This window comes from Rhagoletis pomonella, unplaced genomic scaffold (assembly GCF_013731165.1).
Source record: "Rhagoletis pomonella isolate Grant_MI unplaced genomic scaffold, Rhpom_1.0 Rhpom_scaffold_00007, whole genome shotgun sequence".
Classification (NCBI taxonomy): Eukaryota; Metazoa; Arthropoda; class Insecta; order Diptera; family Tephritidae; genus Rhagoletis; species Rhagoletis pomonella.
In genome coordinates, this window is record NW_023458561.1 from 32435579 (window position 1) to 32502250 (window position 66672).

Consider the following 66672-nt stretch of genomic DNA (forward strand, 5'->3'; position numbering starts at 1 on the left):
CACTTTATTACAAACTTATTTTTTTTTCTTTGTGGAATATATTTTTTATTTTTTAGTGCAGTTTTGTTGAAATTTTTAGATTTCATTGTTTATTTTATTTATTTTTTCTTTTTTTAAATTTAATTTTTTTTATTAAATTTTATTTAAATGTTTAGATTTCGTTTATTTTATTTATTTTTTCCGTTTTGTTTTAATTTGTTTATCTTTTGTTTATTTAATTTTCTTTTAATTTTGTAGATTTTATTGTTTTGCAAAGATAAATAAATTTTTATATATCATTTAATTTTTACGATCTTATTTTCTTACCACATATTTACAAGTTTTAACAATGTAATTTTTTGTTATTTAATTTTAGTTATTTTCTTATAAGAATATAAATTATTCTTTAACAAATACTGAACAAATTCAAGTTTCAGACTTTGTGCAATATTAAAAAAAAAAATCCAAAAACTTCGTAAAAATTTCGATTTTTTAATTAGCTTCCTTAGAACGCTTTTAAGTATGTAGTTTTATAGCCCACTCAATAGATAAAGTGCAAGTTTCAAGTAGCTGGGGCTTCCCATTGATAGTAAACAATGTCGATAAAAATATCGATAACAAAATCGATAAATAATCGATAACAAAAATCGATAAGAAAATCGATAAAAACATCCATAAGAAAATCGATAAAAATATCGATAACAAAATCGATAGAAATATCGATAACAAAATCGATAAATAATTGATAACAATATCGACAACAAAACCGATAAAAATGTCGATTATTATACCGATAAATCCCGAGAATCCCGAAAATCTCTAAAATCCCAAAATAGTTCCCAGATTAAGCATCTGTGTCTCTATCTATATCCTTTTCTCTATAATTACCTTTATTTTAATCTTTATTCCTCTTTTTTTTCTTTATATTTATCTTTGTTTTTACTTTTATGTTTATCATTTTCTTCATCTACATATTCCCCTTCACCTAAGCCCATATATAAGTAAAGTGCTTAAATTTACCTTGGTCTTCATTTTTGCCTGTATCTTTACGGATCGTAGTTTTTATTTTTATTTTTACCTTTGCCTTTATCCTTTTCTTTATCTATGTACGTGCTCACCTTAACTTTCATTCTTGTATTGGTCTTTTTCTAAGTGTTATTCTTTAAGCTTTTATTAGCTAGTTTTTGTTAAATTAATAACATACATTTAAGAAGCACTTGTTTCCGTCCCAACCATTTCCGTTGCACCATTTCCGTTGAATTTGCCAATTTACTTCAAACCAACCAACCGCCGCTAAAGAAGTTTCACTTCAAAAACATTTTTTGTTGGGAATTGCCTTGAAAAAATACTTTAGACTCAGAGGTATACGGTGCATTTTTTTTCTGGTACGGTTTAAGTACTACATACATGCATAGGTATGTTTATATTGCGTTGCTACTAAACGGAAATTGCCTTCTGTTGCCGGTTGTGAAATGTTGCAGTCACTTCCGTGTAACAAACGTACAATATTGTCTGTGGTATACATGCATACATGCATACATAGTATAAGCCCCATTTCGCTTTTGCTACTTTTCACATTTGATGTTCTGAAAAAAAATTTTTATTCTGCAGCCTTCTGTGTGTACCTCTGTGCATCTTACGCACGGCTTTAAGTATTAAAGTTGAACCTCCGTTTAAGTTATTACAAGGCTAAAATAATTTGAAATATTGTACTAAATTAAAATGTTTACTTTAAGCAAAAATTTCGAATTCACAACCTTGCTAAAATTCGCCTATTCACACACACATGTACATATCTAACTATGTAGAAGCAATGATATTTCTACGTATTTTAAGAAGCCTAGGGCTTCCTATTTGAAATTTAAGAAAAAAACCTGTAGGCGGTTGGGTAAATATTTGTTTATCTTATTGATAAAATTCCAAATCAACACACAAATATGCATACATACATACATATATACTATACATTTGCCGATAAGACATCCCATTTGTTTGTGTTGCTTCTTAAATTATAGTGTCAAAGACAGACGTTAGTTGGTTCGATTTTGTTATTGCTGCTTTAGTCGAATCTTCACTGCACGTTTTCCCTTTAAAGCTTAGCAATTAAAGTTTATTTTCCATTTGGGATTTGCAGCAGAGATTGAACATTTTGCGAGTTGTTTGCAAATGTATTTTATATCCTGTTGTCAGTGAAATTACAAGACAGCTGGAAAATTGGCAAAAATTTTGCAATGCATTTTCTGACAATAAAACAAATAAAGCTGCTTACTTTCGCATTAAGGCAATGAAATGAAATTTGTTTGGATGGTGTTGTGAATCTTTCTCTACTTACAGGTAGAAAGAAATATATGAAAGAAGTAGGATGTGAGACATGTTTACCAGTAATAGGTAAGCTTTGGTTAGCGCATAGACCCTTAGGCTAGAAATCAATATAGGAGGTGTGACGGTAGCCACAGATGTTGATGTAGGAGGATGAGATGTTCGTCTCAGTTGTCTTTCCTTCAACGATTGGTGAAGTCCGTCCAGGTTCCACTTGTTAGTAACAAAAAGTAGACGACGAAGTACTTGGTCATTGTATTAGACACCAAACTGAGCTGGAAGACAAATATAGCTTCATAAACACGGCCAGTATTAGATCAATCTCTGCAATTAGACTTGAAAAGTCAGGCTTAAAGTGGTCGAAGCAATACTAGCATATTGACTTTTAGAACTAATGGTTCAACTACCCACCGACGTAAAATCGGAGACCGTGTCAACTTACACTATCCATCTTAAGGGATTTCGTGACTGTCATAGATCAGACTCTGACGAAAATGGAGTACCGATCACGACAGAAGAAATTGTAGTTGTGGGAATGGAAGGGAAGTCCTTTCCGTTATCTCCAGCTATATGTATTGGGAAAGAGGCAAAACTCGAAATCGGTGAGTTTGTTGCCACGTTTATGACCTTAAGGTTACATGCAATAAATTCAACGTTTCCCTAAAACCAACAGCATCCGTGCATGAGGGCGGTGGCGGTCAAGGCTTCTCCTTCACAACTTGCAGCCTACTTTTGCCAAAGTGACATGGACCAATCTCCATTGATGCCTGGGAATCCTGGCTTCATAGTTATCAATGACGCTTTTAACACTCCGGTCCTGGCTATTTACGCAGACGATCGAAGCCAAGCTCCCTATGTTTTGTTCCTTTTCGGTGTAAAGGTTGGGGTTTCCTCCACCGAACCCTGCCGCTTTAAAGCCACCGTCTTGCCATAAAAACTGTTGTCGAAATCTGGACAATTCGCGGACCGCTACGTCGGAGTTGATGGTTAATCTTTGGCGCATGTATTCGGCCGAGACCCAAGGCGCAATTGCGGGTCATCGAGCTCACCCTGGGCCCGCCGACAGTAAGCTCACCAGACACTATTCGCTGAGCGACGAGGCTGCTGCAGGTGGACACAAGATGCCCTCTGCTTGCCGTACAGCCGTCCAGAGCTGTCCACACAAATTGACCGTCAGGGTGTTACCTGGCCCCACCACGGGGAGTCCACTTTTAGGAAGAGGTGCTAACCACGACGTAATTGAAAACCCACAAGTCGACATTTCATGATGACACACCTTAATAAATAAAAAAAAACAGTAAACTCAAAATAAGGTAAAACTATGAAAACAAAACAAGCAAAAAATAAATCAAAAAGTTATACGACTCGCAAGCTTATAAACAATAATACTCAGCTGATTGTCAGCGCAACGATAAAAAATGCAATTTCTCAAAAAATTACCCGTGAGCTTAATGAAGCGCACCAATTGCCGCTCACACACCGCTAACATCGAAGTACAAGGACACGTATATGAAAAAGAAGAAATCGCACCTAAATACGTCAAATTGTTGCCACCATCTCGATATGGTGGCGAATATTTAGTCACATTACTCACCGGCTCCTCAATAATCGGTAATCAGGGCGCAAATTTCATTCGCCATCTGTTCGAGGTAGCCAAAGTGCCAGTGGTTTTCGAGAAAATTACCATAGGTCCCGATGACACTGCCTATCCCAAGGAGTACATGCAATCAGTGCGACGCAATCGTCATGCAATTCATGTCGATCTGCAGCACGATCCCGACCAGAAACACAAACAACTGCTGCTCAATATTGACCTGGATCTATATGTGGGTATAATACATGTAAATTCAATTGAAGGCTATAGATGCAGACATCCCAACGTGGATATAACGGTAATAATGGAGAACAATGCTGGCAACTTTTCGAAATTAGAATATGCCCCGGTGCCTGGTATGGTGGAAACATTGAAGATAATGCAGAAAAAATACATAGAACGCTACTTTAATTTCGTTTATCATTATGCCATAGAAAATAACCACAAAAAGGTCACTTTCGGCCACCAAGAGGATGAGTTTCCGCTCGGCGATGGAATGTATAACAGAGTTGCTTTGACAATGTACGAACAACTCAAGCCAAAGTTTGAATTACAGCTAAAACCGATACAAGAATTGGTGCGTGATATAGTAATGAAACCAAATGACTTCGACATCATTTGTACCACTGATCGATATGGTACTTTCGTCGCATCGATTGCCAGTGCAGTTTGCGGGGGTGCCAGTTTATTTAGCGCAACTGAGCGTGGCGATCATCATGCCGTGTTTAAGCCGCTGCAAACGCGTCTATCCGTCACCGATGCAATGACTCTCAGTCCATATGGAATAGTGCGTTCTTGCGTTGATTTGTTGCATTATCTGGGCGAGTCGGATTGTGCCAATGTTCTTTACAACGAATTGATGCAGACAATGACCTGCCGCGATATAAAAACGAGAGAATTTGGTGGTACTGATTCGGGAGAATATGTTATATGTGATATTGTCAATCGTTTGAAGTGTCGAACATATTGATGTGTCGGATTTTTTGACTTGATCTAGCGATTTCTCTTGTAGTTCAGAGATTGTAGCTATTATCGGTAATAAATAATATGATTATAATACTTTAATATATATACTTTAGAGTAATTTTTAATACCCAGAGTTCCCAAGTTTTTCGCTTAAAGGAAATTTTCTGGGTTATATCCCAGGATTAGGTTAGTTTGAGCGGCAACAAAAAAACTCTTGAGAATGTTCTCTAAAAGAACAGAATGAGAACGAAGGTATCAAGAACGTTTTCAAGTTGGATCGAATAAGAATAAAACTCTCTGAAACGTTCAGCCAGAGAACAAAATGAGTATACAAGTTTTGAGAACTTATCGTAAGGAATGAGAGGGGCCTGTTGGGATCAAAAATCAATTCATCATTAGGATGAACTGTCCATTTATGGAATAATTTTCCATTTTCTGTCCAAGAAAAGTTCGAATCTTAATTCTTTCATGGACTTTATTTGCATAATTATCTTTCAGTTTGTCTTTCATTAATTTTAATATTCAAACATTTCAAACTAATGGAACACTAAATTTTTTTCTCGCTTCGATTCTTCGTGAATAGTCCAGAGAAGATTTGTTCCCGTTTCGCTCTGTTGGAATGTTTCTCAGACTTAAGTTTCCATATGGTTCTTCGAGAGAAAGTTCCTTATACTTTTGTTCCCACTTTGTTCTTTGCCTGAACGTTCCAAAGACTTTTGCCCCCATTTTACTTCTTAGAAATGTTCCCGAAATTATTCTTCGCATTTTGTTCTCTTTGGGAAGGTTCCTCTGGGTTTTGTTCTTTTATAATTCCCGTTGAGAATGTTCTCGACATTTTTGTTCTCACTTTCGTTCTTGTGAAAATATTGCCGATAATTTTGTTCCCATTTAGGTTTAGGAGGTTTCTGAAAAAAATCGAATACATTGATGTAATACAGGGCCAAAAATGGCACGGTTTTAGCCAAGTTGGCAGCCCTGGTGACAGATTTCAAATTGTTACAGTTTATTTCCAATGAGGAGCACATATTTTTCTCACCGCCTAATGCATTTTCCAATATTAAATTAATTATTTGCCATGATTTTTGTATGTCTCCGTTTTGTGCTGAAAAAGTTATACTCAAAAAACTTACAAAAGATACCCAAGGTGACACGTCAAAAATGCTATTTTAGTTAATTTGATTGTTTATAAAAATTAAAATGACATTACTTAAATAAATAAAAAAATTTAACAAGTTACAAGAACTCCTCACATTTGTTATCAAAACGGCTCATGTCTTTTATAAAAAAAGAAAAATTACATAAATAAAACTGATTTAAAGGTGAGTGACACAAAAACACACGGTTCCGAAGATTTACCCTCGTATACTTAATTAATCAATCCCAACGATTTCATCCTGATTTCCTACCCAACTGACGCGAAGGGCGCAGTTCGCATGACGTATTCAGCTACAGAACTAAATTCATCCCACTAAATAGAAAAAAAAAAATCCGAAAAGTATTCACTACTTTTAATTTTATTAACCTATTTAATAGTACAATGTACCAAAACATAAGCTAGTAAAAAGTCTGTAAATATGCAGGTATGTATGCATATAGAAATGAAAGCCAATGCCACTACTTTCTAAATACATACATACTTTGCACCATTATGATGCAATTCTAAAATACCATCTCTTTTCAATTGCAAGTGAATATAGCCATTTTATAGTTCAGCATTGGCATTTATGTCATTCAATTCAAGCTACGACACTCGATTATTTCATTGCGACTAGTAGTATTGCGTGATTGTGGCCTTAACGACTTGCAATAAATGTCAGAAACATTGAGAGTGCAAATATTCAGCCAGTGAAATATAGCCCACAAAGCAAAATAAATAGATATAGAATAGAAAATTGTTTGAAAAATAAATTTTTTGCTTAAGAGCCATTGTATATTTAAATTTTTAGTAAATATTGATGAGGTCCTTAGCCACACTGCTCAAAAAATCTGAACCGTATTTTTGCTTAAACTGCTCAACTTTGACAAGTTTAAAGCAATTTCATTAGACGAGGTACCAACTTATTCGAAAATAAATGCTCTTTCAAGTACTACATGTTTGGAAACTTTAAAAAAAATTTTTTTAATCAGCAATGGCCAAAGTTGAAAAAATTAAAACATCCAACAAGCTAAGTCTAACAATATATTATTATTGTTTTAAAGGTTACTCGACTATAGTTACAATCTACACTAAGTTTTGCTTCGGGTGTATTTCACATGACCTTTTTTGTGTGCGCCGTGTAATTGACTTCTTAAATCTGGGCTTAGTTTTTAAACTTGATATACTCGTAGTAATTTTTTTTATTTAAATTTACAAGCTTATCTTTTTGCGCCCTTTGAATGATATGAACACTTCGGCCAATTGGTTCATTGGGAGACATATTGAGATTGTTTAAAAATGCTATCGCAGTTGTTGACATGAAAGAGAGGAAAACCCTCTTCACCGTTAGGCGTAGCCACGCACACACATAAATATGAGCTTATGCATCTGTTGGCTTTTATTTGTCATTGATTGAGTGGCACATGAAGAGGCTTTCTTTTCAGTTGTTGCTAAAGGTGCTTATGTTGAAATAGAAATGGACTGGTAAATGCATAAGTATTACCCAAGGCGATATATGGATCTATGTATGTATTATCAATACGTCCGGTAAACTCGCTCTTCGACCTAAAAAGATCAAATGTGTTTAACCCAAATTGCAGTCACCCCAACCTTAGGCTATTTAAGAAATTAAGCATATTGTAGGGTGCCGTGTTCCAAATTTTAGATGGAGAAGATAATTGTCTCCCAAGGTGTATCAGTCTAGTTAGGGGTCATTCAAATGGTACCTTACGTCACAGAGTCAGGTAGTTAGTAAGAGCTGCAAGACCCTCCGGCTAAGTTCGAAGAGCGGTTCGGAATTTCTAATGGAAGCAGTTATGAATTTCTTCAAATACTTCATTCCCCTGGACAGCAATGTGATAATCTTCCCAGCTCCTGAGTAGTTCTGCAGTGTATCCCTTAGATGTGCATTTGAGTTGCACAGTCAGCCCTTTTGTTGTCTTCAAATACTTCATGTTCAGGCACCCACCTCATTCTGAGCTCCTAGGGGGTATAAAGGAGTTTTAAAACTATCCACAAGCCTTGATGTTGTTCTAGATGAGACTAAGGTCTTTAATGCTGCCTGCCTGAATATTCGACGTAATATTTATTCTGGTCCTATTTATCCTACTACGATGACATTATAGAACACAGGTTTCGATTGGGAAGACTTGCGACTAGAATATGGTTGGGTATGGGTCCACTGGCAGACTTTTCTGGAATTTTGGTCCAAGTACGCCTGCTCCAGCACTCCTGTCGTCCATCTTTGATCCGTCGGTGTACCCTTTATCTTGGGACCCTTTATCTATCAGAGATATTATTGCTTCTCAGCGGTCCCGTTCAGGAATTCTGACTTGTTAGGGCTTGTGAAACGATAATTTCGGAAGCATGATAACTGTGAGCATGACAGCGGGATCATTCAGGAATGGCGTGAAGACCTCCAAGTGACTTTCCGAAGATCTCCACTTTTAATGCTGATTACATTGGGCAGCTACAGGTCGCTCCAGCAGGACTCCATCGGGTTTTACGACCGTATTCAACGGCCAATACATTAGTGTGAAGGTTATTGCCCAAGTTTTGCCGTGAAGTCTCTGGCAGGCGGAAAATGCCTTTGTATCCTTGTTGTTAGCATTCGAAAACTTTATATCATAGTGAAAAAATATTATTTCACTATGCTTTAGATACCTCGCCTCTTTTCCTTAACTGATTTTTTTGTCCCGGCCAAGTCAAGTTGACTAGATAAAATAGCGTCCTCATGCCAGCCAACAACGTAGATGACTAGGTCCACAGTATAACTAGGTCATCTTTATATCCATTTGCCTTGAACCTATTGCCATTTAGCTGCACCTACTGCAATTGAATGCCATTCCTTATTTGTCTAAAATCGAAAAGGAAGGAAATATTTTTTGGCTCATTGCAATTCAACTACCAACTAAAGTATCCGATAGGCGATAAGTTCCTTAATTTTATCCTACTTAAATCCACTTTTAAATTTATCTACTCACCTGCCTACACTTCTCCATGCTCTCTGAACAAAAACGCTTTCTAATTGCTGTACTCAATCTTTGCAGCACCTTGCATTTACTTATTTGCACACATCCCATTAGCCTGAAATGTCAACAGCTCTGTCGATTCGCTTGGTCAGTCGTCGTTTGCAGAGAGTTGACAAAACGAAAAACTTGGGGCTAAAATGATAAGTGACTTTTAAAAGGGCAGATATGCAGGCTGCACTTGAATAATTTCATTTTAATTTGAAAGCAATTTGAAATAAAATAGAGTTGGGAGTTGAAGGACGCCTAAGGAGTGCTAAGTAGATGTTGGAAATGCAGCTGTTGCAATGAACTTTGTGCAAAGTTGTCAATTTCTAATGAGGCACAGCCAGTTGATGCTGAATGCAGATGATAGTTTTCATTTTTGCTAGAAAACTTGACAAATTGGTGAAAGTTTGAGTCTGTCCTTAATCTGTGTGGATGAATGAACAAATAATTTTTGGCATATATGTTTCAGTTTGGAGCAACAGCATAAAGGCAATGAAAAATTAAAATTCTAAAAGAGGCAGATAAAAGCAAAAAAATATGTATGTATGAATGCGTCTATCTTCTTTTCTCTTCTTATTTGGCAATGCAACCGTTTGTCGGTTTGGGTCTAGACCAAAGGACTTCAATTATTGTCCATCTCTTTCGTAAAGTTGCGAAAGTAGTTCAGTCCGAGTGCAAACAGTTGCTGCTGTGGTAGCTCCAATTGTTCACCCGCGGCTGCCGAGTCGAAGAATATTTTCGCTGGAGCTTCGTCATTCATAGGGCCGACATATTTAAGCTATCGCAATCGTTGTATTTGTTCAAGTGTAATTATATCAATACCATTGGAAAGTACGGAGCCCGTTGCTCTCGTGAACGGGGCCAAAGATCTTGCGGAAAATATTTCTCTTGATACATTCTCATCTTTTTTTTTTTAAATGTATGTACCTAAAAGGATAGGCGTGATGAAAGATTTGTAAAGCGCTGATAAGGTCCTTCACTATCACGATGTTATAACTGCCAACAATGACGTTCGTCCCACTATGCGCAGGCTCTCTCTGTGTTGGCAAGACGTACTTTCTGTCGTATATGCAATGCTAAAAAGGTTTATCCTGGGGTAATTGGCGCTAACAGTGGGATCTGTTTTCTTGCGATTCCCATCTTAGGGCATGTACTCATCAGAATAAATTTAGTTTAAGATTGGTAAAAAAACCCATTTTGCTCAAAATTGGTAGCCGGTACAAAACCCCGGGTTTATCGAAATTGGTAAACGGTATAAAAACCGCATTTTATTTTTAAAACAAGCAAATACGCGGTGTGTTTCACTGCCGCTAAAAACATTTTTTGTGCTGTTTAATACCTGTATTATTAAATTTAATTTTTTATTTTTTTATTTATTTTATCAATTTAATTTAATACAAATGTTGAAAAATATTTTCTGCAGTAAGCTTCCCTAAACCTCTTCAGTCTGATATCCATACTGTAGTACTCAATTTATCTTAAGGTTCCGAAACGATTTATTACGACTTATTATTTAAGGGGGTTGCCACCTGTTCAAAGAGTAAAAATCCGTTAAATTAACAAGATAAACGAAATATTTTAAAGAGAGTATCAAACAGAAATTTCTTAAGAAAGCTGTACCTACTTTGAAAATGATTTTGACGAGAATTGTCACTAGCTTGAAAATTTAAAATAATTTTAATTGATAAGTTCATTGAAATCGGACTGTGATTAAATATAATAACACAACAATGTAGGTTTCAAACGAAAGCGGTTCATGAAGAGTTTAATATGAAAATATCATTTAAGGGAGTTGCCACCTGTTCAAAAAGATAAATTCCGTTTTATTAACAAGTTAAACGAAATATTTTAATATGGGTATTAAACATAGGGTTACCAGCTTGGGAATTTAGAATCAATTTATTTGACAAGTAAAATGAAATTCTACTATTATTATTAAAATGACAGCTTGCGAGTAAATGTGAGTATATTCGATGCTCTTTCTTTGGAAATAATTGGGACCTGGATTAACATATAGCGTACCTGCTTAGGAAGTTAAATTTTATTTTAAATTATAAATTGAACAAAACTAAAAAATATGGATGCCAGACGAATGAGATTTAAGTTAAATTTATTATCAAAGCATTTTTGGGAGGATTGCCACCAATTTTTACGTATTTATAGCAATGGAATGAGGGCTACGAAAACTTTATTTCGAAAATATTTTGCAAATGATTACGTTTAAAATTAAAAACCTATGTTTTATAAATTAAATGAAGCATTGTAAGCCAAACAGGTAGGTGAAAGCTTTGTGTTTGTTTTCTAATAGGGTTGCCATGTGTTTTGAAAAGTCAATTTAAATTAAATCAATATGTTAAGTCAAATATCGTAAAATGATGTCAAGTCAAACAAAATATATTTAAGTAAGCTTTATTTCGAAAATATTTTTAAAATGGGTTGCCACCTGTTTGAAAGTATAATTAAATTTAATCAGTTAGATACTTTAATGAAATATAATATGGATGTTAAACGAAAGATGTTTGAACTTTATTACGAAAAAAATTTTGGGTTTAAGTGTACTGTTATTTACTCTTTTATTTAGTTCACTTTAAATTTTATGATTTTAAATATTTTTTTTCATGCATTTGTTCTATTATCATTCAATTATATTCTCTCTTTTTCCACTTTCCTGTAGCCGTGCTAAGTGCTGCTTCCTCTTGCTTGTACCTCAGTCACAAAATTGGCTGCTGTGACGCTTACAATTGGGATCATAAACGCCAAATCTAAATATGCAAACGTGCTGATATGTTTCGCCGGGGCTCAATATGACCGACGGAAAGTTATCCTATAAATATTATTAGAAAAAATATAATTTCTCATTTCCAATTGCAGCAGCACAGCGTGACTTACATGATTCACTGCATCCGGGAACCAATGCGTTTCCATGCAGAATGAGCCGTGCTTCTCGTAAAGGCTGTGTCCCTTGCCGATGATCATGGGTTGATTGGTTTTTGCCTTTTTACCACGTTTCTTCTTTAGTATTTGTCATTTAATTATGCCAATGTTAATTGGTTGATTAATGGAAGGCACGTGAAGGTGGTTAGTAAATTAGTGGGAGGCGGGTACCAATGACGTGAAGTGATTTTATTAAAATACATACATACCTCCAAGTCGGGCATATTGTGCGCTGTATAGAAGTGCATACAAGGTTGATTGCTGGCAATTTCCATGCAGCGGCCGCTTGGCGGATGAAAGGCTCTAAAAAATATTGAAATATTTGTTTTTTACTATGTGGTGGGTGGTCAAATTCGTTTAATTAAACATGTAAAGACTTTCTGCTATCTCAACTCGTCTTATACTCATTCTATGGCCAGTATTCATAGATGGATATTTTTGTACTCCTATATAAGCAAACAGTCCCGATGCAAAGTTTTAGCTTCCCCAAAGGGACGGATTCATTGCGTAAAATTCATTTGAATTATGCTCGGGACAATAACTAGTTTGACAGGTTCTTAAATTGTTTACTTTAAATTTATAACTCAAATTCAAAAAGAAAACAAAATCGGATGTCTTATCGTTAATCCTACTTTTACAAACATTACCCGTATAAATGTGAAAGTTTGCGAGAAAAAGAATGGAAGAATGTGTAAGTATATTTATTGCTCTATTACGCTAAAATGGCTCAGCGCATTTCAATTAAATCTAACACACAGATAGGTGGAAGCCTGGATTAATTTACAGAATATTCTTTGAAAGGAGTTGCCACCTTTTGCAGAAGTTAAAACCAATTGAATAATAAGTTAAAACTCATATTACAAAAATGCAACAATGCAGATGTCAAACGAGAGTGGTTAAAAAAAATTATTTTGAAACATTTGCTAAGAGGGTTACAACCTGTCTTAAAAGTTAAAATAAATTTTTTTAACAACACATATGTATAAATAAAATATTTTTATAAAAAATGTTTAAAAAGCTGTAATTCGGAAATATTTTTCAGAGAATTGAAATCTTTTTAGACATACAAAAACAAAATTTTATCAACAAGTAACATAAATAACATTAGTGTTCGTCCAGCTGTTGAAATTCAACCACTAAAATTAAGTGGAGTTGAGTTAAGTTAATGAGTTGAGGTGAGTTAAGCTGAGGTGAGGTGAATTGAAGTGAATTGATTTCAGATGAGGTGAGTTTAGATAAGATGAGGTGAGTTAGGGTGAGTTGGGATGAAATAACATTAGTTGGGTTGGGTTGCGGGTGAGTTGAAGTGAGGTGAGGTGAACTGAGTTGGAGTAAAATGAGGTTAGTTCATGTGAGGTGAGGGGAGTTAAGGTGATTGAAGTCTGCTGTGGTGAATTGAGGTTAAATGAGTAGAAATGATTTGAACAACTTAGCACAACAAAACATAACACAACATAACATAACATACCATAACAACATAAAATAACATAAAATATCTATCTATATTTATAATCTATCACTTTCTCTAGGTTTTTTATCTTTATTTTTAACTTTATGTTTATTTTACTATTTATCTTTGTTTTTATCTTAACCTTTATCCTGATCTTTATCTTCATTCTTTTTAAATTTACCTTCCTCTTTTCTTTTATCTTAAGGTTGCTTTATCTTACTTACTTTGCTTGCTTCTCTATACATCCGGGCGTGTACTTCAGCACGTAATTGTGATCGTATCCCTTAGCAATATTCGCGATTTGCTTCAGACCAACACCAACATTTGTTAACTTTCGCAAGTCCAAAGGGTGATTATCTAAGCAAATAAACTTGCCATTCGGCACAGTTTCTTCGTCCATATCAGTGAGGCAGTCAGCCTTAATCTTAACAATATGTTCCACCATGCCTTGCTTGCCGGAATTCTAAGGAAAAGAAAATTAAAAATAATTTAATTTCATACTTAAATAATTAATTATCTACTCACATGACCTGCCAAATTGAAGTATGCATGATTAGTCATATTGACCGGTGTTGGCTTGTCGGCCGTTGCTTCCAAACAAAACCGCATACAATTATCATCGGTGAGCGTGTAGGTGGCAGTAGCAACCACTTCGCCGGGGAATCCCTCATGGCCATCTGGTGAGATGAACTTGAAAACAACACCATCCGGACGCACCTGATCCACTTCCCAGATAACCTTGCTAAAGCCATGAAGGCCACCATGCAACATATGCTTGCCTAGGAAATTCTTTGTGACCTCATACTGTTTGCCATCGAGCGTGAAACTGCCATTACCGACGCGACTACAAACACGACCGACAGTGCAACCAATATAGGGGTTATTTTCAGTCAAGTAGCCTGTAAAGTAAGTAGAGTGGATGATGGATGTACATACATATATAACTAGCAGTCATTGTTGGATCAAAACTCACCTTCAATATTATCAAAGCCCAGCGCTATATCGTCCACCATGCCATGCGAGTCTGGCACTTTCAGTGATGTTATTGTTGCACCGAATGTTATCAACTAAGGCCGATTTGAAGGTTGTGCAACATACACTAACAACTTAAAGAATGTATTGCAACTTACCTGCATGGACATGCTGCGATCATTACTGATTGTGAAACGCCTAATTACCACCTCTTTGTTGGTGAGCGGATTAATTGTGCTACCGAATGTATCTTCCGTGACGCAAACCATTTTGTTACTAAATTAATTTCAACGCTTTTTTTCACTTAAGCACGGCTACAGTTTATTTAATTTATTTGTTCATATACTCATGTGTGTGTAAGTATATATATATATCTGTTGTGTTTATTTTGGCAGCGATAACTATCGCCCTTACGGCGAAAATTTTGCTAATATTGTCCGTAGATGAAAACTTAATTTTTATTTACTTATTTTTTTTTTGATAAATGTCGCCCGTTTGTCTAACTGATTTTCTACACAATACAAAAATTTTCCCACTGAATCCAAAATATGTTTGTGCACAGTAGTTTATAGTTGAACTGCTAGAAGTACATTGCTTGCGCTTATCAATTCTTGTTTGCTTTTTGTTTCAACCGCAACGCGTCTTTCAATTCACATTCAACGCCGCTGTGCACAGAGATGAGTAGCGATAACGTCAGCTGAGCGAGCGGGTAATCAACCATATTTGCCAGCACACACATAGCTTTTCAAGTGCGCCACTTGGTGAGTTATTGCTTTGAATGCTTGTATGCTTGTATGTACTCGTATGCACCTGTATTTATTATGCAATGCTTTCGTTCTCTAAATACATACATACCCGGTAGGAAATTATAGCGAAAACTCAAATTTTGAATCATTTTCTGTTCAAACAAATTTTTCCTTTTCAAGTACGAAATGTTAAAGTTTTAAAGTTAATGGGGGGAAATTCGAATGACATTTTCGGAAAAGTGGTAGATATCCAATTCCTACCCTTTTGCATTTAGCATGAATGTACGATACCTGGAGATAGAATATTGCGAAAAAAGCAGGGTTAGCGGTTATGGTCTTTTTAATAAAAATCATAATTTAACCATTAAAAAGGGATTTCTGTTTCATATCATAATGGTTAAAAATGATCGAAAAATATTAAAACCCAAAATGACAATTATTTTTCAATGAAAAAATAAAAATCACAGAATAAGCATTAAAGTTTACTGAAAAAAATAAAAATCCAAATTCGATGATAATTCTTGATCTGAAAAATAAAAATAAAAAAAATATTATTTTGTAGTGAACTGAAAATAAAAATCTTGATGTTGAACGGTAATTTTCGGTTGCTGCATAAAAATGCCTTATTTTTTAGGTTAAGATAGTCTAAAAGGTTTTAAGTTCTATTTATTCGTAACTCATAAGTCCACTGACAAAGATTTAGACATTGGTGTGTCGTTGGAGCAGAGCTGATTCCTTTCTAACCCTTAGCTTTAAGGTAATCCGTTTTCAGCTAATTGCTCAGTTTTGTCAAATGACTTCAAATTTTATGTATGTATGTATGGCAACTAAACTGCCTCACTTTTGGAACGATTTGCCTGTCATTACAGAAAGAAGAGCTATTACAAATGAAAGTAGTAACTAAATTTTGTAATAGTTTTTTCCTATTAGGTCTTCACTAATTACGCTACAGTTGCGATACGGTGAGTACATCAGCCGTTTGCGCGCGGAAACTTTTTAAACGCGCGTTCGCCTATTTTAATTTGCCAGAAACATTTGCTCTAGCCCCATTAATGTCATACAAATTTCAGCAAAAATTATTTACCCAAACACTTAAAGCCATAAAAGTCTTTATTCATTAATGAATACTAAATTGTACAGTATTGTACTGATAAAAGTTACCACTACCTAGGTATTTCAGTATAAATTAATACATATGACAAAAAACGGGCAACATAAATTTTTGATAGCCAATTATTTCAATCGTTGCCAATCCGAAATATGTGTATCGAACTCAGCTGTCAAAGGAAGAGAGAACTGAAAAAAATCAAAGCAAAAGAAAGAGCAGAAATGAAAGACAAGAATAAAAAAAACACGTTTTAGGGTCAAGTCGAGTTAAAAATATGCTCGGTAAACGGAGTAATTCGCAAAAGTAATTGGAGAGCGACCAACGTAGTTGGCAGTGCGCATGCGAACTAGGCATTACGTTCTATGAAGTGAGTATAATCAAGTACCTACGTTAGTAATTCAGGCTTTTATTATTCTGTCCAATAAACATTACATTTTAATATGGCCAGCAGTGAGTTATTTCCTTTGACCAGTACTATATTTGCTGAGCTTCAAAATACGGATTTTTTATAATTAACAAACCAAACAACCAACTTCGATGACCATATAAAAAGTTATTAGTACCGTTCATTTTTCCATGATCCAATGATCGGAACTAAATCGAATTGGTATATGACGAACCTTAAGATCCCATCTTTCCAATAAAAAAGAAAACGATTTAAGTAGTCCAAAGATATCCGGTTACTAGACACATAACGGAATATACATATATATATACATATATTCCGATGAATTGACAATCTTCCTCTTTTTTTGGAGTCGGTGAAAAAAAAAAACTAAAACGCTGCCCATCTTACAGTTCATTTCCAGCAAGTCTTGACTGCAGTTTATGCCTATTGGAAAAGGCAGATCACAACTCGAGGGAGGTAGTTGCTCCTACTAAGTACAAGCAGGCGAAAGGGTACCTGTTGTTAAAATGATTGCAACTTATCTAAATATCTTATCTAAATTCCTTCAAGTTTTTCCTGCTGGGCATACTTTTCAATTATCTAATTGAGAATGCATACTTTTTTTCAATCTATATTGTGGGGGCAAGCTTATTCATATCTTGAATGTTGTTTCAACCATATCTATACCTATTTATACATATATATATAAATACAGATCTATATTCGAGTAATACTTTATATCTGAGATAACTTTTTCTAGCACCTCCAGTAAGATTTTGAAATTTTTTGGCAAACTGAAAAGCATTTTTTTTGAGTACGCGTTTAGTATACATTCATAATTTTTAGTTTTGTATTAAAAGTACTAAGCAAATTGCATAGCTGCTAAAATGCTAAAACATCAGTTCAATATTTCTATTCCGTTTTCCTACTTTTGCTGAATGCTCTGTTAACAATGCAACCTCACTGCCCCACAGGTGCTGTCCAAAATCACATTGATATTAACCTACATACAAACGTTGGCATGGAAAAAGTGTGTGTATGTATTTGCGTGCACATTTGCTAGCTGAGATTTATAATTATTTTCTGCAATTAGAGCACAAATACAAACAGTTGTTTTTAACTATTTATGTATAACCATATTTCAGTTAACTACATAATAATTGAGCAAACAATAGCAAATAAAAAAGAAAAAGAAAGCGTTGGCAGAGCAACCAGCTGCCAAGTGCAGCAAACTGACAGTTGTAACAATATCACGGACAAGTGCAACTAAAACTACACAACAAAATTAATTGCAACAGTTAACAAAAGAGTTTCCTAAGCTGACTTTTCTACACAGACGTTGCTCTGGGCAACAATTATAAGAGTAAAAGCAATTCTATTCAACGCCAAATGCTTTGCTTAATATGTGTCTATTCGGTTAGCTGTGCATACATATATGTCTTTCTAAAGCTTTCACTTCTCCACAACCCAAGTGAGACCCAGTGGTGGTCTGGGTGTTGAATTGGAAAATTTGTTATTAGTTTTAGTGCGGCATTCGTATGTTCTCGTTTGTGGCATTAAAAACTTTGTTGCACTAATAATCCAACTCCCAATCCATGTTATGCGGAACTACTTGGAGAGTTGCACACGGATGGCTCACAGCTGCTCTTCGTGTTTTCGCTTCGAAGGCGATTGTTAGTTATCATTGCCTGCAGCTATGAAGCTATGACTTTTCAGCCGCTGGTGATTTTGTGGCAATAAGTTTGCATGTTTTCTGTTTTGTTCTAATTGCCACAGTTTGCTTAGTGCAAAGTAGCGTATGATTGCATAAATGCATTAGTATCTACATTAGGATGGTCCAAAAATTAATGTGAATTTCAATGCTCTCACCCCCTACGATTGTTCTATACCAAAAAATAGACCCCTATTTTATTTTGAAATCAAAAGGTCGCTCAAAGCGCTCAAAGTTTTCCATGAAAACAAATATTTGTTGATCGGAAAACTCTGTTTCTATTCCGGAGACTCTCTTTTATAATACCCAACTAGTGAACTCGCATGGCTTTAAAACGCCCAAAATTTAATTTCAAAAACTTAAAAAATAATCCAAATGTAAGTCAGAGTTATAAGAGATCCATGTGCCATATTTAATCAAAACCGTGCAGCCGTTCCTGAGTGAAGAGGAGTCTCGCATAGTGCATACTTTTTTATTTTGATCGAATTTCATCCTATACCTATGAAAAAAGTTCTTAATTAAAAAGATAAAATTTTATCATATATCTACAGGCTAAGGCTTCTAATTTGACCTGTCTTTTTTTGCAAGTCCTTTTCAAAAGTATTCTCAAACAAAAATTTTCTTAAATCATTAACGTCTGATATTGTGATAAACATCTATGTATTTCGATAAACTGATGAACTAATCCGAATTTGATTGTTCGAAGAAATAGCAACCCTCCTAATTTAAGGTCAGGCATAAATCTCTTTCAAATCCATGTCAATTTTGATTCTTCCAACTTACTGAATAACTTGAATTTAACTTTTTTAACACTTGACAACTCTCTTGAAACATTCGAAATGTTAAAACTAAAGATTTCATAACATTCTTTCGTTTGATTGCTGTATCTTTATATTTCATTTACTTTTTGAATTAGTTAATTGAGTTAGACCTTTCAAACAGGTGGCAGCCCTCTTCAAAAGTTCTTTCAAGCTTAATCATTGTTAGCTCTCCTTCGCCGGCTACTAGGATATATATTTTAATTAATTGATGAATTAAGTGGAATTTTAATTTTCAAACAACCCCGCTAAATACAGTTCAGAAATCAAAAATTTTCAAACTCCATTCGATTGATACCCATATTTTAATAATTCATTTAACTTATAAAATATTTTGAATTTGACTTTTTAAACAGGTGGCGACCATCTTCCAACACCTTAAAAATATTCTAAGAGTTCAAATTAAAGATTTCATAACAGAACGAAACTGAAGATGGCACAATGCTGAAACCGGTTTGTCTGCAAACCAAACTTGACAAGGGATGACGGAAATTCGTTCCAAAATAAATCATTTCTTAACATTCCTTCGTTTGACATCCATATTTTGATATTTCGTGTAACTTGGGTTTAAGTAAACTAAACTCGACATTTCTAGCAGGTGAGAACCCTCTTAAAAATATAAATTCGAACTACTTTCTGAAACCCATTTCGTTTGGCACCTATATGGTGACAATTATTTCTCTTACTTAATATGATTTTTTTTAACGGCTGGCAACCCCCCTTTAGCTAAGGAACAATGCTTTTCAAAACCATTTCGATTGATACCCATTTTGTAATAACTGACTTATTTTTTTTTTTAAATAATTTGAATATAATTAAAAAAAAAGAAACCAAATAGACGAATATGTTAATTTTTAACCATTTGTCGCTATTTCGAGCGACTTTTTTCAGTTTGAATCGAAATATCTCCACAACAATAGTTTTCCCAGATATAAGCTATATAATAAATGAAAGCTAGTGTTTCGGGCTAGACTTGAGTAAACTTAGTAAAAAATCGCAGCGCTATTTTTAGTTTTAAGGCGATAACGTTATGACATATTTACACAAAAATGAGCGTTAGATAGCTTCTTTTAAGGCTCTTCTACTGCTGTCCACATTAATGTTATGGAATGAGTAGTGCGGCCTCAGCGATTGTTTAAAAATTGCCTTTTTTCGAATTTCAGACAGCAGCCACGCCCACAAAGGCATACAAACCTACTTAGTTTTTTTTGTACTTTAATTCCTGAAAGTTTGACACAGTAATAAACGTAATACTAACGAAAGAAAAATGGTCAAAACTGGTAAAGTGTCGTTTACCAATTTTTCCCACATGACTGAATGTATAGATGTTTTTATAACGTGTTTTCACGGGCATAAGCTAACAGCGCTTTATATCAACGACTGATAAATTTTTACTACTTCTGTGCATTAAAAAAATTTTTTTGTTTTTCGTGTGAACGGAAAAAACAGCACTATTCATTTTTAGAATAAAAAAAATTATTGCACTGTGAAAAAATTATAAATAGATACGAGCGTGAAGTAATTCTGCAAAATTTGGTTGATTTAAGTTATGCTAATCTTTTAGTAAATGAACGATTTGTGTTCATGCACACATGCATGTACGTAAGGGTTATTGCATGAATAAAATATTTACTGTCTACCAGTCTTTCAACGCTGTCTACATTTTCAATTAAAAATTCTGTTTGTGATTTGCTAACTAGAGTAGTAACCACGTATGCACGTTCACATGTTTGTATAAGTCTGCCTATGTACATATGTACATCTAAACTTCCATTCCCTTTTAAAGTTCATTGAAATTAGCTTCTAAGCAGTGGAGTAGAACGCTTCTTTCGTTAACATCTAAATAGCTTTTAGTGAAAACAGTGAACTTTGAATGTACGCTACGCTAGGTTTTTCTTTCGAATTCAATGTTAAAAATACAATTTCAGGGATCCCATATCTCTGAGTTATGTTCTTTCGCGGCAGGGTCATATATCTTGCATTTATTTCAATTTAGGGAGTTCCACAAACAAGTACAATAAAAAATATATAAAGTATTTGAATAATTTCACCCTTAAAACGTTTTCTTTAGATAACTTTGTTAAGTTTTCAAATGGAATATTCGTGTTTGAGGCAAAGGACGCTGCCATCCAATACAGCATATCTGTAAAGTTTCAAGAGTGTGCCACCAAAAAAAAAAAAAAAAAAAAAATGGCAGCATGTAGAATATATGCCGCAGCTATTTTGTAATTTTTGAAATTTAACGATTTTCCGGAACATCCAAATACCATGCGTACACGGAAACCACATATTTTACAATTTTAATTGCATTAATGTAGAGTTAAGTCTCGTAAAAAAAACTGTCAAACTTGTTTTCCCAAAATTTTCGTTTTTACACATTCGTGTTTCTGGCATACGGGCTTCGATATATTCGTAAAGAATACTGTTGAAAAATATTCCACGCCAATATTTAATTACTTTGAAATAATAAGGCGTGCGAGTAAACATGTTAGCTGACTGCGTGCGGTGTGTGCGGGGCGTATACGTTACATATATATATGAGCATGAGTTGTTATTTTGACTTTATTTTAGTAAATCTCTTTTAAGATTTTTAATTGAGTTTGAGCCCGTTATTAATTAAAATTTTTGTGGGAAAATAACAACAACATTTAAATACAATTTCGCGATTGAATCTTGTTCTCTATGAGAAACTGATGATAATGCATGTATGTTTTGTTTTTTTTTTGTGAAAAAGAAAAACGGACGAAAGATTGCAAAACTGTTTAGTAAACGAAATTGCCGGATTTCGCCGTGCATCTGATAAATAAATAGAGCGTAAGGAGAGAGACGAGCAACAGCAAAAAGCAGTGCATAGCAAATTTTATAATAATACATATGCAGAATGCGGTGAATTTGTACGAGTTTGCGCATTGCTATCACTAGGTACACTTTCCATTTGAAGAGAAAGAAAAGCAGAGCTACGCTATGAGAAAGTCTCAGTACGGCGAACTCCGTAGGCAACGAAAATTGAGTGTTTAAAGTGCAACGAATAGAGAAATCGCGCAAATGGAAGAAAATGAATCATTTTATAATACCAAAAGAAAAATAAAGAGAATGAAGAAAAGAAATTTTATTGGTAAGAGAGCTCTTTTAACTTCTGGGAGATTTCGCCGCATTTGGAGTACTGTTGTTACCATGGAGATACGAGGCAATAATTTGTGTATATGTAGAAAACAGAAGCAAACGTGCTGCATTTAAGTATACGTAGCTGAGAGTAAATTCGGTTGAACGAGAAAGAATATTCTCTTATTTTGAATACAAGAAGTGAATTGAATTAAATATAAACAAATGTTGCAAGGTAAGCTAGTTTAGACTGAACCGGTCTACGGGCATCATCAAAAGACACATAAAAAATACCAACTTCTATATAAAATAATTTTACGTAGTGAAGAGGCTGCAAATACTCGTAAACATAAGCTCTAAACTAGAAGTTACAAAGCGATAAATTGAGTGCTTACCAAAAAATAAAATTAGCAAAGACATCTACTAACTAAATAATAAACTGATAGCACAAAGAACAACTATAGATATATTTCATTGCCACCTCCACGATGTGTCTCTACTTGACAGCAGTTCATCATTTGTCTGACATAGTGGCTCATTACGTTTGTCGTATGATTGAAATATCATTTGTCGTTCTTCTGATGATAAGTGGCGCTGGAAAAACAAAGTCTCAAGTAGCTACATAAATATGCATTGACATTAATCGTCGCAGCAGCATAGAAGCTGACGGTAACTACAACTACCAGCCATGGCGTATACGTAACAATGATAAATGTATCTTCGACATTCGTATGGCACCCGAAGTCGTCAAGTGTCTGTGTGTGGCTATTCAGGCTGGCAGCCGTATGATGGTGCCGGCAGGAGTGCGTGAGACTGTGAAAGCCACGCGTCAGTGTCTCTGACAAGGTCGAGAAAGTGTCGCTAGCGAGAAGTGTTTGCATTGTGGCGCCATATGTCATCAACCGAAGCCGTAGCAAGAAAATGTTTATGACGTTTTGATTTGATGCGTTTGTGCGTGAAATCTTTTTGTCTATCTATGTGTTTCTGTATATAAATATGTATCCACGTGCATATTTATGTGATGTTTGATAAATACAACTTAAAGAAAACTTAAATATTATATTGATTTTTTATTTTCCGGTGAACTAACAAAAATAAATTAAATGATGTTTGCATGAATGTGGTGATTGGACTTATCTAATTGGCAAAATAAATTTTACATGCGCTTTAGAAAAAATAAAAATAAATAAAATTATAGCAGTTAATTGAATAATAAAAAATCAAAAAAAGTCAACACTTGAAGGTAAAAAATGGACAAACATTTTTGGTAAATTTAGAATTAAACACAATTTCTTGGACGTTAAAAAACTGGCCATCGATTTTTGGTCATTTGGTAGAGATACCGCATAATGATTTTTCTAGCATTAATTTTTATTTTTATTAACTTTAAATTTTTTCGTTATTATTTTTAATGTATTATATTAACCGTTTTGTCCTATTGCCTAGATCCTTAAAGCGGCGAGACGGTTTTTAACTGCATAAAAACTCAACTCGAAGTAAGGGCCTTATTGTTTCGCACTGGTGATCAATGAACAAACTCCAACAGCTTTGATTTAGCCCTAGCCATTTCTCAGCTGTCTACTCATTTAGCACAGTTTCAAACCAACTGTTACCATATTCCAGAACCACATTCATTTCGTTTCGTACTGTACGGAAAATAACATGAAAAGATATGCGCGCAGCAAATGCCTATAGATGTCACTGAACTTCAGTACTCAGTTTCTCTTTTGTTTGAAATATCCTAGCGACTACTGTCAGCTCCTTACCACCGCTCAGCTGGCTCAGCAGCTATGTTGTTTTTCAAACGCGCTATTGCTTTTCGTACCTCGTCATAGTCAGGTGGTGGAACATCGACTCCTTCGTCATCGACTGGGGGCTCGAGCTCGTCTTATCCATAGCTTTCAGTGCTTCTACCATTCAGTAGGGTGGAAAAGTGCTCCCTCCCCAATTTAAGTACATTCTGGACATCATTCACTAGGTCACCATTGTTGTTCTTACAAGATTTCGCCCTGGTCTTAAAACCTTCCGTTAGTCGCCTAACTCTCTGATAAAATTTTCGGGCGTTTTTCCTGTCGGCCAGAATTTCAAGCTTTTCGCACTTACGTATTTACGCTTTCCATTTCTTATTGTGGCAAATACGCCTCGCTTCTCTCTTTAGCCTCCTATAACGGTCCCACATGGCTCGCGTTGCGCCTGAGCGCTGCTATTCCCAATGTTAATCAGAGTTACAGCGATCCAAATGCCGTATTCCATCTACATCCGTATAGCCGTTTCAGAGTGAAGAGTGTTTTCGCACGGCGGCCGCCTTAATAACATACAAATTAAAATCTTAATTTTTGTTTTAATTTATTTATTTATTTATTATCAATAGAGTGAATTTGCTGAAAGACCCTCCATTGGACCTACTCATTACAAATTCTAGTTGCAAGCTTTAAAAAGCATCACAGGTATGTTTTTCATTTACTTTAAGTACACTTATTTCTACAAAAAGATTTTCATGTTATGCACCATTTAACCATACATCTTTAGAAAATACTACTATACTATTTTGCACTTATTAACTCATTTTCATTTGCCTCACAATCCTCATGCACTTTACTCAAACGCATGATCACTTCGTCCAATTCGAATTGCGAACTATAGACACCCTGCGCTACTTCCATAACAATTTGCGATTGTCGGCGTGCCACTTGCGCATTTGTCACGCGTCGTCCGGTGCGGAAATAGTTCTCAATCTCTAACAATGTCCGACCTTTCGTCTCTGGTACGACGAAAATAATGAATACCAAACCCAAGAGGGAAATAAACCCGAAGCCGAAAAAGCTATTTGGTGTGCCGATCAACGATTCTATGGTGGGATATAATTTCACCACGCTGAAGGAAAATGTTAGCCCCACGAACAACGTTACGCCATTCGCACTGCCGCGCACACGTTGCGGAAATACCTCGGAGATCATGAGGAAAGGCAACGTCAGCAGTCCCAGCGTAGAGAAGATGATGTGCAGCACAATGCAAATGATGGGCAGTAGCGCAAAAGACTCGCCGATAACAGGCCACCAGCCATTGGCCGCCAACAAAAACATGCAGACAGTCATGCCCGCAGCAGAAAGCATGCCTGCCGGTCGTCGACCCCAACGCTCGAAGATTGTGCTCATGAAGAAGGTGGTGACGATACGTGCAATGCCGACGAAGACAGCTACCAACATTGGATCCGCAGATACGCCAGCGCTTGTAGCGATTTGCGCCGCGAATACTATAATAATAACAATGCCAGAGAATTGCTGAAAGAAGAAGAAGCCAATCATCATGATGAGCGGCTTGTAGACTTCACGAGCGCGTATGACTTGCAAGAGTGATTCATTCGCAGCGTCTGCGCGGCTCTGGTCGGATGTCTTTTTGATAAGCGCCAATTCATTCTCAAACTCATCGTAAGTGGTGTTGTCTGGGGAAGAACAAATGCGAAAGTATGAGAAGCAAAAATGAGAAAAGTTTTCGTGGTAGTTACCATTTTCGGAGAGCCCACGGAAATACTTGAGTGATTTTCGCGCTTTTTCCGCATAACCTTTTTGCAACAACCAGCTCGGTGATTCGGGCATGGGTAGAATACAGCAAAATGCAACACATTGGTAAATCGCTGAGATGATACAGACCATTTGAAATTGATTCTGTGAGTGGAGTTAGCAGTGCGAAGATTTAAATAAGTATAGGAAGAACATTTGGCAACATTTTTCACTACTCACCCGTATTATTAAACCCAGTACATACATCGTTAATATGCCGGTAGCTATGGCAATTGATGTACCCAAAATCAGGCGTCCACGTATGCGCGGCAAACTGATTTCCGCCGAGTATGAGCCAATGGGCGATAAAACTGCGCCCATCATCAGACCTGCAAATAAAGTTGAGTTTAAAACCAATTTAAAATATTTTTATTTGCTTTCCATGTTAAAGTTGTAAGTATAGTACCTGATATGAAACGACCAAGCAACAGCTGCAGGAAAATGGCATGCCGGGCACTTTGGTAGGGTGCAGTAACCAGCAATACCCAGCCTATAAGACCAACAACATTTGTTAAAAGCATTGTGTTTTTGCGGCCAAACCGGTCCATGAGATAGCCGACAATCAATCCGCCAATGGGACAGGCCATGCTGTTGATAGATGCTGAAAGGAGAAACAGGAGGCATTTGAACGATTTTCATTTAACTAATAATTTTTTCAAAACTTTTAAAAGAAAAAAGATAATTATGAAAAATAACGCTTACAATCGGGTTTTCCTAAACTTGGTGATTAATAAAACAGTTTTTTTTAATGAACAATTTTTCAAATAACTTACCAAACCAACTGATTTCTTCAGTATTAAGTTGATAAATATCGTCTGGACTGGTGAGTTGTGGTAGAGAAACAGATGGCAGTGACACCGACATGCCTGAAGACACCACACAGGCATTTCCAAGCAATACCATCAACTCCTATAGAATATAAAGAAATTGAATTTTAGTGTACAAACAAACTTTCGTTCATAATTTGCAATTTACCTGTCGTCTTACGGCTTTCTTGCGTTCTCCAAGCGGCTTGGCTGGCTTCTTCTTCAGTGCTTTTGTGATGAGCGGCGAAAGCGCAATGTTGCTGCTTTGTATCTTTGATAATTCTGGATTCATTTTTATGCTAGTTTTTACTACTTCATATAACTGTTAGTTTGTGCGACCATACGCTTTGCGTGTTGTTTCTAGAAAAGTAGAAAAAAATATATCAAATTAATACATACTTTTGAAATTGATGTATTAAAAATGTCAGCCAAAAAGTAGTTAATCATAGTATTGAGTTTAAAGAAATAAATGGTTGTATTTATTGTACCGCGATATAACTCGCTCTAGAACTTCCAAAGAACGTAGATAATCAGAAGGGACAACTCATTATAATTGTGGCGAAAGAGCGCAATAGGAGTGTGCCTTCTCTTTTCATCCAATCAAAAAACGCTTAATAATATAACGAAATATTCAAAAATTTTAATTTTGTGGGTAAACGAAATCAAAGTTTGATCAATTCATACAGTTTGCATACAAAAAGATAGATGGAAGGACACATATCCTCGACATATTTGGAAATTTTGGTTACCTGTTGGACTGACATATTCTATTTATCAAGCTTATTAATTGCATAATGAAATATCCAAAAACGTAAATTTTGAGTTACATCTCTATATTATTAAACGTGCGATGCGTATATTGCTTTTATTCGATTTATTTTTTATTTAATTAACACCTTCAATTTAGTGAGAGAGACCTCAATTATGATGCGACGGTTTTCGAGGGTAGCGAACGATTAATATTAAGTATTTTCTTTTACCTATGAGTTAGGTAGCTAATCATATGTATGCACATTAGGGTGCACCGAAAAAATATACCCCTTTTTTTATTTTGAAATCAAAAAATATTTACAGGTCGCTCAAATCACCCAAAGTTTTTCACATATTTTATATGGTGAAAAAACCACTTTTCGTAGAAATGATATAGAATTCTTACAAATCAATAATTTTCTATCGGATAAATCTGGTTCTCATCAGGCGACTTACAATAATAATGCCCAATTGTTTATTTAACTATTTTTTCATCGCAACTATAATTTATAGCCCCGCCAAAAACCCCGAAAAATGCAAAAGGGGGACCAATAACAAATTGTTAGTATTAAAAAATGGTTAAATAAATAATTGGGGATTATTATTAAAAGTCTCCTGAAGAGCGTGAACTGAATCAAAAAAGCTTTTCCACATACTTATAGACCAGAGTCTACGCTTTATTTTAAAAGAATAATTTACTATATTTTTGTACTAATTTATTAATAATTTCGGTTTGAAATATGGTATTTTTTGCATATTTCCGAACCGAGCTTTAAAACACAAATAATATCCACGAAATATCTCAGCAAAATATGTTTAGCCCCTCTTCTTCGGCAATGCTGAAAGGAGAACTCTACTTACTTAGTGAGGGTTATGTAAGTACCAGAGAAGAGAGCCAGGGTTTTCCGATCGAAAAATATTGATTTTCAAGAATTCTATACCATTTCTACGAAAAGGTGTTTTTCCCCATATAAAAATACATGGAAAACTTTGAGCCCTTTGAACGACCTCCAAATATTTTTTGATTTCAAAATAAAAAATAGGGGTATACTTTTTTCGATAAAGAACAATCCTAAATAGCGGTTGAGAGCATTACAATTCCAACTTTACTGTTTTTGACCACCCTAATGTACATACATGTAGCTTACAAATGCAGGATAAGTATAAATTTAGGTAGCTACATATTCAAATTTAAGTGTGTAAAGGTAAGTATGTAGTTAAATTTTGGTAAACGTTTTGAGGTACGTATTTTTAGGAAAATATGTTAAAATAGTATTCTAATTAGAAAATATTAATTGTGAGTTAGAATTATATTATGTTGGGCAGGGCCGTAGAGAGGAATTTCGGGCTCGGGGAGAATCTCGAATGTGGGCCCCTAAATTGCACGAAATTAAATAGTTAGAAGTGGCATAAATGGAAAGGGGCTCGGCGTGCCTTTCCGAAGATGTTGCAGAGGAAAAAGTCTTGCATATCTTATGTAAATGGCGTGCAGTGTGTAGAAGCAGGCTGCCTCATCTGAGTTCACCGTTCCTGGCCACCCTTGGAAGGTTCCAAATACTGACGAAAGGTGCATGATGACATTCATAAGCGACACGAAGTGGTTCAACAGGGAGATTAATTGAACGGTATCAAACTGTGGTAACACAATTGGCCTTCTACTTATGGCCTACCTACCTACCTACCTACCTACAATTTGATTTACTTGATTTTTTCATGGCAAATACACCGAATTATAAGAAATGTGATGCAAGTTGAACCCTGTAAAACGCATTTGTATATCTGGCTCTAGCTGAGTGTGAAAAAGCCTCTGTGAAGTGCAGAACATAAGTGTATGCAAACGAAAAATCGGCAACAAAAAATTGGTTTTATTTAAACAAAACTGTGGTTAATAATACCAATTCATTGTTGAAAATATCCATTGCCGTGGTTAGTATTGAACTAAAATCACTTTGCTTACTTTCAAGTTTGAATTTAGTAATAGTAACCAATTTTTGGCTGATTTTTTCTCAGTGTACCTTAGTATTAATTAAAACCTACATATGTATACACCTAAGTTTTTTTTCTTGACTATTAAGATATTTCAAAATAATAAGTATATGGGTATTTAGTATACCAAAAGTACTTTAAGTACTAAATTTTTTAAGTTTACCCATAACTATGAGTAATGGTTACTGAACAGCCGTTAATGTGTTCAATGTGTGATTTTTTCTACACGAGCGGACGTTATGATTTATGACGCGAAAAAACAAAATTCAAGTGTTGCCTGCGACACTTCATAAGTCATTGAAAATTTTAAAATTTAATCTACTTTATTCCTCTTAAAAAAAATCAAATTATTATCGTCATACATACATATAAATATGTGTATGTGTGCGTGGCTCTTGAAGTACATAAATATGTATGTTACGTTCGACCTTTTCGAGTTGTAGATAATTTCAAGATTATTATTTATGCGACACGAACGTTTTGACGTGAGTCCCAAAATTGTCATACATTTAAATATATTCACATGTGTACATACAAGCGGATGTATGCGTATATAGGGTGATCCATTAAAAAAGTGGTCGACTTTATTTTAAATAACAATACTGGATATCAGAATCTTTATTATCATCCGAAAGTAGAACCTCTGGCATCTGCATTTTAAAATTAATTTAATTCAAATGTTGACCGCGACCTACAGGACAGGTGGCCCATTCGGAAGGTCCAATTGTGATCTTGTTTCCCAAGTTTCCAAGTTTTGAATCAAAGCTGGCTTATCGAAGAAGATTTCTGACTTCGCATAACCCCAAAGAAAAAAAAAATCAGAGATGTGATACCACAAGATAACTTGCTGAAACCAAATGTTGCCGACATCATGTGATTAAATTTCAGGCAAAGAAAGGCCTGTTCTCTCGGCGACCTATATTTGAATGAAACTATTAAAAAAACTAAATGTCAGAAATCCAGTTATGTTTTAAGAGTTTTATTGAAAATTTAAAAACCAAGGTCTAGATGAATCACCCTATATTATAAGTACATACTCGTACATATGTATTTATGTATGTATATAGGTACTTAATCAATTTACAAGACCCAAAAAAAGAAAGAAATAGAAAGAGTTATATTTTTTTAAATTTAAAATTAATGAACAACCTTAATTTTAATGATTATTTTCTAAGTTGCGTTGAGTAGATAAAAAATCGATTTTATTTGGGAAAATCAGCCGCAAGGAATTTACCGGGCAGGCTTGAAATTGCAATGGATCAAACAGGAATAGTAGGTAGTTATGTAGATAGACGTCGCTGTCACTACTACGCAGGTACAAACATATGCCAGGAGTTTTAGGCCCTTTATGATACCACGACCAAATGTTTTCCCTCCCTCTAGCTAAACCGTTTTGAATCCTTGACGACACTCAGGCATCTAGGGTTTAAATCTACCAATTTGTCAAGGTGCAGAACTGACTCCTTCTCCGCACTTCTGAAGCATCTATGGTAAGACACCCCGAGCCGTTCTGCGTGTTTACCTATAAGGCAGTGACCTGTTAGAACAACAATTGTGTGAGCTTTGCCCTTCCTAGTTAGATAATATAAGCTTCGAAACCTTTTTCGATTCCACCTAGACCAAGTATGCCTAGAAATTCGACATGTCATTACTCGCATCAACTTCTCTTAAAATCAGCTTGCAAGTGGCGAAGGGCATACTAATGCGTTCTTTGCCCCCGGAAGAATGTGCCTGGTCGTACCCCTCTCACAAGTTCGTCCTTATGACCAGGAACTTAAAGGGGAGTTCGAACTGTTCTGTTTAGCCATTTTTTGTAGAGATCGGCGGCAGTTCAGTACAATTTTTGATTTAATTGTGGCGGCACTTACAGCTTTTAAATCAGTACAAAGCTCGCTTATAGCCTGGTGAGGCCTTAGACTCTAGTCCGACAGTCGAAATGAACGGCTCAGGGCAGGACTGCGGGAGAAGAACCCGCCCTCTCACTACACCGTTAATTTTTGAGCCATCTGTGAAAATTACTATAGTACCGGGTGGGCTCTAGTAGTTTTCTACGCATTCCGAACAGTAAGTACGCTGATGAACTGATTAATTGATTGCTTCAAGTGTGTTTATGTATATATATATGTAAATATGCCTGTATGTATTTATTTGTAAACAATCTCCTTAACATTATTTATTTCTACAAAATATTTTAATTGCACTTGAGACATAAGGTCGTCATTCATAGGAAAAATACATACGTATATAATCAATGCTGATGGAAACAAATAGACTTTGATTTTAATTTACAAGTTACTCGTACTATCTTACATACCTTTGTAAATACTTCTATATACATATGTATGTGTAGTGATTTCAATTTTTATTGATTGCAGTCGGAATTGGTGAAACAAAATTTTCGAGTGTTTGCCATTTTATATTTTGTTTACTCAATGATTGCTAATATTGATTCCTTATTATGCTTTTATATAAGTATGTTCATAATATGTATGTCAGGGGCTATGCGAAAATGGGTTGTAAAAAGACAATGCATGTGGTCTTTGTACAAGTCCATCGGCTGCAATTTGAAGTGGTTGCCCTTAGGATGCCCCTGTTTATGTGATTTTTCCTAGTTGATTCACTTTTAAAGGAAATGCAAGACATCAGTCATACCCAATATGCACAAAGCAAACATTTTTCCAACTTTTTTCCAATATTCGAGAAATTTTGGACAAGGTTTGACTAAAAGTTGAATAAAGTTTGAACCCAAATTGATATAAAAGCTTTTCTCAGTTAGAGAACTCAGATTATTTTGTATACAAAAAATATGCCCTTTTATTAGAGAATGGGTTGGTACTCCAATTGACGTACACTTGAAAATCAACACTGGACCTTGGAATTTGTATTGGATCTCCAATCCAAATGTTTATTGGGTATCTTAGCTTTTATTGGTGGAGTTTATTGAATAGTGTGCGGAAATACAAGTATAATATTTTTTTTTTTTCAGATTCATAATATATAAATTTTACTCTCAATTTCGATTCTTAATTTATGGTAGTTTCATACCGGATATTTCTACTAAAACGGCAGCACTAGACGGCTCGGAAACTCCATAGCGAAAATCGGCAGGGATCTTCGGAACCAGAACGAAGAGGTTGACGGCTATGGAATAATTTCCGAGCGTTTTAGAGGCGGTTATATGGAAGGTACGAGAATAAGGAGATCATTTATAAAATGAAATAAAATCATAATTAGTCCTTTAAGGCATTGAGAAATTTAACTCCCTTGTTGGGCATAAGAGGACCTAGTTGGCGAGAGTGCCAGACCACAAGAGAATAGAACAAGGTGAGATATGTGACTGTGTGGCAAGAGAGGCTGCAGAAATCAATCAATGGGGATGAGCTTAGGAAAGCGAAATTTTAACTTACAAAGCTCAGTAGGACAGCGATGGGCTTAAATTATTGACAGACGACATATGTGAAATGCCGTCCACCCGAATTCGTTCCACATTCAAGGTAAAGTGAGCCATTTCAATGAAAGAAATTGTTCGGCGGTGAAATTTTTCACCAAATATTCATGATAAGGCTGGTTGTATAATACCAATCGAAACTATTAAACAGTATACAAGTGCACGTGTATGTTTACCGTCATTTTTTTTACGCAAAAATTTACGTGATTTCGCTCAGCCTTTGATGTTATTCATTTGCTATTTTATTGATTATTGCCCTTGTTAAAGTCAGAAATAATTATCGTAAATGCAAAAAATTCGGCAAATGTAAACACATTTTTGGCAAAACTGATAATGAGATAATGAGCAGTAATTGCTATGACTAAATTACAACAAATTTTAAGCAAAAAATACAGCCGACTTTATTGCTCTTATAAAAGTTTATGAGCACTGTTAATTTCTTCATGATTAAATGATCGGAACTAAACGAAAGTACTATCTGAGCGCCCTCGAGGTTCCATCTTTTCGCTAAAAAAAAAAGAGTTATCGAAAACCGCTCACGTGGTCTTATAAATATATGTATATGCACATACGTAGAAGAAATGTACTCCAATGAATTGGTAACCTTACTACTTTCTTTTGAGGTCGGTTAAAAAATTAGTATCATATGGGCCACTGCATTCTGTAGTATGAAATACATATGTATACAAACATTAGTAGCCAATGACACTTAAATAAAATGTTACCTTATGTAAAAGAAGTGTTGTTCGGGTAAGCTTCTGAATCAAATCGTTCTATCCAGTTTTAGCTATGTTACAACCGCTAAATGGGAAAGCTAGGTGGCTAATTAAGTCAATTCGCCCACATGTACGGCCTTTGCAGCATCTGCGAAGCGGAAGTAGCGGTCACTAAATAAGTAGTTAGTTCCAAGGATCAGACGGTACTACTTAGGAGCGCTTTGTTTTGTCACAATCAACTCCAAAAAGTCGCTGGTTTCGGAAGAGACTTTAAGTGGATAGCTGGTTGGTTGGTTTGTTGATGAGGCGAGTCTAACATCTCAAATTAAATAGCACTTTTAAATGCCGTTTTAAAACTACAACTCGCAACTTGCAAGATGGAATTAGCTTGAATTTAACTCATGATAGCCTTTGGTGTAGTATTGACTCCTGCAAAATGTCGCATAAGTTTCGTGAAAAGGTCGCACAGTGTGATAGCATCTACGAGCCTTGATAGGACTGATTATGGCACAATCCATTGGCACGATATATGTATGGCCACCATAGGCATCATCGACGATCCACTATGTGCATCTTATTTGGAAGATAAGGATTGTACAGAACATTTTTCTGCCACTGTCCGACCTTCGCTAGATTTAGGTGGTACATTTTTGTGTCAGATGTTTGAGAATAGACGAGCTTCATTCTCTTTCACTAAACAAATTGCTAAGATTTATAAATAAGTTTTTGGATTTTCCGGCCACCCACAATTATATTCCTGTTTTTTTTTTTTAATTCTAACAGAGGGTCGATCCTTTTTTAATGGTTAGGCTAGCGTTCTTAATACTGGAAGCTAATTTGGAAATTTTTGAATGTTCTTTCAAGTAAGGAATCATGATGAATCCAATTTAAAGTATAGTTGAATCCAAAACAATTCTGAGAAACACACTAAAGACGACATCGTCAAACTGACATCGAGGTATCGTGACGATACGATACTGTCGTCCCTTTAGCGATGCTGGAAAATTGTAAACATCGATGGCAAACATCGAATTTTTAACCGATATTTTCGATTTTCAAAATCATCGATGCGTCGTTTGCATCCCTAGGTTTTCAGCAGATCTCGGATATATTTATCCATTTATGACCTGCGAAAGGAGAAACGATTTGTAATACCAAAGGGAGTGTTGCAGTCTAATACGCGATGCCCTGTTATAGAGAAATTGAGGTCAAGCATCAAGCATCGAGAATAATGATTTTAATGATAATAAAAAAAAATAAAATAAAATAAAAAAAAATATTCCGACGAACTGATAACCTCCTCCTTTTTTGGAAGTTGGTTAAAAATATAAGAACAAAAAATGACTCAAAATAGCTAAAAATGGTGAAAAAAAATTAAAAAATTAAGTTAAATAAAAAATCATTCTAAATGTAAAAAAACTGCGAAAAAATTATATAAACAATTTGAATTTTTGTATTTGGAACTTAAGAGTGGAACTTCTAAAAAAAATATAGCATCACATTAAATTCCGAGCCTTGGTGGTGAAGAGTTAATTGTTTTAAAAGGAAAAATATTTTTTTAATTCCATTTAATTTTTACAATATTAAATTATTTAGTTTAATTTTCTTAATAAAACTGTTAGAGAAATATTTTCGCGTTTCATTTACGCATCCTTTATGGAGTAAAATATAAATCAATTATCCTTCAATAATAATAGATTGACGCTTATACAATATGTAAGTGTTTGGCCGAGCTTATCCTCCGATTTATGGAGTGCGCCTTGATGCCCAACTATCTTTTCTTTCATATTTTACTTTTTGTGGCCTGCCCAGAGCCAGGCATGAAAAGTTTCGTTTAATGACTGGGAAGTGTGTATAGTGAATACCGTCATGGCATTGAAAATTTATTTTATTTTATTAAAGTTTACGTCATAAAACAGTTTTTAGTTTTTTAAATGGGAAATACAAAAATTTCTGCGCCTTACCTGTGTATAGACTGCTTTTTACTGCCTTTTGCTGAATTCACGATATTTTAGTAATCAATCACCGAAAATAATTGTTGCCGCAGCTTTGCATTTGTCACAGACATGTGCACATGGTAATTATTTCGAATTCTTTTGGAAACACTTATTTTAGCTGACTTTCATTTATGTATATAAGTATTCTTGTCTGACTTTTAGACATCTAGCCATTCGCGCTGGTTGTCACAGCCCTTTATTGGCTAATTTTTATATATATTTTTACTGCTTTAGCTTATTTTAGTTTGATTGAAATTTTTTCTGATTTCACAACACCTTATCTTTATCAACAGCTAAATTTTTTGTCAGGAAATTCCTGCAATTCAACGCAAAAACTTTTGAGTATAAACTGATAAACAGCCAACGCAGAATGTTGTTACTTTTAAATATGTATCTTTTTTACCCGTCTCCAGATGCGCGTAACTATGAGGCGCGTCTGAACCGGCCGGCACCAGCTATGGTTCTGAACAAATAACTTTCAATTGATTTGGCAGTGGTAGAAAGCAGCAAGCATACACGCTGCTGGATGGTCTACATACTAGGCAATACTTGTTGCGAGGTGGCGTGTTTTAAATAAAAAAAAAAAAAAATTATAGCGACGATTCTCCTGTAACGCAACTTTCCATAGGCGGCACGCGCAGTCGCCGTGCGACCAGTTAGACCGGAGCAGTCATCAATAGCAAAGTGGTTTGTTATTATTTTGATTTTAATTTGTACATACTTGAATGTTATCGCAGTCGATGCTGCTATTGCTGTTAGCTTATGCTCTCTATTTTCATTTATTTTTTTGTTTTAAGTTAAAGTGTTATGTTCGGTGCCAAGTTGCTGATAGCAAAGTTTCGGTTGGCGTATCTGCCGGCGGTATTTATCTCTTTAGCGATATGACGTCACTCAGCTTATTGGTATTTGTTGTCAGTCAATCAATGTTGGCGGCGAGCGTGACGAGCTGAGCGCTAAAAACGAATACCCGCATGCTTTTGATTTCGCATTTTTTTGGTGGTTATCAGCAATAAACTGGCGTTGACTGAAGCTTACGCTGCACGTTGCTAGTTCTTGGCAATGGAGAGTATTCAAAACGTTCCGTGATCACCTTTTTCCTGTCGATCAGTGACAGCCAGCGTTGCCGCGGACATTTTTTTCCCTATTGAAATTTCCTACCTAACATTTTTTTGAGTTTTTAAGGAAAGCAGTTCTGCAAAATTACGACGAAAAAAAACGTACTTTTTAAAGTCGGAAAGGTTAAATTTTTGAAAAAATTGTCCAGTGTAGCTTTTCCATAGTTCTAGACTTCCTGAAAAGGAAAAAGATTCTGCAATATTTCGCTGAAGAAACAATTTTTTCGAAAAAGTCGAATATATTAAATTTCTGAAAAAAAAAAATCAAACTTGAATTTTTTCGACTTTTTTAAATGTTTTTTTTTGCGCAATTTTGCATAACTTCTTTTTTTCTTTACAGGAACTTTAGAAACATTGAAAAGCTAGTCAGAAAATTTTAATTTTTTATCTTTTTTTTAATTTAACTTTTTCGACTTTTTTAAATGTTTTTTTCTGCTTAATTTTGCAAAACTTTTTTTTTCATTTTCAGTTGAAAAGCTACTCAGAATAGTTTTATTTTTTTATATTTTTCAAAAATTCTACTTTTTTCCCTTTAAAAAATCGACGTAATTTTACAGAACTCTAGAACTAGAAAGCTACTCAGAAAATTTGTTATTTGTCTTTTTGCCAGATGTCGTATGCTGCATGAATCTGGCATACACAATTTTTGATTTTTTTTTTTTTCAAAATGTCCAGAACTTTCGTGATACGCGGTTTTGTACTCTAAACGACGATATGTACATACATATACAGTTAATCACGATTTGGTTTTCGGAACCAAACAAAAATCCAATCTAGCCTACCAACCTACCAATTGAAAAAAAAAACCTAGCTACTTTTGGTAGGAAAAACTCATGTGTGGCAACACTGGTGACGCCGTCGCTGTGCTCGTTTAAGTGTTTCAAGGTAAAAATACTCGTGTTTCTTAATCAGTATGAATCAGCATTTTTGATAATAAGCTCTTGTATCCAATTCGATTTTGCTAAAACTCCCCTATTGAATAGAGCAGCTGCTGTTACCAAGTAGCTGCTGGAATAATTTGCATATCGAGCGGTGTCCGGCTCTCGTGGTGGGCACGAAATAGATATTCCACACATATATATTTTTTGTTGATATTGGGGAAAGGCTAGCATCTGCTGGTATGCAAATTTTTATTTAAATTCACTTATCATAGCGCATGTAAGCATATACATACATACATACATGTGACGAAATCGGCTGGACTGTGTGCTTACTTTTTACACAGTGATGTTCAGTTGGCGTAAAAAAAAAGTGCTTTTTTAAGTTTGGTACTTTGAATTTGATTACTGAATGAATAGCGATGGCCAAAAAGACAGAGAGGGGGCCATAGGGAGTGAAAGAGAGAGCGAGAGAAACAGTCAGAGAGAACAGGTACCTTGATGCGATGCAAGAGCTTAGTCAAAGCACCAACCAAGCCCTATCAGCAGTACAAGTAGGTTCTGTCTGATTACACCGAATTACCTTGGTTCGGAAAGTTTTTTGAAAGATGGCCTAGTTTTGTGGAGGAATGGAATTTAGTGCGTCTCGGAGAGTTCAATAATGAGTAGTAGGGTGGTTCTAAAAGTACTACACATCATGAGGCACCCCATTATTTTATTCTACGTGGAAAATAAAAAAATCCACGAAAATTTAAAAACTAAAACAAAATTCAGTGGGAATATGTAATTCTTTTTTTTTCTTGTAAATCGTAAATGAATACATATCAATAGGTTTCAATAGTAAGTCGAATTTATCAGATTTCAGGTAAAATTTTTGTCGAATTTTTTCGATTTAAAAAAAATAAAATTTTTTTCAAACCTTGGTAGCGACGCCTAAAAATGCGGAAGCATGAGAGGACGATGAAAACTTTTGACATGAGCCAGGATTCTTTGCAACAAGAAATCAAGAATCGAAAGGCAATATGTAAGGCAAAGGTAAATAATATGTCTCTCTCTCTCTCTCTCTCTCTCTCTCTATCTATCTTCAAACTATTTATTGACTTTCACCGGTTTTATTATAAGGTTAGAGCGCTGCCCTCCGGCAAATGAGGCTTAGTTATGTGTGCTAGTTCCATAGCGATTAAAGCTGAAATTAACTGAGCAGCCATAAGACTGCCGGCTTACCTGAGGTCGACTATAATGCTGGAAGTATAGTTTTTTTTTGTCAAGAGAAACGTCTGTGTTTAGTATGAAATGTGTTCGACTATGATTTGGTAAAAGTCTGCGTATGCCTTCGCGTATAAAGCTATTCAGGCATTCAAAAGCAATAAGGCTTATCCAAAGTCGCACGAAAACAAATTCACTCGGGATTTTTCATGCAGCCGTAGTAAATACACATAAGGGAAAAGAGAGAAGTGAGCGGTTTCGGGCTAAAATGAATATAACGCTGATTAAATGCGACGTTTAATGTTGCTGAATGAATATGAATCGACAAAAATATCGGTAATAATTCTGATAACAATACTTGAGCCGTTGTTTAGTTTTAAAGTGGCATAAGTCATTTCGTACCTCTTGTGCTTAAATAACCGGCTACTTGTCACCGAATGCATCTGTAAATCGCTCTATCGTCATAAACTAACGACAAGACCTTCTACCTTTGGTTAAGGAAGTTTAACGAATAACCGACGCGTTAAGATATAAGTAACTGGTAATTTAAGCAGAAGAGCTATGCGCTGACTTATGCCACTTTCAAAATAAATGGCTCACTCACTGATTAAGTGTAGATAAGTGAGACTGACTGACAACCCATCGATAATGGTATCAATCATGATAAAAACATTACAAGGTAAATTCATTCTCTCATTTCGTCGGCCATGATTTTTTTCTGACGTTTGCCAACTTTGTAAAATCATATAAAATTGAAAATAAAAAAATTAAATTGTTCACAATTGTTGTTGTTTGAGATTGAAAATGAGAATGTGTGTAGGAGTTTGAGTTTTGATATTAAAATTATATTGTTGGCAAACGTCAGACTGCCTCTCAATGGTTTTACCTTGTTATGTTTTTATCATGGTATCAATAGAGATTTCGACTGAGAATCATAACGTACACACCGCTTCAGTTCGATAGGTTCATCTTTGAAGTGAAAATTTTTTAGCGCCGTTGATGAGTGAGTGATTTGAAATTTGATGAAATGAAAAACTCACCATAGGTCTATCAGTGTGTGTGTATTAATGTTAGGGTGCGTCTACCTAGGGTGCGTATCCCTAACCGGCTACGTGTCTATAGTGATAGCAAAGCTACATTCAAAGCATTGTCCAGCCCTCTATATGCTTCCCGATTAGTTTCCCAACAAAACATCTGACCATTTGACTATAGTGGACTCAGTTAAGATATTAGGAAATTACTGAGAGTCAAAGATCTATTATACTGGCTCCAAAAAAAGTTCGCCACAACCTTAGGCCATGTATGAACTTAAAAACACCCTCGTCTTATTCCAGATCCTGGATGAATATGATAACCGCTTCCCGAATTAGTATCTGATCTATGACACACGGCAATCGCATATGTTCCAACCACAGAACCTGAAATTCTCTAGGTAGCCTGTGAAATTCCTCAGACCTAATCGACAAAAATTCAACAGTATTTCCGAGATTCCTCTAGAGGATGTCACAAATGTCTTATAATGCATTTTTCCCTTAGGAGCCCTGCTGCATATCCATTTGATGGACCATAGAGAGACTTTGCACCATACAGGCTCTATTGGGATCGACATTTTGCGAGAGCGTTAGCTCTTTCAATGCCATTAAAAGCCTCATATATCGATAACCATCAAAAGGGCAAACGTGTTATGCTTATATTATGTATAATAGAGTTTAGCAGTTTTCTATCGGCCTAGATGTATGTAGTTTTGAAAGGGCCCAGGACTTTTTGTGTTTCCTGAAACCAGACCCAGCATTACCATCCTCTTCAAATGCAATTATTTCATTACACTTACTTCATCCGTATACCAGACTTTGGGTGCCTTTGCCAAGCGTTGTTACTAGCTCTCTTCATCCCTTTTTGGAATTATTTATGCCTAGATATTTCGCGTTTTGCGGTTGCTCAGTCTTCGAAATTTCCTGCGGGGGTTAGGTGAAATAGATTTTGCTTCTCCTGAGGAAGAGAACAATGGTGGAGTTCAGTGGTTGTTTTGGCACCCCGTTTTTTTTAAAGGCCATTTTCAGAGATCCATTTCTTAGCCACTGCCTGTATTCAAGAAGCAATGCTATTCAAACTGCAGCCCACCACGTAGATGAGAAGCTTATCTGCATAGCAAAAAGCGTTAAATCCGTTACCTGTTAAGCTTTCGAGGGCGAGTTTTTTACAACTAACGATATCGAGAGTGTGAAACACGATCAGTTCGGAGGTAACGATGATAAAAACTCTTCCCGCTCGTTGGAGCCGCGTTGGCTGAAGAATTACACATTGAGGCGAATATTCCGGTGGACAGTAGTAATGAAGAATGTATGGACTTTGTCAAAACAGAATCGGGCGCAGAGTTTTACCATAACAAAGCTGTCGTTGCTTGGAAGAAAAAACCTCCGGCCAGATACGGCTCGCATACACATAATATTCCAGTTAATGCCAGAAGAAAATTTTGACTGTCTAGCTGAAGAATCGTAAATTGAGGCCAACACAAATCAGCAATTATTACCTCATTATTAATTTATGTTAATTTATCTAAAAAGTTAATCTGTGCCATACAAAATATTAATTTTTAAAGGCATCCCAATCCCAAGGATATTGGTAAATCCGTCAAATGTTCTAGGATAATCGTAATTATAATAAGAACAGCTGACCTTGTCTAATGGGCGTCGCGAGGCCAAAGCGGATCACTTATCGCCTCACAGCTAGTTGCTAATGCTAGAGTTAAAAGGCGTACAGAATCATGCTGGCTATTGGGTAGTAAGTATTTAACTATTTGCATTAGAAAGATGTGTGAGTACGTGGTTGAATGTATTTAAAGCATATTCTTGCCAATCACACTTGGCAGCTGCTACAGAGGCATTACCAACCATTTGGAGATTTGAAAATTGCGTACTTAAGTACCCTGCGGAGGAAGCTACTACATAGTTGTGAACTACAATGTTACCAGTTTGCCTTTCAGCACAACTAGTTCACGTTCTATCCTTTTTCAATGTTATCGACTGGTTTTTGTAACATTTCGAGATATCTATTGTCTGCATTATTGTCGCTTTGGCCAGTGTTGTCATTCTAATCCAGACAACTGCAGTTAATTCCCGAGATATTTCCGAATTAACGAGTTGATCCAGAGCAACGCTGCCATCGGTCTATGCTTTCATAATAAATAGCAAAAGTATTGATGCCATATTTCATTACTGGTTGGAGTTGATTAAAAATTTATACAAATATATACAAACGGGAAATTACCTTTTATATGTATTTTCACAAAATTCACTAAATTTCCAATCGCTTTGCTTGAAAGTGTTCAGTTACTGGTTTAAAACTAATGGAAAAATAAGTTAACTATTACCAACTTCAACGCAGTAAAAAATAGTTGAAATTTTTTGTGTTTAGCTTCTAGGGAGCGGCACCAGCGCTCCTCGTTGACTACGAAACTAGTTATGGTTACAAAGCAAGCAGAATGTCGTCAAGTTTGTATCAGTTTGTAATTTTGTCTGGACATAAGTAAGTTGTATTTTTGTGTGTTTTTCTTGCACAAGTGCCTTTGTTATTGTTGTTGATATCATGTGCGCGTTGAGCGTTACGATTCCATTAGTGTTGAAAACAATTACATTAAAAGGCATCAAACCAGAATTACCGCCAATATACATACATATGTATGTACTTACATGCTTACATATAATACACTTTCGGTTCTAAGCAGTTGTTGCATCATGGCTCCAATCAATTTACAATTTTACGTTAGCTACTAATGGCGTGAGAAATTTTTTCGCTATGCTGCAGTACTTAATTTTATATTTTGCTTCGTTGGTATTTTAGCGTGGTCACGAGCTGGAGAGCTTTAGGCTTAAGCCTTTTCAATGGAGTTGTTACTAACGTAAGTGCGTTAAAATGTCTGAGGTTGTGATTCGGTTTTATAGAAATACAAGTTTAGACATTGCAAAGGACTAAAGAGTAAAACGTTAAATCTGTGTTGAAGAAATCGGCTGACTTGGTTGATTAAACATTTAAGGCTTGTGGGACGAAATCTATTTTCTGTGAAGTGATTCAATACACACATCTAAATATTATGATTAGCATATGGGAGGCACAATAGTTACAACTGAGTGAAAAAATTACCTACTTTTTAAAGTTGACTTTTACGGCCGCTAGTTGAGAGGAAAAACAAAGATTTTCTTGCCCGGTGCTTCGATTTTTTCACAATCCTTTAACTTTTGTTATTCTGAGAAAGAAATACCGATTTTGGCTCTTTATTTATTAAGGCGAAAGTAAAAGTGAAAGTAAATAACAAAAGACTTTTTCAGCTGAAAATAACCCTTAGTTTTTAATTTTTTAGTTATTCATGAAAGGCAAGTTTTGAACCTGAAAATCTCTGAAAAATACTGACAAGCGCTCAAGGCATATTCAGCGTTCTGAGAAAAACCCAAAATATCTCGAAAAATAAACACGAGGGATATCGGTGATGATGGTGTGGCCTAGTGACGGATCTGCCCCTTGGTGAATGTGTTGTTGGAATGTTGCCAACATCTGCATGCGTTTCCGTGTCTGCGGTGAATGGCTCGGAGATGCATCGCGGTGCTCCCTGACCTTTCCCAATGTAACGCATGATTTTTTCTACTATCTCCAGGGTCTAGACTCTGCAGTCGTTGTCATTCTCCTGTTGAGGTGCCCTCGGGTGGATTTCTGCTGGCGCTCTTCCGTGGTCTGCGTGGGCGTAGCTCCGTTGGCATGGTGTTAGTGGTTTTATTTCGCTGGCTGTAGTGCTCTTTATGGTTGCTTTATGTGTAACGAAGGTATAATGTGGCTCCTTGTGTGCGCCAAATTTCCCAATGAGTATTTAATCATCACAGCGTATGGTAATCAAAGGTGCCGAATAAGTGTGTGTGTGTAGTATTATCTTATCCTGCGAGTTGTTTCAATGATATGCGGCGATATCGTCCGCGTATCTAACGAGGTATGTTTCATTTGGCATCTCGGTGTTTACTACGCCGTCGTTGGTAAAATTTCGCAGATCCGGGTCAAGGATTGACCCTCACGGTGCCCCTGATGATAGTTGAGTTTGATGTGCCAAATTTCCTTAGCGCTCGAAAATAGCTTCCTATTATGTTTTTATAGATATCTATACCCCTAGGAGTTTTGCCTTTTTTCTCTGGCGCTTCTTTCATATTGGCTGATCTCTTGATGTTGAGTAACTTTTTAATGTCTAGAGCATTCAGTCAACTATACATACATTATATTACATAAATAAGTATCAAAAAGTAGCCTATATTTCTGCGTGCACGCCCTCTGTGTCTGACGATATGTTTTAATTTTGAGAAACACTGTTGGAACTAAATAATATTCAAACAACTCCCTTTTGATACCTAGTATATGTATACATATGTCTTCAACTCATTCCTTGCTTTTGACTAATAATAACTATATTAAATATCTCTACCTAAGACAACAATGGGAAAATGACTGAATGTTCGACGAAAGGCATAGAAGGTGCGACAGTAAGAAATGTCAAGTTATTGAGTACTGCCAACAGCAAGAGCACGAGATAATGTGCGACAAATGGCAGAACCATATAGAATTGCCATTATTGCGAAGCGGCGCATGTACATAAGACCGCTGGTACAGCGCACGCAAAGTTCAGTTGTAAAACAAAAAGCGACAAATACAGACCTAAATTGCCTTAGCTAATTTTGTAAAGTGTTGTTAATGCTTTGACAAGTATTGTAATGTGTTTATTGTACAATAAAGTTAATTGTACTGAAATTTGATCATTTTGAGCGTTTATTTAAGAATCCAGTGATAAGAACCGAAAGGATTTTGGGAAACCCGTCTAGTATTCAAGGAAAATAGTAACAACGAGTAACAATATATAGTAAAATCTCAAAACTCAAAAAAAAAAAAAATGTTTAACCTAGCGTTAAAAAAATGTTTCGTAGTCCCTTATTATTTGTTTCGATCGCGTTTGATTTTAAGTTCTAGCGAAAGCCATTAAAAGTTAAAATTGTGGGGCGCATTTAATACAATTGAAGTGATACAGTGTTTTTTTTTTTGGATTTTTGTCTACCTTTAGGTCTCTTCTGTATAAAATTTTGCAATATTTACTACGTTTATGCGTTGGTTTACTTCACTAAATCATTTCATGAAATGTACTTAGATAAAATAGATTTAGGCTCTTCGCTAGAAAGCAATACATGCCACATGCATAAGGCACAGTAATGAAAAGGCGCTTATTGAAAATAGCTGCATGCACAGCTGCCACATGCAAATTCCTAAAACCAAAATCATCTGTAAAGGAATTGTACACCATGAACTCTATTCCCATGCCAATGGCAATGCTCACGCAATGCGTCCTAGTTGAAACTTTTTATAGCAAACTTTTATTATATTAAATACTTTTACTATACTGTAAAGTTTCTACTAGGAGGGGGTGGTAGAATTAAAAATATACTAATATATTTTCATAAAGTATTAAATTAAATTAAATGTCAACCACAACCACAGATAAAATTTCTGCACTCAAGCTATGCAATTAAGTATGTGGAGAAATAAGAAGATTTTTCTAATGGAATGTTCCACGCTTGAGTGCACTTTATTGTTTAAAAAAATAATAATAAATTAAAATGTCAATAAAACAATGTGCAATTATGATTCCGGTGTTGCAAAAATGTTTGATGTGTACATACATACATATGTATGTATGTATTTACAGTATTATAGGAAAAAAAGTCAAATTCGTAAAATTAATTTTCATAAAGCGAACAAACTAATAACAGCCATCAATAAAATAACAATAAATTCATAAATGTGGCGGAAATGGGAATTCGATGAGGTGAAATATTGAAAAAGTCAGATGAAATCATTGCAAATATGTATGTGTGTATACCAACATATATGTATTTAAATGTATGCATAAAATATATGTGAATAGTAATTGAAAGCAACTAAACTAAATATAACATTTCAAAAACAGACTTTTAGGAATTATGCATGGTGAAAAAAACCCATAAACATGCATACATATATAGCTACACAAATATATAGGCAACGTGTACGGGGAAACATGGAAACACGCATCGTTGAGTTCTATTAATAAGCTTTTTACTACAGAATTCGCATTGCCATTATAAAAAGTTACTCTAGAATTTACTTATGAGCGCATACCATTCATATACACATACGAATACATTACTATGAGCATTCCGTTTATTGCATTTCCAAACTGCATTGCGCTCATAAAAAAATAAAAAATAAAAAAATAAAAATCATTGAAGAATCTGACAAATATTCTAATGATTAGCATTGGATTTGTGGATTCCAAAAATATGCAAAATCACACGTCATAAATTTTGTTATGCCATTTGTAATTGAAACACAAAAAAAAAACTTTCAATGAAATTGATATAAAAACTATTTTAATCCTAATATTATTCTCCATCCAAAGGCGCGGGTATATTTTGATCAACATTTGCAAACTACTATTGAATATTTACTATCCAACACACATCCGAGTACGAGTATGTATGTTATTCTAAATAAATTCTGCAATTCATCAACAGCGCTCTGGCATGCTGCATATTTCATTTAAATACCTACTCGTACAACCCTGCAGGAAATGTATCTAACTAAAAGTTAACTTGAAGTTGATTAGGAAGGAACTAAAGCTCAATATTATCTGAATATTTTCTTTGAGGAAAGCTATTTAAATATATTTCTATGGCGATGACCGCGAGATAGTCAAGGGTGGTTACCTCTGCATTAGATGTCAACTAACTTGTAACCAACTATCAATGAGAAAAACAAAATACTTTTTTTTTTACTTTTTTATTTATTTACTTAAATTTATTTATTAATTTTACGTATTTGAACTCCGACAGATGTAACTTTAAAATGATAATATAAAATTTTGATCTTGCTTTTATTTGTTCTCAATCCGAAAAAGTATTTGTGAAGTGCAGAAAGAAAGTGTTTTCAAAGTAAAATTTGTATAAGAATATTTAAATACAAACTTGCTTAAAGAAAACAACCTCCCGTTTACGTCTGCATTACTACTGCATTACTTGTCAACTTGTTTCAAGTTAGCTTTTTGTAGTTAACTACAAGTTATATATTTTATAGAAATCCTGCAAACAAGCTAAGTACAAGTGGGTTATTTTTTCATCAATTGATAATTTTTTTCTACGGGGAAATGATATAGACTTTAGTATCTGCGGCTGTTAAATAATAAATATTTGCTATTGATAAATACATACATACAGACACTCTTCAAACTTGTATGATCATTGCTTTGAATATCAAAAATCCAAATTAATATTCCAATAGCATCACAGTAAGATTCGTATGTGGAAGTATGTGTTATTTTCTCGTTATCATATTTTTCCACTTTCTTGTTTGTCCAGCTTCTACTACAAATTTTGCAGTATAGTAGAAATATTTTTATACACGAGCGCACTTGTGCATCGAAAAAATTAACATCCTTATTGGGCCCCCACATACAACTTGTGAACCCTCATATTTTTTTTTCATACCAACGTAGACCCGAGTAGAGTCTCCCGTGGACGCTTTAAACCCATAACTTTCTTATGCTATTGTTTAAATGTCTATCGCTGTTTTTATGATCAACTCGCACTGAGCAGTAATTTAAAAATACATAAATAAATGCTTTTTCATATCAATATTTTCTTTCATTGTTACATTTAAATAAAAGGTTTATCAGAGCATTTTTATTTTTACAACAGCCGCATTTTACTTTTGTAAGAAGCTTAAAAAATCGATAAACAATAATTTAATAACGCCGATTTTTTAACCACAAATTACGCCGAGAGCCTATAAAAATTTCAATAATTAACATCAAACGCGCATAGCTGAGTTCAGAGTGATATGGTTATTAACAATGGCGCTCTTTGATTTCGATTATCTCAACCATAAATCGTTTAATCCAAATGTTTTGGTAGGCAACTGGTTTGAAGAGCGCTGCGATCGCATGGTCGACAAGAAGGCCATTGTGCCAGGTGTGTATGGACATTCCGAATGTCCCGCTGAACATAGTCTTTATGACGAAACCTATCAGCGACCAGCGATGGAGAAGCAATCCTTTCAGGAATTCAAAAGACAAGCCTTCGTAAATCGACTAAATAGTAATGAAACCCATTTCAGAACGAAAGACTCAGAGGAATTTTTGAATAATATGATTACCACATCGGACATTATGTATAATATACGGCCGGCAAAAGCACGAGCCGAAACTGCAAGCGGACAAAAGTTGATAGAGAAAAATGAAGATTTATTAGGCACTTACAGTCATACGACAGAGACTGGTATACAGCGGAGCAAATTGCAGCACGATCGTTTAGGCGAACATGCTAGGCGATATCAAACCACGTACAGTAATGATTTTCAGCAGAGGCGGAGCTGTCCACGAGAAAAGACTTTGAGAGAACGTTGCCAGAAATGTAAAAACCCACCACTGTTCCCCACAGATGAGTGAGTACCTTTGAGAATGCGCGGAAATATTTGACAAATCGGCGAAATAAATTAAAAATATAAAAAACTGCAATTCCTTCTAGGCCCTTAATGTAAAAATATCCAAACGTTTCAAAAGAACAGAAACTACCGTAAATACGTTCAAATATACTTGGATATCTGCCAGACGAGATTAAAATTTTTTGACATTTTAAGATAGAAACTGAGCATGGGTATATTTATTTTTAACCTTGTCTTATTATAGACGGTCCGTCTGACTCGCCTGGTCGTTTATGTACTGGTTGACTTGCCCTTCGACTAAACACAGTTAAGGAAGGACCCACTGAGAAGGACCCAGAGTAAAACTAAACCACATTGGTAGAACCCCAAGTTGGGAGCTCTCACAAGGCAAGTCAAGGAACCCTTCAAGCTAGTCAAGCTAACGGAAACTACGGAATATTGGGACGAGAAAAAACACCTAGTAAAGTTAAAAAAATAGCTAAGCTAAGTGGAGCTCATGGCAAAGCTTCTGCGGTCACATAAGAAGTTTATCCAAGACCGATTAGCTAAGGAAAATTTTATCTAAAGGTAATACCGCACAAGGAACTATTGGGGACGAGGATGGGATGTGGGCACAAAATAGCGAAGAATCACTCGAGATGTTACTGAACGCATACTTCCCGCCAGGACCCCCTGAGTCGGAGCCGACAGAAATGGAAACCGAAGAGTCAGATTTTACTCTGGAAGATTTAGTAACGCTACGAAAAATAGAATGGGCACTACATTCCCTTCCGGAATTCAAATCACCAGGCATTGATGGTATTTTGTCAGCTATGGTTCACAAAGCATTTTAGTATATATTGAGAGAGCACTTTTCTCAAGCAGATATGCAGCTTTGGAACTCTTTTCGCAGCCACCCTACGAGCATCCTGTCTAATTGTGCACCCTGCGGACTCCACTGGTTGGCACAGGCGTATTTTTTAGTGTTCCGAAAATATTCCACAGGGAATTTCGAAAAAAGATAAATAGTAGATTTTTTGAACAAATTTGCATTTGAGAAAAGGCACATGCAATACTTTTTTGGAACATTAACTTAAGAAATTCGTGATTTTCTTATACTGAACATATTTCATTACATACATATGTATATGTCTATGTATGTATCTATGTACATATGCACATATACAGATGCGTGCGCATGAATAAATGCGTTCACGGCTCATTTGTTTTTCCCGCCATAAATCTTAGCATAAGCTGAATGTGCCACATATGACAAAAACTCCAAAGCAGACGCATAACTCGAAAATCCGAAAGGATATTTCTTTATAAACGTATCCATTTTTGCTTTTTGTAAATTATTTCCCATACATGCATAGTTTTCATGGAGGAATACATGCAAGTAAAAAGGAAGAAGTAAGCCGCTGTGTTGTAGTGATTAGCAGTGCGCGCTACCTTACCGCAGGGTCTGGGTTCAAGACTGGTTCGTTCGTCCCAATATCAAAAAGTAGAAAAGAAAAATGTTTTTTTTTTTTGTAATATTGGTCGCCCCTCCGCAGGCAATGGCAAACCTTCGTGCATGATACAAATAAATGTTTGTATCTTGCCTCCGAGTGTATTTCTTTCATGAAAAACAGCATCACCCAAACATGCAATCGCCGTTCGGAGTCGGCGTAAAACTATAGGTTCCTCACCTTTGTGTTGTGTGACAACATCAAGGCGCACGCCTCAAATCGGAGAAGCTCGGCCAAACACTAAGTTATGTGCAAGCACCTTTCTATTATTAAAAAGGAAGAACTTTTGTAAACCTGTGCAGTATCCACTTCTCTTATATAGATGCACAAAAGTTTCAGGAGGCATAAAACTGAATGAAATGATTGGTGCCACAAATTGGTGAGTTAGTTTGGTTTGACTTTCATCATGAAAAGACTAACAAAAGATTGCTAATTTTATTTAGAAAATCATGTTTCAGTTCGAAACAAAATCACAAACCTTAGCTGATCACTGTGGTATTTTCTACTACGCCTCAAAGTTTGCTACTGCTAGAAGTATCCCACTACTTACAACACAAATTTTTAAGATTTTTTGTGCCACATGTTGCGGCGTACTAGAAATCACAACAATCAGAAATTCTGACTCCTAAATTATTTCTTAAGCCTTTACTCATCCGCATCCGTATTGTCATCCGCAGATGTCTAAAATTCCACAACCGCATATTCTTTACCGAGAGATTTCTGAAAGCGATCGACCGGCACCCAATTGATTGTTTCCTACGCTGCGAAGTATAATCTCTAAGGCTGCACATAAATGTGCAGACGAAGAGCTGGTAGGGAGTACGAATTCTACATTTGGATATCCGCAATACTAAGTACGGCTATGTGTTTTTGAGATAGAATGAAGTTGAGTCAAACCTTCAGCTCCGCTCAAATTAGGAAAAGACCAAACGAGGTTTGGGCTTGAGCATGTTAAAGTTTAAAGATCATTTGACTCGGTATCCATGGAGGGACAATGAAAGCAAGGGCTCCCTCCGATATACGATTTTAGTGCCAGTTATATCAACTTTTCGCTGAAATAACACGAAATAATACTGCTGCCAAGTCTTTTCGCCGCCCTGCTGATGGGGTCTTTGTTTTGTGTTACTAAGCGTAATTGCAATATTTATAAATATAGATGTATATATATAGATGTTGAAAAAGTTGGTCGGTATAACGTTAAGAGGTATTTAAATATAGATAACATAAAATTGCCAATCTGCGATTAAAAGAGTTAAAAGCTCAAATTCTGCTATAATCCCATGGACCAAAATATTGCTATTATTTTTACTGCAACTGTATGTAGGCGCCTTAATAAAATGGCACCTTTGGCTCAATTTTAAGCGTACACTTAGCTTCGTTGAACAGTTTTTCTCACTTTATTTTCCAGCGTTGCCGCGAGCTTGAAAAAGAGTATCAGTTGTCAAGCAGAAAAAGTTTTGAAAAGTATCAAAAACCAACATAACTCTTGTTTTTTAAACTTTTATTCGAAAACCAAATAATAAATAAAATTTTATAATTAAATCCATAAATATCAAAAAAAATTTACATTACTTTACTTTAACAAAAACAGAGAATCTGTATGCTTATTTGCATAACGAAAAACGAACTGGGTTAGCGGCCCTACTAAACCACACAAAACATATCCTGAGATTTGTACAAGTTAATTTTGTGCAAATTACTATACAATAAAATTGCGCAAACCTTATTTTGGAGAAACGTTGCTCAAGTAAGTAAAGTATGTGCAAGAAATATGAATGTGCGTTGTATATTTTGAAAGCTTCAGCTTTAAAACGCAGAAAAGAATATACATTTTTTTTTCTATGCTCTTATCGATATTTTACAGCACGATCGGGACACCAAAATCAGAACTAAACTAACAATTACACAGTTTACACATATGTTAGTGTTTGGCCGAGCTTCTCCTCTGATTTATGGCGTGCGCCTTGATGTTGTCACACAAGGCAAAGGGACCTACAGTTTTACGCCGACTCCGAACGGCGATTGTATTTTTATGAGAAGCTATTTTTCATGGGAGAAATACACTCGGAGGTTTGCCATTGCCTGCCGAGGGACGACCGCTGTTAAGAAAAAACCTTTTTCCATATTTTTTTCCCGATGTTGCTTTGACGAGGGCTTGAAACCAGGCGTTGAGGAGTGGAAGCGCGCACTGCTTACCACTACACCACAGCGGCCGACAGTTTTCGCCATACGTCAGACAAATTATTGTACAATAACACAAACATGAGCGCGAACTAGTAATATTATTCATAGTTTTCAAAAATTCCTTTCTGGCAGCCAAAAGTATGTAAATGGTGCAGTTGTAAATAAAAAAGTATCAAAGTACCAAACCATAAAGTTTAGAAAAAAAGTGTCAAAAATAATACAGTTGTATCAAAACGGCAACGCTGTTCCTTACGTGCTAACGCTTAACACAAACACCAAAACTTATCGGCACGTGTGCATCTTATTTTTGTGCACGAATATTAAATCATGAATAAAAGTAATAATCGTAAATATATTTTATGGGTCATCGCCATGTGAAGATGAGTGAAGAAAAAAAAATTCACAGCTTGGGCATTGCTCTTTGCTGCAGTTTTTCTTTTAATGTGGTAAACATTAGGGTCGTCGAAGAAAAAGTAAGTAGGCAAAATATAGTAAAATTGTGTATTTAGTTTTTCTCTCTGACGTTCAGATTTTTTTCAAAAAGGACTTAGAAATTTGAAAAATGTCCTTTTTAAAATTTTGTCCTTGAGTATTTTTGAAAGTTTTAATTTTATATATTTTTTTAAGCAATTTTATGTTAATATACACGTGAACTTATACTCTAATTTCGTCCTCAAAAATTTATTAGCTTAAAAATATTAAATTAATTAAAAACGCATTGTCAGTACCTATACTTCCTTGCCAACAAAAAACTTTAATGTTTTTAAATTTTACAGGAATTTTTCTTATATTTGGTACTCGTTCTACCTTACACTGATTTTTTAAAATAATTTTTTGAATTAATCATTAAAATTTCATAGTCCTTTTAAAATATCCTAACGTCAGAGTGAAAAAATAAAAACGTTGCTTTACTATATTTGGCCCACAGTTTCGTGGGTATATTGATTGTTTCGCGTGTTTTGCATTTTTTTTTTTTGTGCACCGTGTTTTATATGGGGGGGAAACAGTTTTTCCTAGAAATGGTATAGAATTCTTGGAAATCAATATTTTTCGATCGGAAAACTAAGTTTGGTTATTGAACCATTTTTTATTAGTAACTATTTTTTTGTAAGTTCCCAAATCTTCAAAAAAAAGTGCAATGGGAGATCCATAAAAAATCATTAATAAAAAAATGGTAAAATACACAAGTCGGTATTATCAACGGAAGTCTCCTAAAGAGAAGCACAGCTTTCCGATTTTCGATAAATCTATACTAATTCTACGAAAAATTGTTTTTTCCCACATAAAATATTTACATGGAAAACTTTGAGCGCATTGGGCGACCTCTAAATATTCTTTGATTTCAAACTAAAAACAGAAGGGGTATATTTTTCCGATATAGAAAAATCCTAAGGTGAGAGTAATGTAATTCGGACTTTACTTTTTCCCCTCCACATTGGTTTTGGGACAGCCCTAATATACACACATACCTTTTTAAGAGTAAATATGTACGAGTATGCCCCTTATGGGTGTTTATATTTGTTCTACATCGTTATTTGCGTAAGTCTTTATTGCTGGCGTACTGGCGATGTTGATCAACTGACATCCTTCGTGTGAACGTGCACATCCAGCCAACTAGACAGACAGTCAGCTGAAAATGCGAGGCGGCAAACGACCTAGCCAACCAAATGGTCGTTTCGTGTCAGGCGGGCACGTAGGTATGTATGTAATTTTACGTGCAACTTAATTTTTTGTTTATGCTGAGATAAGGTTTTTCTTTTGTTGTCACTTGTTTTCCTCTGTTGCATATAACAGGATTTTTTTTATTCTTCTTATGTTTGTGGTAAACTTTTTTTTTTATCCAAACGTCAGGCTCTTTCACGTACTAAACGTGTACCTACTCCTGCATAGCGTTGGCTAAGGAGAGATATCTGAGAGTTCGACAGGACCAAAAACATCCTGCGATCCTACGTGGTGCATTGTGCCATCATAAAATCTTCGGTTGTGGTTATTGTGGTTCACACCTTTTAATTGTCGTTTTTTGTGTGAATTTATTTTGCTTTGACGTTTTGGCTGAAATAAGGTACTCGCTGTGACAGCTATGGTCGATAGACTGCAACATTTATGTAAATATGTGGCACAATTTTTTACAAAGCCCAAGACAGGGCATGAGTAAACATACCTAGCCATCCGCGACATTCATTAAGAGACTTATGCAGAACAGCCAATTAGGTATTAAACGATAGAGTTAATTAGCTGTATGTTAATCTCTCTAGACCGAGGACGAGGTGTTATATCCATGCTTTTCTCTGAGCTTTCGGAAATGACAATTCATAGGCCTCCATCGAAAACGATGTAGCTACGATTGCAAAAGATTATATGAACTTCAATGAACCGGTAGCTGGGTCTTTAGACCCACGGACTATAATGCATGGGCTTGCAATATTTTCATCGAGCTTTTAAGCGACTCTTTCCCAGTGAGCTAGCTCCCGGCGCCGGGGACCCTATCGTTGAAATGATAACACCAGGATTTGGCAATCAGCGAACCTACTATTGCTGAGTCGATCATTCAGTATATACCAGATCTGCATGATCGGCGACCGATTGATGACAGAGCGCAGATGTATTACTCCGAAAGTGTCGGGTTAACTTGTCGCGTCCTTCGTATTTGTTCACAGCTTTACTCGTTAAATGAGGAAGTTTCGATTCTCGCGCTGTGTCAGCTTAGTTTGGGATTGGATGATTATGACAAGCCAGCCTCAGCCGAAATATCGGAGGAGAGAGATGTGGAATAAAAAATATCTCTTCTATTCTCGCGAAACTGCGAGATTGCGATGCCGATGACGCCGAGAAAGAAGAATCTACAGATGAGTCATGCCTATGTATTACGGGGTGATGAGCGAATGAGTGAGGAGATGATTTTCAATGCTTCCGTCAAATAACAAAATGCTGTGTGAAGCAGGAAAAAAGCTGTGGAAGTCAAACACGCCTTTAGGGAGGCAAAAGTCTGGCGATGAACAGTTATTAAAAATCGTGTGATTTGGTAAAAGCAGGATTTACTAACAAAGACCTCTGAGAAGCCTATGATTGCGAAGTAATTTTGCCCATGTGTAGACGGTCAGAAGCTTTTGTTATCAACAGCTGGGATTGCCTAAAGTTGAAAGGGTGCGAAAGTATGTAATTCATAGAGGCAATTATCGAGCGAGAAGCAGATCTCAGCATATATTGAGCATATACGTAAGGAAACCTCAAAGATCTTACAACCATAGACCACCGGCAAGTGAAAATTTTAAAGGACATGTGGTTGCTGCTGGAAAAAAAAAATCATAAAAGCACTACTGAATGAAGCCTCCCTCTCCCTCCCTTTTCTCTTCTGTAGTCTATACTTTTTTGATGATGTAATTTTTTTTAATAACTGGTATCGCTGTTGTGAATCTCGCGGAAACTACCAGCCGGGGTTCATCGGACGCACAGTATTGCTTACATAAGGGTCCAATGGACCCGAATGGTAGATAATGCTAGTTTTTTCCAGTGGCAGACAAGGAGTTAAAGCCATCTACTATGCGGTCACGGAACTCTTTACTTAAAAGCCTTAGCACACTACGCAAGGCTCAATAGTTGGTCTACCTTGCGCCGGTTAAAGCACCTCTTGGGTGGCCGTTGATCTGTACATAACACTAACCATATGTTGTTAGACGAATTATAAGAGGTTCAACTGTGAATGCATTCAACGCTAAAATTCATTTTGAGTTTATCCACTCGGTAATTGTAACTGCGAATTAGGCCAACTCGATTCGGAAAATATTCCCGAACCCACACAGACGATGAACCTTTCCACGTCAGTTTTTCGGCGACCTCACCTAATTTTTTTCTATTCTGCAGTGATATTGGTACTCAGCGTGTGCCTCGCTACTAAAATTTTTAGCGGACCTGTCCTTTCCACTATTATCAACGTACATACATGCATATCAGATCTTGAGCGTAGGTCTATTTATAGGCACCTCACGCTCTGCGATTTTGACTGAGAATTATTTGCCAAAATAGATTTATTTTAGTACGGAGTCGGAGAATCCGCATTTTTGCAATGCTCGTATAGTACCCAAAGTAGATTTATGCTGCTTGCTCTTATGAAGATTACCGTCCTGTATCGAGGCTTTTTCATTAAAAGTGAGTTGATGGAAGTTGGGCCAAACTATGCGCTTATTAAGATTATGGGATACAAAATTTTCTTTCGCAGTTTAGCTTCTGATGTACACACACCCATTCTACCAAATGCTATATTGCTGCTCACCAGATGATACCTATTTCGTCCAAAGCGGAAGCTTTTAGCTTTTTGGGCCTAATAAAGAATCACTGATAAATCAAAAGTAAATATTTTCTTCACTTTTGTGAAACCTCTTTAAACTTTGATATCAATAAATACTCTAGGAAAAGACGTTATCGTTAATAAATATTTCTGGAAAATACTGAATTACGAGTTTTATACCTGAAGATTTGGTAAACGAAAGATATATGTAAGTATATAAGTGGAAGAAGATATTTGCCTACTTAGATGAGTGTAGTTAAAGTCTTGCTGTTTCTTTCTGTTCCTTCTTCACTGTTTCAATTTCTGCTATAGTTATTGTGGGGACTTTTTATAATTCCAAGCAACTTTCAAAAAGTTACATACAAATAAGTATCTACTATTTCTAGTCTATAAGACGACTGCACAAAATCAATGCAAATGCAAGGGTTCAGATGTCACTAAGTATCAACTAAGGCAGCAATTTTCAAGAAGTCAGCCGTTCAACATAATATGCAGCCATTTATTTCATGAGCTTCTTATTACTATTTCAGAAATTATCAAATGTCATTGTAATGCCAGAATCAGGGTTGCCACTTTAGTAAATTGTTACCAAAATTGGTAGAAAAAATTTGGCTTGATAAAAGTATAAATTTTTGTTCGTTTTGATAGATTTTGTTAAAGAATTGCCTTTGAAAAACATATAAAACTTTTCGATCCCGCTTTATATTTCGAAGTTATCTTTATATTATAAATTTCTTTCGAAAAGTGTTATTAATTTCCGAATACCTTTTTTTTTATATACATACATACATAAGTATGTGCGAACATATCGTGCTCCATTCAAAAATCATTTTACTAAAATCCTTAGCCTACGCTCAGAAAAGAGCCGAATATATTCCTCTCAACACATGATTTGATAACATTAGTTGATTGAATTAGTTGACGTAACTAAACTCTTTTCTCAATGTATGATTGCCTAAATAATTTAAATGATTATTTGAATAAAAAGAAAAAAATTTACACTATGATTGCTCACAAAAAAAAATTAAAAAATCAACACCAGTTTTTAGAAATGTAAATTTTTAAATGAAAAAAAAAAAACAAAATCACAAAAGACCGGCGGCAAAAAATGTTTAAAAATCAACAGGAATTTGCGGGTGCATATTGTTGGTTATACTAAAATTCCGCGGGCTATAAAACTGCTTACCCAAAATTGCATTGAAAGTTCAGAGTGAAAAGTTCGTAATTTAGACGAAAATTATTGGAATTTTTCCAAATGTGTATAGGTTGAATTATTAATTTTTATCGTTTTGTGTTAAGCGCAAACATATCGTTATATAAAAAAAAAATATTCCAAAAAAATCTTTACTTGAAAAACATCGTGAATATTAAAAAAATTATCAATCGGTTTATGAGTCATTGTGTTTTTCCTTAAAAACAACAGTTCAAGTTTTTTTTAAATTGAAGTTACCTTGTTGCCTTTAGTTTCATCACTCTTACTATGATCTAAAATACCATGTCATTAGTTAAATAAAAAGTTCCTTAGTAAAAATTTATATTTTAATGAATGAACTAAAAAAAAAAAACAAAGCTTTAGTTTTTATTCAAATAACCAAAAAAAAAGTTACTGGTAAATATTTTCCGGGTTTGGTAGATTTTTTTCAGGTGGATGGTAAGTATTTTTTTTTTCGTCAGAGGCAACCCTGGTCAGAATACATGTTACAGCACTGACGCTGCTCATCTCTTGTCCGTGCACATACTTACATATATTTATACATAGGTAAGTACTTCTATATATACCAAACTGGCTAACTGCTGTGACATCGTTTGCCGCTGCATTGGTAAAACGATTATGTGATGTCCTTTTTATCGCATCGATGCCCAGCTTAGTGCCCGTCCGTAGCATCATCATAGCTTTACATATACGTCTATGTATGTGTGAATGTAAATGTATGTCTATCTATGTATGTGTGTACTTAGTCCTGCTTTCGTTCCTTACTTTTAGTCGTCTGGCCGTTTTGTCTTCATTGTTGCCGCTCATCGAAAATGCGATTACCATAAGTTGTTTGTAATGCGGTCATGAATTTTTTATGTTTTCGCTTCAACAATTTTATTGTAATTTCTTTCAATCATTGACGACATCGTTTACTTATATGTATGTATATTTAGCGGCTCGCCGTGCTGCACCATTTTTGCACGCGTTTACATGGATTTTGCTAAGCGCATGTCCTTTTAACATTGCCCTCGTCATATAATGCGATCTGTGTATACATCTGTCTCAATTTGGGAATAAAGTTGTAGTGAATTGCGGTAGGTTCTACAAGAACAAACAAAAACATACATACTGTATGAAAAGAGTTATGATTGGCAAAATCAAGCAAGAACTAAGGGGACACGGATAGGTTTTTTGGTTTGAAAAATAAAACTAATGAAAAAAAAAACAATCAAATAATAATAAGATAAGGTGTTTATCTAGAAATAATTCTCATTAGCATGCTGAGCTGGATGCAACATTTCTTTGTTATACAGAAGGATCCAACCTTGATGATGGTAAAACTGGGGCTGGCAGATTCGGGCCTAACTTCAAAAAATTAGTGGCAATGGGTAGCTACCCCGCCATCTTTTAAGCGGAGATTCATGTAATAGAAATTAGCGGTAGAGAATACTTTAGTAAAGACATATCTTCGAAATATTTCTGCATTTTGTTAGACAGTCAGGCAGCCCTGCTGGCACTGAAATCATTCGGACAGTCAGGTATCCCTACTGGCACTCAAGTCCCACAAAATAAGTTCTCAGCTAGTCAATGACCATTTCGATGTCGTAAACGCACTTAGAGTTTCTCTCGTTCGTATCCGTTGAATCCTTGAACTAGTTTAAAGATAGGTAGGAGTCCCGAGATCTCTGTGGTATAACAAAGGGCTCAACAGCAGGCCTATAAGTGCTGGTATTTAGAAATATCAGAAGCCACTTTAAACTATCTTAATATCGCGGGTAATGAAGCTTAACTTCTACGGACTTAAAAAAATCCTCATCTCTGCAAAGTTGCGCTATTTGTTCAGCCCAAGTGCAACATGTACTTTTGCACCGGTCCTCTCATTGTATTTATTCGCTGGCATGCCTTATTTCATTGCCCACGCATTTAGTGCCTAGTCGAAGGATCTTTAATGGGCGCATCCATCAAAAGCCAACGAAAACATTGAGCCTTATTGCGCTCATTAAAAAGCTCGTGGAGTTCGTCATTCCATCTCCTTCGGTACCCGACGTTACTCGAGCAGGGCAAAATGTCACCCAAAAGCCCCCAAATCAATATCATATTTGTTCGACATCGACGAATGTGATTCGCCGAGTAAGCGTTCTGCTCCGCAAAGTTGCAATAGGCAGACGAATTCCTTTGTCTTGTCCCCGATACCCGCTAGACGAACTACTTCTGCCACCGTATCTAATTGGGAGCATGTTGCTGGTCTTGAGGTCGGCGATATTAATATTATGTGGTGTATGCACAGTTAAACAAGCGGCGTACTATTCGACGAACGTCAGAAATAATTGACTGAGTTGACGCGGTTATCCAAACTTTTTACCACCGGATTTTTTGAAAATTTTAAGGCGTTTTTTTGAAATCTTGGTTTTTCTAAAACCGCTACAATATCTATAATGCAGTTGTGTCAAAGTATCGCGTGCAACACGAAGCAATTCAATATCTTCCTCTGTGACAGTAGATTGGCCAAAGTTATCGATTGAGTCTCGATGAAAGGCCTATTTATAATAGACTATATACTAAAATTACACAAAAAAGCGCCGAGTCACGTAAACCTTCATGGGTGGTCCCACCACTTGTACGGTAAAAATGTACTTTCTTTTCTGAATTTAAGTATAAAGTACTCAATGATTCTACATTTTGATAAAGCTACACCTAATTTACTATTATATGAGTTATTACCAAATACGAAAAAAAACTCCAACTTACTTTTGTATGGGAAAAATAAGAGTTTTTTTTTCATGGGTAGGACAAAAAAAGAACCTGCTTTTTGGAGCAAATCTATTTTACGGAAACTCTGCGAATTTGTTTCACATTTCTGTGTGAACTTGATGTCTTGAAATATAAAAAAAGGACACAAGAATACTAACAAAGCAAAAACTTACACAAAATCGATTGATTGCTTTATTATAAAAAAGATTCGAAATTCCTCTGTCACGGGTGGGACACCTACGATTTTGTATGAAAATGAGCTTTTAGTGTGTTTCATATTGAAGATTATGTATATAAAAATATATGAAGCCAGAAGTATCCAGTTATATAGCCCATTAAATTTTAATATAACAAAGAGCAAGTTTGAAGTTGCTAGAAAATCGTGTTGATTTTTGGCAATTTTTTCACGCAGGCTCTTCCACACAAAGTATGGTGGACAATTATTTTTTGTATAGAGAAAAAGAGCAACACCTTCCACTAGAAATATTGCCAATTTAGAATTTTTCTGAAAAATCCGATTAGAGGTGCCAGATCTTTTTGTATACGAGCGTATACACAAGAGCCAATTCGACAAATTTTGGGGGGGGGCGGTGAGGGTTAACATTATCAGCGGACCACAAGGGTATATGGGTAATGAGCGAGTCCCTGCATTCCCCTTCTCCCCTGCGTCCCCCTCAATAAACAAATAAAATTTATCAGCTCCGTAGATGTCACGGGTGGGGCATGCTTCCCTGTTGAATTATTCTTATCTAACTAAGTGGAAACGAAACTGCAATTCTGGTAAATATTTGCAATGAATTTCTAACATTATGTAACAAACACAAAGCACAACATCAACTTCTGTAATTAAATATTTCCAACAACTTTTAGCTTTTTTATGACAGGTGGGAAAAGGTCAATTTAACATATATCAGAGTTGTAAAACAAGCAGATGAGTTCTATTCTATATTTTTCTTACCAAGCACTTGAATTAGGAATCGCAAATTATTTAACAGTACTTTCAACACAACCTATGTTGTTGTTGTATGATTTCAAAACAGCGGTCGGCAAGCAATGGCAAACTTCCGAGTGTTTTTCTACCGTTCGGAGTCGGCCAAAAACTGTAGGCCACTCCCCTTTGTGTGACAACATCAAGGCGCTCGCCACAAATCGGAAGAGAAGCTCGGCCAATTACTAACATATGAGTAAGCGCCAATTTTTTATTATTATTATTATTATTATCAATTTAAAGTTTGCATTGCGATTGAAAAGAAATTCTAACTTTATCATGGAAAATGTTACTCATCTATGCATCATGTACGATATGGCGTATGAGTAACTTTTTTTCCTGTTCCAAATTCATACAAAAAATTATTGCACATTTTCATTTGACCATTTACAAGTTATTTACTAAACCATCTATTTTTATCGCTAGTAGCTTGCTTTTTTGGCAAAACAACGCAGGCTTTACTATAAATGAAACAGTATTACAAAATATTAGTTACTATTTTTAATTTTTTTCCTTTTAAAATTTGATTTCTTTTTTTTTATAAAAAATTAAAATATCTTGGAAAAAAATACCTGATATGGAAATATGGTAACCATATCCATAATATACGATCCAATATAATGTTTACATGTTAACATGTTTCAACGTTTTTTGTGTGAGATGTTTCCTACAGTCGTGGACAGCGGGTTTACCCTTACAGTTTCCGTCGGGTGGTGTGCTGGTGCAGTGCAAAGCTTCTGACAGCAGGACCAAATAGGCTTCCCCAAGTAAAATGGGCTTATTAAAATATATAATTTTTCACCGAGAGGGAAAGAAGAGTTTATTTATTTTTTTTTTTAACGAAATAAAATTCTTTTCACTTAAAATTTAAATGCTTAAACTTCAAAGCAGAAACCATCCCTGAAATCAAACTAAAATACACTCAAGCAACAGCAATGGCCTGGAACCCGCCCAATCATCTCAACGACTCTCATCGCTTAATACTCGTATGCGGCAATGATTTACAATCCGCTTAAAGAAGATGCGGTTTTTTTTTGATGTCGTACTTTGATTTATTTCTGTTTGGCTTAATTGAAGTAAAGCAACACAAGAAAAAAAGCAAAAGTGGAAAATTTAATTTCCTTAAGCAACCTATGTGAAGAAATTCAAATGGCATCATCAGCCACCATATACATACATGTGTACATACAATTATATGCGTGTATATGCAGTTATCTTAACAGCGCGCTGGCGTTAACGAACGTTCCATACTTCTTTACGCACAAATGAATTTCATTCATACGCTCATTTTCTGTACTGTTTCGCAAGATTTAATTTGGAAGTTTATTCGGCATTTGTATTCATGTATGTATGTATGTACATTCAGACGTGTGTGTAAATGTACATACATACACACATGTGCACTATATTAGAACGTACCATATTACAAGCAGGCAAAACAAGGTCGCCGTACACCTTTCAGAGTCTTAAAGTATTTTTGCAAGGAAAATTCAAAAAAATTGTTTTCAATCGATTTTAGGTAGCTTGTAGCTTGCCTTTTGGTTTTACAGGTAAAATTTAATAGTTGAAATTTCACCCACCTACAATTGACCTGCTGATCTCAATAATTGGTACACAATCTTAGTTCTGATTAAAATACAATCATATATATTCTGTATCATTGTAAATCCAAATCGTCGCGCCCCAAAATGACGGGTTACATATAATTCCAGAACCCCCTCAATATAGGTATCAAATAAAGGGGTTTGACTAGTAGAATGCAGTACACCGCGCAAAATTCCAAATCTAGGATGGTCGCGGGAACGAAATGGTGTTCCAATCCTCTACAGAATCATAGAGCTTAAGCAGTCAATATTTTAAAACGAAATATAATTGTCTAACCAAAAAAAAAAAAATTGAATGGATCTCCCACCCATGTCAAGATATCGTATCGTGTCGTAGACTGGGTGGCGTTGGGGTAGCTAAAAATGTTTTGTACATACAAAAAATCTTGTTGTACATACAAGTAAAAAAAATTTAATTAAACGTTATTAAGTTGCTAGTAATAAGACCACTCTCCTCATCAGTCTAGGGCACTGATCAGACTAAAAAAATAATTGTTTTTGAAGAGAGCCTAACACATTTTTAGCACTTCCCTTTTTAAGGCCTTTAAATTTATAGTTTAAAAATAAAATAAAAAACTGGGAATAGTATTTTCAAATCTAGTAAAGAAATAAATCAAAACAGTTTCTAAGACCAACACCTTTTGATGGCCAATTATATTGCTGACGGAGACTATTTTAACGACATCAAGATTTTAAAAATTCGGACACCAAATATAAATATTGTAACAAAAAAAAAACAAGATTTAGTTGTGTTTAACGGGTTCTTAAACAAATTTACCAAAATTTTTTCGCGACATATGTATGTGCTCAAACAAAACTGACTTACGCTCAATATTTTTTTCTTTCATATGTTGTGATGCGGCCTAATGTACATGTATACTTTTCTTCTTTTTGGTAGACGCCAAATCATAATAGGATTACAAGCAGAATTTCAAACATGCAAGCACTATCAGTTATTTTTGACATAAAAAGTAAGCAATTTATAGTGAAAATCACTTCCAAAATCTCAGAAACTTGCTGGAGCTATTGTACGGGAAATACATTTGCGAATTATAATTGAGAATGTGTGTAAATACATAACTTATGTGTAGATAAGTACCAAGTAACGTTGAGGCGAATTTTTACGGCTGGAAAAAGATAACATTTATATAAGTAGTGGAACAGCAGAATAATATTTTTTTTTTGCCTTCAAGTTTCAAACATTGAACATTTTCGGAAAACTCTTAACTAACCACCCTTTTTAAGTTATAATTTCATTACCCTGATCTAAATAGTGAGTGTAGGTGCGGGTTGCGGAGATAACATTACCACTTACCAGGTCAAAAAGCGTCCAAACGCAAAAAATTGCATTTGAATTGGTTGGGAGGTTTCAGAAATTAGTAAAGAAAAAGAAAACTAAATTTAGACAATGCACCACCTATAGCGTCCGAATTTCGATAATATATAAACGAATAATCTTCTAGACAACTACGCTGCCTATCGGGTGTAGAGCTATCTTGTGTGTTTCAAGTTGAAACTAACAAAACACACACACAACATTTCACTTAAGTCGGTTGGGCGGTTTTGAAAATTAACGTAAACGAACACCGTGGCACGTGATTTTTATATGTGAGTCTGATTGGACATTATTACATATAAAAAAAAAAAAAAATCTGTTTTAATCGAAACAATGAATACGTTCTGTGTGTAATTCTTAAACATTTTTGTATATAATCGAATAGTTTAACACCTCAATTCTTATTGGTATTCTCGCTATTTACTCAGCACTCATGGAAAGTATCGATATTCTTGTACTCGTTACTCGCATTCTTCCATCACTTATTCGATGTACAGTTTACGTTTATTGACTTACGAAAATGCTATTATTTTACATTGATTTGATTTTTCCATATGACTGAGCAATAGCGAGAAAAGCTTGCAAATTATCAATGTTATTTACGTAGAATAAACTGAGTATACAAACTTACACTGAAAATAATAAAGCAGTCCTAAAAAATATTAATAAGTAAGTATTTTGTTTCTAATTTGAAACTACTTCAATAGTATGAAGTTGTTTAAGTTTTAGCTAATTGGTTTCTATTTTTTTTTTTTTTAATTTCTAATATTTTGTTTTATGTTTACAATTTACTTGCGCTCATCTCACTTTAACGGTGTTTTTTTCGTTGTAGCACATCCTTGAAATCAATGCATCTTCCATATGCGCGCACAATTTTCCACTTTTCAACAGCAAAATTATATGAAGTGCTGCAGCAAGCGAAAAGTCGTCGGCCAAAATCATTTATATGTAGCTAAATACTTGCTAGGTATATGAGCATGTTTACATGTGTACATTGAAAAGTCCGCACATATACACGTTGTAAGTAAGTACTACGTATGTACATACATACATAGTGCATACTGTACACTAGGAGTCCCGTCTTCCTCGAGCAGGTAAACGGAAGGAAGTGCCATCTTCTACGAAGTTGCAAAATGGAATTGTTGAAGATTTTGTGTAAGTGTTTCAAGAATTTTGCAATTTGTAAAAGCAATTGCAGGATGCTAAGTTGGAAAATGGGGTCTTAAGAGGATTTGTAAATTTGCATTTGAAGCACATAATTTGACTATTTGTCTGCGCAACACACTAGTATGCATGCTGTCGAGTAGAGCATGGCGTAGCAGAAAACTTATCAATTGCTGTAGTAGAGATATTTATAAAGCCGAAAATTTATAAATAAATGAAAATACATACTAAATTGCATAATTTATAAAATTGCGAGACATTAAACAAAAGAAATTTTCTTGGATATTAATTCAATTAGTTGAAATGCTTTCTGTCTTCCGAGAATCGCTTGGTAGAATGGTTTGAAAAGGGAATCACTCAAAAGCGCAGCATACTCCGAACTTATTATTTAGTATACCATCGACTTCCCAGTTTAATTGTTTTTAGGGCACATCGATGCTGCTTTTCTCTCGTCTGGGTAGAGTTGAGGGCTGTGATGTATGTACACGCCATGCAATGTTCTAGAGATTATTTTTCATCAAAAGCGCCCCCGGAAAGGCCAGTAAAATGCGCTGAGAAATGTTCCCTCTCATCCTCATCTCTCTCTAAGGATGTAGCGTACTTTAAAGCGGATGTGCTGAATATGGCGGGAAAACACCTAGCCGACGAGTTGGCGAACAAGAAAAGCCTAGAAACGATATTCCCCTGCAGGTGGTGAGCTGGGAACGTCTGGTGTATTTAGTTGGACAGAGGATGATGAGTTGGAATTACTTCGAAACTTTCTACTAGGCTACTCCACTTTCGGGAGGCTGAGTTTGAAGTAACCCGATGTAACTGTCGAATATTATTTGATATTAGCCGACTCTGTAACTTCGTATTTGGCATGCAGCGTTTTATCGACTGAGTAGTAGCTGCCATCTAAGTGTGGGGACTACCTAAACTAATAACTTTATCGATTTTATTAATAAGATTTTCTTTTTTAATTAAGAGTACTTTCTGATTTAAGAACATCACGGTATATCTTACTAGGTTAGGTTCATTGAGTTATAAGACACACTTATAAACGCAAAAAAGAAATGGCCGGAGAGGATGGTTTCATTTTATTTTAGGCATGAGGAATCGAACTGAATCATTAGTTTTTTCGGGTTTGTGCAAAAATATTGTTTTTTGGAAAATTTTATCTCCAGGTGTCATACATTATTTCATGGTTTCTAACCTCCGTCTGGTTACTTTTTCTTGGTAAATTTCTTTATAAAATTGTTGGAAATATCTCAGGCCTCAACTTTTGTAAATATGCCTAATTTTGATAAAGATATACAGAAAACTTAAAAAATCACACCATACCTTTGAAAAGTTTTGAAGAAAAAGAATATCTCAGCGTAGCAGAGTCTCTATATGAGAACATGAGAGAACAAGTGTAGAAGTAACTCCTTAGAGCAAAGGGAAAAACTTTGTAGTCTGGCCACACAGGAAGATCATATCACTCCACTTCAACAA

The 66672-nt window shown here is 35.4% G+C and overlaps 4 protein-coding genes across 5 annotated transcripts; 2 read left to right on the top strand and 2 right to left on the bottom strand.

The window, feature by feature from the left end:
- The first annotated feature begins 3716 nt into the window (after window positions 1–3716).
- On the top strand, window positions 3717–4862 carry LOC118743693 (isocitrate dehydrogenase [NAD] subunit 1, mitochondrial). The gene has a single exon (XM_036476455.1). The coding sequence runs from the start codon at window positions 3717–3719 to the stop codon at window positions 4860–4862; it is 1146 nt and encodes a 381-aa protein (XP_036332348.1).
- Window positions 4863–11563: 6701 nt separating this feature from the next.
- Window positions 11564–15138, bottom strand: LOC118743694 (galactose mutarotase-like). Of its 2 annotated transcripts, none has more exons than XM_036476456.1 (7): window positions 14525–15138; window positions 14368–14461; window positions 13920–14293; window positions 13619–13857; window positions 12154–12247; window positions 11900–12022; window positions 11564–11834 (listed from the first exon to the last, which is right to left on the bottom strand). In XM_036476456.1, the coding sequence occupies exons 1-7, from the start codon at window positions 14633–14635 to the stop codon at window positions 11718–11720; spliced, it is 1152 nt and encodes a 383-aa protein (XP_036332349.1). In that variant the 5' UTR covers window positions 14636–15138; the 3' UTR covers window positions 11564–11717. The 2 variants fall into 2 exon arrangements, with proteins under 2 accessions (XP_036332349.1, XP_036332351.1); XM_036476458.1 differs by having other exon boundaries at window positions 11673–11834; window positions 11900–12004; window positions 14525–15136.
- A 9472-nt stretch (window positions 15139–24610) lies between these two features.
- LOC118742639 (facilitated trehalose transporter Tret1-like) lies at window positions 24611–36441 on the bottom strand. The gene is made up of 7 exons (XM_036474857.1): window positions 35470–36441; window positions 26775–26965; window positions 26573–26708; window positions 26206–26400; window positions 25980–26128; window positions 25745–25904; window positions 24611–25681 (listed from the first exon to the last, which is right to left on the bottom strand). Exons 2-7 carry the CDS (start codon window positions 26895–26897, stop codon window positions 24783–24785), a joined length of 1662 nt encoding a protein of 553 aa, XP_036330750.1. The 5' UTR covers window positions 26898–26965; window positions 35470–36441; the 3' UTR covers window positions 24611–24782.
- Window positions 36442–47609: 11168 nt separating this feature from the next.
- LOC118743785 lies at window positions 47610–48203 on the top strand. Its single transcript, XM_036476549.1, has one exon. It carries the CDS (start codon window positions 47610–47612, stop codon window positions 48201–48203), a length of 594 nt encoding a protein of 197 aa, XP_036332442.1.
- Window positions 48204–66672: the final 18469 nt, after the last annotated feature.

Coding starts and splice junctions, on each gene's coding strand:
- LOC118743693 (XM_036476455.1), top strand. CDS start 3,717: ATGCAATTTCTCAAAAAATTACCCGTGAGCTTAATGAAGCGCACCAAT.
- LOC118743694 (XM_036476456.1), bottom strand. CDS start 14,635: ATGGTTTGCGTCACGGAAGATACATTCGGTAGCACAATTAATCCGCTC. Junction 12,248..13,618: donor TGTATAGAGAAGCAAGCAAA/GTAAGTAAGATA, acceptor AATATTTTTTAG/AGCCTTTCATCCGCCAAGCG. Junction 11,835..11,899: donor TCCCGGATGCAGTGAATCAT/GTAAGTCACGCT, acceptor TAATATTTATAG/GATAACTTTCCGTCGGTCAT.
- LOC118742639 (XM_036474857.1), bottom strand. CDS start 26,897: ATGAATCCAGAATTATCAAAGATACAAAGCAGCAACATTGCGCTTTCG. Junction 26,401..26,572: donor TGAAGAAATCAGTTGGTTTG/GTAAGTTATTTG, acceptor TTCTCCTTTCAG/CATCTATCAACAGCATGGCC. Junction 25,905..25,979: donor TACTGGGTTTAATAATACGG/GTGAGTAGTGAA, acceptor CTCCACTCACAG/AATCAATTTCAAATGGTCTG.
- LOC118743785 (XM_036476549.1), top strand. CDS start 47,610: ATGGCGCTCTTTGATTTCGATTATCTCAACCATAAATCGTTTAATCCA.